Consider the following 72,089-nt stretch of genomic DNA (forward strand, 5'->3'; position numbering starts at 1 on the left):
ATAAGAACAACGCCATAGATCTGTATAATCAAATCCCAGTGAATTCCACCAACTGCACTCCAATATACCTGATGAAAGGAAGATCTAGCAAATTACCTGTTGATCTTGAAATGGGAGTCCACACACCAGAAGCAACATCACCAGATATGGATTGGGATACTGAGCGACAACAGAAATACCGCCAAGTACAAGAGTGTGCAAAAAGAAGCTTGTCCCAGGCAAGACAAAAACAAGAGAGAAATATGACCTATGTGGTCTAATTGACTTATATTTCAGCCTCAGTATGCATGTATTGTGAGCCAGAATGTTGTGGGTAAACTTGCCCTTAAGCAAAATGGTGGCCATGGAAGATGAACATTGTGCATACTCACGCACACTGTACCGACTGACTGGTTCCAAGGTGACGTAACAGACCTGCTCAGTGCAGCAGTGAAAAAGCTAAGTGCAGCGTGGGTGACAGAGGTGTCTTTAACATAGATGTATAGTAAGATTTTTTTCTGTAATGTGACTGTTTTGAGTACCCCCATATGAATATGGTATCTTTTTTATATGAGCTCATTGGCACTTTATTACACTGCTGCACTTTAGAAACAGATGTATATCAACTGGTTGACTTGTTCACATATATCACTGAATGTGCTGGTACGAGCACCTGATATATTAATTAACACTGTTTTACATAATTGATGGCATACTGTGGAAACACTACAGTATTTAAATGTTCACTTGATGTTTGTCCACTGCTTGAGAAAGGCAGAGAAATCTGCCGAAACGTTGCTGCTAATGGATCAGTAAAGCCACAGTTTTTCATTTTGATTTTTGGAATGCTGCCTACTTTTTCTCTGATTTTCTACTTTGGAGGTTTGGACATCACCTTTACAGGTTTTTTTGCACCCGTTTTTGTTTTTGTTTTTTTTGGTAATGCTGCCAAATTTTATTTATTTAATATACTATGTATATATAGTATGAGGAATTATTTTTTGCAGGACATGTTGTAATTTTGAATGGCACCATCCATTTTACCATACAATGTGCTGAATATTGTTAAAACAATTCCAAATGGAATGAAATGGTGAAAATAGTGCAATTCCGCCACTGTATTTTGTTTTTATAATTTTAATGCATTGTAAAAATGACCTTGTGTTAGGCGTCGAGTTCCCGCCGCTGCACATGGGAAATCTCGAACCATCTCCGCTGCGGTCTCCCATTCTCCTCCAGCTGCAGTGGAGCCTGCTCAGCAGAGACGTCGGTCCCAGTGTCTGGCTCAAGCTGATACTGTGCCCTTGGTTACTGCTGTCCTTCCAGGCTCAGCCATTGTAACCAGTACTGATCAGCGGTGAGCGGGCGTCCCTGGGACTAAGTCCTGCTTTTCTTCTGATCATGCCCAAGGGACGACCTCTCATTGGAGGTTGGGAGTCACATGCTCAGGTCCTGTAGCAGATCCTATTGGACCACTAGGAAGGTCCCGGAGAGCTTCCGCTATAAAAGGTTTGCATGGCCGCATGGCCATCCGCTAGTGTAAACTTTATAATCGTGTGTGTGTGGATGTATGCCTTTCAATGGATGAAAGCTCCGAATCATTCCCATCCCTAGCGCTGTTGACTGTTCGCGAATGGTGGAAGCTACCTAGCGCCTGGCAGTGCTATCCCACACAGCTAGCACACGATACAGCGTCTGATAGCAGTGACCGCCAGTGTGGCGCCGTGCGCTAATAGAGCGCTTTCCTGGCCCAAGTCTGGGTGGTTAGTGGCGTCCGCCAGAGCGGCACTGTGCGCACTCTTGTGCAGTAAATTTTTAGTTCTATTAATCTCTGACACCCCAGTAGCGGTGTCGAGCGCAAGAGGTCAAGGTGAACTCTTTCCCTGAGTCTTGGGACAGAGTTCTGTGACTCTTTGCTTGCGCTCTTTGTGCAATACCGCGGCCCTGTGACGCAAGAGGGTTCGCTTCCTTCATACCGGGTGAAGCTAACCCGTGTGTGTATCCACATTATACCGCCATATAGTCCATCATTACTCAGCAGCAACTTCCATCTCTGCACGGTGGACCCCAGGCTGCGAATGCACCTTATACCATCCTTATAAATATTTGGTGCGTTCCGCTAGCCCTAACACCTTTGATACCATGATTCTCCAGGTTAGTACTGTAAGGCTATAGACCAGCTACCATGTTCCCTCTGAAGACCTCAACGCTGCTGTGGTATAGAATGTGAATAAAGTTTTGTTCCTGATACCGTACGTTTCCTTGTGATAACAATTGTTAGTTGCCTGGAAGGCTGCAGTACTAACGCATGTTCACAAGATGTCACTGACCAGAATGTAGGTGAAAGGTTAAGTATGTCAGCAACACAGCAGGCACAAAGACAATGCAAGAGTTGAGGCCAACCCATTGGAGGAGGTTTGGGAATCTCTGGTTAGTGTGAGCAACAAGAAGTAGAGTTCAGTTGGGAGAAGTAGTGAGAAGTGGCAGCAGCAGGCGCAGGCATTAGGCTGCTAGGGACAACGTGGGCCTATTTCTAGAGCAGTTAATTGCCAAAGAATCCTCCCATCTGAATCTATCTGGCGGCCTGGAAACTTTGAGGTGGATGTTGGGGTCTTTGGGCGCACTCAGCCGGTGAAGCTGCAGGTAAAGATGGACTCAAACTGTAAAAAGGCAGGAGGTGATGCAATCCATATGCACTGCCACTGGTGGAGAAGAATTCCTAGTGCTAGAAAAGTTAGAAAGAGGGATACTTTACCCATACTGAGAACCAGGGCAGAAGTTGTGTCTGGTACCTGTTAGAAAGGCGATTACCCGTTCGGCCTATATGCCTGTTTGTAAAGACTGCCAGTTTTCAAGGCAAAATTTGATTGATTTTACAAATCCTATGTCCCCTGGATTGATTGCTGACAAGGTTCCAGAAGAGGAAAACCTGGAGCCAATGGAGGCCTGTGGGCCAGAAGTGTGATGCACCCCACAAACAGCAGCACATGTATTATCTGTAGAGTTCCAGAGAGAGTGGGAGCAGCAGCTCGCCCACAACTAACTCGCTTGGGCTCTTTACAGTGCAATTACAGTGGTACCAAACAGTCATGTACACACTTCTCAGCACATGACATGGGGATTTATCTCCTCTCACTCATTCTCGCACACAAGCTTTATTTCAGGCTGCAAAGTTAGCATAAATCACACTGACACAGTCTACACACCTAGGCTGCACAACACGTGGGTCCCCGAAATATATACTGTTCGACAGTCAATAGGTCACTCACTATCTGAAAGGCTATGAATTCTTTACAGTATACAAGGAACAAACTTAATAAAGTTTTAATATAAAAAAATGCAGTGCTTACAAGAAAAGGTATAAAAGGAGGAAAATAAAACGATTCACAAATAAGCAAAACAGTTATAAAATAAAAATGGAGAAACAACAGAAATACTAAAAGTTTCCATCTAAAGTTATAATTCTGTTCTCTTGAGGGAAGAAGAACGGTTAAATGGATCACATTCAGCTCAGGCCGACCCCCCCCCCCCACCCAAATTGCCAACAATTTCCTATTGTGTAACTCATCTTTTATATGCCTGGTTCTTGGCTCAAGTTTCCAGGACAGCCTACATTGTAATATTGAAATTGCAGGTCTGTGATTGGACTGTGGACTAGTTAGGGGCAAATACCTTGCGTCTGTTCAAGTGTTGAAGCTGGACTCGCCTCTCTTTCTCTCGACGGATAGATATGAGATGAAATCAATAATGCACAGGTAAAGAAAAGTTTAGGCGGCATACATATAAATAACACAAACGCAAACTTTCACCACCATTTTACTGTTTTCTCTGTGCACAGATTCACAGAAGCTGACTGTAATATCCAAACTGTACTGTTCTGAGACGAGGCCGCTGAGAGGAGCTCAGTACACACAGCGTCCCAGTGTGCTCATGGGACGTGTAGTCTTTACTACATCACATGTCTCTTGCACAAGGACCGCCCATATATGTTTTTTTAAAGGCCAGTGTTACAAGAAAAGCAAGAAAGCAGAAGTGAGAACAAAGGAGACATGGGGAGTCAGTGATTGCACGTGTATATAACAAGGTTTACTATTGGTTTACAATAAAACAGAAACTTAGTAAAAGGCCTTTAAGATTTCCCTCTAGCTTGTTTCAGTTCTAACGTACAAAATAACGCCTCTTTTTAGAACACAGTGTTTTTATTTTTGCTACTTTTAAAAACTTCTACTATTATTTCTGGTTGAAAGAGAACATGGGAGCAGAGCACTTTTCTATTGACACTACATTCGTGGAAAGTGACATTAGGTTTAGATTTACACTTGGCTTGGAGGCCACAAGTTTGGCCCTTAGTTGCAGTTGTGGGTTAAACTGCATGAAATGTGAAATAAATCTAACTGGTGTGGTTAATAGTAAGTTTGTCTTCTGCCAACTAATGAGTTAATGATGAAGCCACAATCATTTTCTTCTGCTTTTTCTGGACAGTTTTATATTTAGATAGAAAACAAACACATTTTTGTAAGCAAAACAGCTCTAATTCTGAAATTTCTGACAAATATAATTCTGCTAGTATCATAAACTCACAGCACTATAGTGCATTGATGTGCTGAGCCCCAGGTACCATAGACCTCTACAACTCGGTCTGAGGGACAGCTTGAGCCTACATGGCTTGTGGAATGTACTACCCCTCTTGGCTGGTGCCCAGAATCATAATCTTGGGAAAAGTTGGCCTATAGGGGTTACAAATCAAAAAGTGGCTAACATGGGGAATCCCGTGAATTGGATATAAAAGATAAATTATAACATTTAACACAATTAATTAAAAGGACAAAGACAACAACAAACACCATACACATGAAAACGTGCTCTCTGAGTACACTCTATAATAGATTCCCTCCTCTCGGTGCCTGCCTATCAGCAGAGGTTTGCACCCTCTACATATATGAGAGTGATGGCACCCCTGGTCCTCGTCAGCTGCCCCTGAATGTCCAAGAAATGCCTATTATAGTGAATCATACATGCACTCATGCTCACTAGATGTGAAGGGTAGGAATACAAGGGCAACTGGACATAGAGATATGGACAGGCAAGTGTCAGAGAGATGAAAAGGGGCAAGTGAACTAACCAGCCTCAATAAGATAAAATTAGATAATTAATAGTTGACTGATAGTACCCCACTAAGCTGTTCCCTGCCAGTGAAATCCTGCCTGCCAGCGGAGGTTGGCACCTTACTTTTCAGTGGATATGGTGCCCCCGCTTCAAGGTGGCTGACCCTCTAAGTCCCTAGGATAAATATATATGCATCCCCCAGGTAAGACAAATCTGATAAAGGCAGTATAGGAACAACCAAAAAATATAAATAATTATATGATGATGAAAAATAACCATGTGATACATGATACATATCATAACAACAGCATTAGGGGGTATTTATGATTAGTAGCTTGTAACCTCTACGCGTTTCACCGAGTGTGGATCATCAGGAGGTAAGATGAGTTGATGCTGCCTACCTACTGGTGCCCAGTATCACACTCGCCTTCAGTCCTGACTGTGCGAGACCTAAATCACAATTGGTCTGGATTTAGCAAAGTCACACTCAAAATTGACTGACTTGTTTTTTTCTCATGGTGTTCCTTGGGGGGGAGAGGCTTAAATGCCTACATTTTTTACTCTAAATGTTAAACTGCTGAGAGCACTGATTGGCTGCTGTTCTATCATTGTGACGGCTGTGCTGCAGCCAATACCGCACAGTACAAGCAGTGGCAGCAGCTCAAGTTAGACCCAGGGATGATGAGTATATAGTAATTTTTTTTTTTTATTTATACCAACCTGCACCAGGGACGAATATTTCCTTTAGGGTCACAAGGACACATACACTTATATGGAAGAAAATATTAGGACATACTTCTAAATTATTGAATTCAGGTTATTCATTCTAATCTAATGCAACAAATGTATAACATTAGCCCTTAACCATGCAGTCTGTCTATATTGATATTTGGAAAGGAATGGGTCATTCTATAGCACTCACTAAATTCGAGTGTGCTCCTGTAACAGAACACATCGGCTGCAACAAGTCAGTTCTTGAAATTCCATCCCTCCTAAATATTCCACAATAAACTGTGAGTGGTATTACTGAAAAGTGTAACAGGTTAGGAATCACAGCAACTCCACCATAAAGTAACAGATCATGTAAAGCCTAACAAGATGGTTTAGACAATTGTTTGCTTTCATTTTTTGTGGGAACAGTTTGGGTAAAGTCTGTTTCTATGCCCCAGGGCACAAAGCAAGGCCCAAATAGACATGTTTGGGTGAATTTGGTGTGTACATAGCCATAACTTCAACACCATTAAGGACCTCCGTAATGGACCATAATGGATTTTGGAAACCCGGCCCTCTCATCAAACCACAGTGTCGGTCCTCACAAGTGCTTTTATTTATGGATGAATGGGCAAAACTTTCCACTGACTTGCTCTAAGCTCATGTAGAAAGGCTTCGCAGAAGGGAGGAAGCAGTTCTAGCATGAACAACTCCATATTAATGCCTATGGATTTAAAAGGGGATGTCATAAAAGCTCCAATAAATGTAATGTGCAAAACTTTTGTCCATACAGTATATGGTAGCAAGAGTCTCAGGTCACGTGGATCATTCTCTAGTATAATGGAAACCATTGCCTTTTGCACTAAAATTCACATGTGTGGGGGTAAGGAGAAAGACCGGGCTGAGGGTACCTGCTTGCTGGGTCCGGAACTGTTGAGGCTGCATCCCCTGTTGCCTGGGGAAAAAATGAGAAGCTGGACCAAACTTCTGACCTGGGGAGGCGCGGTCAGATAAAAGAAAAAGCGTGCCAGCAGCAGGCAGTTTGGCGCCAGTCAGTCAGGTGCGCTCTGTCCCCCAGGTACCGATGCCACAACATGATTGGACCCCGCCGTCTGCAGAGGGACCACTGCACTGAGAGGTGCCGTGCGCTCTGCAAGCACCACAAAGAGAGCTGCTGTGCATTCTGCCATAGCCGGAGAGAGTAGCGTGGCACGTTCAACAACTGTGAATACCGCGCATGTGAGAAGGCAGGAGAACTGAGTCCTGGACGGACTCCTGCGGCCTTACCTGCCACTTGCTCCGCAAATGTTTCTGTTGAATTCCAAAGGTGCTACCGCCTTGTTTGCTCCGGCTGCACGTGTTTATGGACTAGGGGCTCAATGGAAGGTGCCGGAAACTGACTGCTGCCGCCAGAAGACGGACCACCATTACCAGCAGGACCTTCCTGGACAAGCTCCGCACCAGCTGTTGTTGGCCTGCAGACTTCTCTGCAGCCTGAGGAACTTTGGACACAATAAGTGTACAAGAGAACTGCCATTACCTTATACATTAACTCTGCATATCCTCTGCAATAGAACTGTTTGTTTCCTTGTTTTAACCCTTCAACTCCCTGGGAGGAGTTAACCCCATTAATTAAAATTGTTAACCTTTGCTCTGCCTCCTGTCTTCACTGCACCAAACAACCTGCTTACACTTGACATAGTCCGCAGGATGGAGTTCGTGGGCACAGAGATGGCAGACCAAGTGGTCGTGGGTGCCCCAAGGGTCAGCTTACCGTTGGTGGCGATGCTTAGTTACCTCCCAAAGTTCACGGGGAGCAACATGATGTTGTGGGACAGGACTGAACGAGTTAAGAGCATGATTCCAATGTACACTAAGGCCCCTGCGCTGCAGGCAGAGATAGCATTAATGTCCCTAGAAGGTGAGGCCCGGTATTCTGTAATGTTCCACCCCTCTCATAAACGGGACACGTTGACCAAGGTATTTCAAATCCTAGAGGAAATGCATGGAGAGCTCACTGATGTTGGGGAACTGTGATTGTGCTTGTTCCGCCATGTCCATAGGGAGGGGGAGTCTGTGACTCAATACATGAAAGTGCTGCAGGAGATCCACTCTGCGATCGCTAAGTGGGAAGACGTAGGGGTAGTGCCTCCTAAGATAATTCTGAGGGACCAGCTAGTAGCAGGCTTTAGAGATGCGCTGCTTAATCAAGCTTTGCAGGAGCGCCTGCGTGCTAGGCCGCGTATGGCTTTTGTAGAAATTGTAGCAGAAGCACGTATAAGGGACTGCAGCCATGGCAGGGATGGTGTAGAGCTGCGAAGTACCTACCTCAAATGCAGAAGAGCCGGAGTGGTCCCATGAATTATGGCAGGGAATATGGAAAATGAGGGCAGAAATAGGGAGCCTAAAGGAAGCCCTTACTGCTACCATGGAGTCCAATCACATACCTTGGGATAACTCATGGCAAGAGTTAAGAGAAGTAAGAGGAGAGATACGGAGTGTAAGAGAAACTCCAGCAGCAGCCCCAGAATTTAATCCCATATCCTTGAGTGAAGAGCGGTTACAGAGGGGGTATGACTCTCGTGGAAGATGGTGATCCAGACTGAAGCGCCCACCAGACAGGTGCAGAAGTGAGTGTTGGACGTGTGGAAAAATGGGACACCTGTCAAGGAGTTGCCCTACACGAGACAGCCGATGGTGAAGATTCGCTCACCCCTCCGAAGGTCATACTCACTGGAGAGAATGCTGCACCTGGAATAAATGGTAAGGTGAGCAGAGGGGAGCCGCACCCAGAGCAAGACAGAGCCCCAACGTCAGACGCTGAGGAGTGAGGGAGAAGGTGTCGTCTGCGTTACTCAGGCGCGTGAAGGCGAATCGGGTGAAACGCCAAATTAGATCCAAAGGTCCCATCTGTGAGGTTCAACCTGAAGGGGAAAAAGGGGCGCCTACCCGAATAGTCCACCGAAGTATGTCACGTCCCTGCCTGTCACAAGATCCTGAAGGAGGGGAGAAAGTGCCCAGTGTTCCTGAAACTCCAGATATAGCTGATCTATTGAGCCCGGACGTACTCTCATCCTCTACGACCCTGAACTATGCCGTACTGAGTGGACGACGGCTGGAATACCCCCCACTTGTTATGACCAAGACCAGTTTATTTGGCAGTTTATGGTGCGAGAAATGGAAGAGTGTGAACGTCTGAGGAAGGAACTCTCGCCCGTGGAATGACGAGCTAAAGAAGAGGGGAGTGTAAGGAGGAAGATCGGGCTCCGGGTACCTGCTTGCCGGGTCTGGAACTGTTGAGGCAGTATCCCCTGTTGCCTGGGGGAAAAAATGAGAAGCCGGACCAACCTCCTGACCTGGGGAGGCAGGGTCAGATAAAAGAAAAAGCACACGCAGCAGCAGATAGTTTGGCACCAACCGTAGCAGCACGTAGTAAGACGAGTGGCACGCTCCATCACCTGGGTACCGGCGCCGCGACAGGCCGCATTCGCTGGGCCCTGCCATCTGCAGAGGGACCACTGCGTTGAGAGGTGCTGGGCGCTCTGCAACCATCACAAAGAGCTGCTGTGCATTCTCATGACTGTGAGTATCGCACACGTGAGAAGGCAGGAGGACTCCTGCGGACTTACCTGCCACTTGCTCTGGCCGCATGTGTTTATGGACTAGGGGTTCAGTGGAACTTGCCGGAGACCGACCGCTGCCGCCAGAAGACGGAGCACCGTTACCAACAGGACATTTCTGGACAAGCACCGCACCAGCCATTGTTGGAGCTATAGACTTCCAAGTATTCTCTGCAGCCTGAGGAACTTCTGACACGATAAGTGTTCAAAAGAACTGCCGTTACCTTATACAATAACTCTGCATATCCTCTGCAATAGAACTGTTTGTTTCCTTGTTTTAACCCTTCATCTCCCTGCGAGAAGTTAACCCCCTGTTAATTAAAACGGTTAAAATTGTTAACCTTTGCTCTGCGTCCTGTCTGTCACTGCATCCTGCAACCTGCTTACATGGGCATTTGCCATCTCACTAGATTTTTGACAGGTGGAATTATACAAAATTAAAGGGGTTGTCTTAGGGAATAAGTCTTCAGTTACTCTATATGACTGCAGACTTGTGAATTCTCACAGCAAACAAGCATTCATATGCCGAATAGACATCTAGTCGGCATGTGGCTGGAACTATGTAAATCACGTATTTATTTATTTTACTCAAGTATATAGCGCATTAATTACACAGCGCTTTACAGACATTATTGGCACTGTCTCCATTGGGGCCCACATTCTATATTCCCTATCAGTATGTCTTTGGAGAGTGGGTGGAAACCAGAGAACCTGGAAGAAAACACGGGGAGAACATACAAATTCCTTGCAGATGTTGCCTTTGGTTGGATTTGACCCAGGACCCCAGTGATGCTAACCACTGAGTCACTCTGCTGCCCATACTTATGCCGGCACCGGAGAATCCTCACAGCATGCAGTGCGTGGGTTATGAGGATTCACAAGTCACCAGTCCCATAGAGTAACTGCAGACTAGTACCCTAAGAATGAACAACCCCTTTAACATTGCTCATATCTTGGTTTACAGCACAAGAAGAATTATTATGATTCAGAGGGTGAAGCAGCAATCTAGCTTGTTGAAGTCATGGGTACACATAATATATTGCTAGTTTTAATACATGAGGTCTAAAGTCTTTATACTCAGTAGCACTACACAGGTATAGAGGCTGCAGAAGTAGCAGTCAAATATGGGTCCTGTTTCTTAAAGGAGACAGAGACTCCTCTGCCATATAAGAAGATAAATGACACATGGTAGTTTTGAGGGCCTATCACGTAGTTTGCGCTAGGGTTCAATTAATGCTCTTATTAATACATATTTACACATAGCTCAATTATATCACAAATTCCAACACAGGAGTATTAATCCTTGTTGGGTAGTAGCAGTGGCTAGAAAATTCCCTTTCCATGGCTTGGCTTCATTTGAGTCCAGAATCGCAGCCTTTTAGCTAGTTAGTCATTTTCTGCCCACTTGTTTATATGTGGTGTATTGGCAGAATTACATATTCCATATATTTGCTTTTTGGGTATACAATAAACTCTGATAATCTTTGATTAGTAATTATATAGTCTGTATCTAGGCACATGGACAGTTAATATAGTCTTGTTTTTTTCCCGTAAAACATTTGATAATGATTTGTAAAAATAGGAATTATGTCAATAGTATTAAACACGAAGGCAAATTTCTGCAGGCTGATTATTGCGTGTGCTGTGCCCACCATGCACTAAATCCAATCCGAGATTAATGCTGTTCACGCTCCATAGCAGGTGCAGCCACATCTCCAGAACTGGAAATAAACAATGCCTAACAGATAATAGATCATATATCATGTACATCTGTAATGCCGGACCATATTTCTTAATTCCTATAAGACAGAGCCTTTGTTTCTTGTATCAAAACCACATTTAGATGCACAGACTATAACACAAGACTTGTAATGTAATCTTGGATTCATTTGCAGCCTTATTAAAGATCATCTTTTTTGCACACATTAATACCATCTGTACCATATGTATTTATTTTACCTTCACTTACAAGTAAATTGTAGTGAGAGAACGCGCTTCGCTGTCAACCTCACATCAGGTCGCAATCTGATATCAATTGCCGTGATTCGTTTCTTTAAAGTCCACACAATGTATATTTCTGTAAATGTTAGGTTAATGGTTACAAAAGTCTGATAAATATTATGACAAGTTGCAATCAAAGACATTTTTTCCTATCAGGGGCAATGTATTCTCTAAGGCACAAATGTTTGGTGAGCACTTGGAATTGTTCCTCGGCTCTTTAAGTTGGATGGATGTGACTGCAGTGCTGGAGGGATCTCATAATGTGTGCATGTAAGTGCTCATTGTGCAAAACTAAGCCCTATTATGCACTATAACAAAGTAAGATTGGGTTTTCCATCAGACAAGTTCAAAAATCAATGGCCCTTCAATACCAAGCTAGAAAATAATTTGAATATTCGGTGATGTCAAACACTCACCACCATTTTACCACCCGAGACACCATGAGTGCAGTGAACATATGCTTCATTAGCAATATTTAGGAAAAGTGTTTTAGCACTTAACGACATGGCTGTAATACTGATTACATTGATATACAGGTCCTTCTCAAAAAATTAGCATATAGTGTTAAATTTCATTATTTACCATAATGTAATGATTACAATTAAACTTTCATATATTATAGATTCATTATCCACCAACTGAAAATTGTCAGGTCTTTTATTGTTTTAATACTGATGATTTTGGCATACAACTCCTGATAACCCAAAAAACCTGTCTCAATAAATTAGCATATTTCACCCGTCCAATCAAATAAAAGTGTTTTTTAATAACAAACAAAAAAACCATCAAATAATAATGTTCAGTTATGCACTCAATACTTGGTCGGGAATCCTTTGGCAGAAATGACTGCTTCAATGCGGCGTGGCATGGAGGCAATCAGCCTGTGACACTGCTGAGATGTTATGGAGGCCCAGGATGCTTCAATAGCGGCCTTAAGCTCATCCAGAGTGTTGGGTCTTGCGTCTCTCAACTTTCTCTTCACAATATCCCACAGATTCTCTATGGGGTTCAGGTCAGGAGAGTTGGCAGGCCAATTGAGCACAGTAATACCATGGTCAGTAAACCATTTACCAGTGGTTTTGGCACTGTGAGCAGGTGCCAGGTCGTGCTGAAAAATGAAATCTTCATCTCCATAAAGCATTTCAGCCGATGGAAGCATGAAGTGCTCCAAAATCTCCTGATAGCTAGCTGCATTGACCCTGCCCTTGATGAAACACAGTGGACCAACACCAGCAGCTGACATGGCACCCCACACCATCACTGACTGTGGGTACTTGACACTGGACTTCAGGCATTTTGGCATTTCCTTCTCCCCAGTCTTCCTCCAGACTCTGGCACCTTGTTTTCCGAATGACATGCAAAATTTGCTTTCATCAGAAAAAAGTACTTGGGACCACTTAGCAACAGTCCAGTGCTGCTTCTCTGTAGCCCAGGTCAGGCGCTTCTGCCGCTGTTTATGGTTCAAAAGTGGCTTTACCTGGGGAATGCGGCACCTGTAGCCCATTTCCTGCACACGCCTGTGCACGGTGGCTCTGGATGTTTCCACACCAGACTCAGTCCACTGCTTCCTCAGGTTCCCCAAGGTCTGGAATCGGTCCTTCTCCACAATCTTCCTCAGGGTCTGGTCACCTCTTCTCGTTGTACAGCGTTTTCTGCCACATTTTTTCCTTCCAACAGACTTACCATTGAGGTGCCTTGATACAGCACTCTGGGAACAGCCTATTTGTTGAGAAATTTCTTTCTGGGTCTTACCCTCTTGCTTGAGGGTGTCAATGATGGCCTTCTTGACATCTGTCAGGTCGCTAGTCTTACCCATGATGGGGGTTTTGAGTAATGAACCAGGCAGGGAGTTTTTAAAAGCCTCAGGTATCTTTTGCATGTGTTTAGAGTTAATTAGTTGATTCAGAAGATTAGGGTAATAGGTCGTTTAGAGAACCTTTTCTTGATATGCTAATTTATTGAGACAGGTTTTTTGGGTTATCAGGAGTTGTATGCCAAAATCATCAGTATTAAAACAATAAAAGACCTGACAAATTTCAGTTGGTGGATAATGAATCTATAATATATGAAAGTTTAATTGTAATCATTACATTATGGTAAATAATGAAATTTAACACTATATGCTAATTTTTCGAGAAGGACCTGTACTTGGTGAAGAAATCTGCTTTGTTCTTCTTTTATCACCATTTGAAGTTTTCTGATAATTTTGGTGCACAGGGGCCGGACTATACACAGAGTCTGTGATTCCCCAGCCACACCCCAAATGATTTGCAGCAGTAATTGCCACAAAAGGTGGTCCTACAAAGTATTGGGGGGCTGAATACAGAAGCAAGTCACAATTTTCAGATTTATATTTTTTAAATATTAAGAAAAACATGTATCATCATAGTTACACTTCACAAATACCTGCTACTTTGTGTTGGTACATCACATAAAATCCAAATAAAATACATTTAAGTTTGTGGGTGTAACATGACAAAATGTGGAAAAGGGACCCAGTGTACATGGACACCACGGTGGTCCTTCTTGCATATCACGCTCAAACAATTTTCTACAAGGGTGTGAAGTCTCCTGTAAAGGGACACACATAGGATTCACATGTTTCCTGATTTTAACACACTAAATTTGGCACCCTGGCTTTACTATGTCATGTTCTCTTGCTTGAGAGCAACTCATCTGCATATTTGTTCATTCCTAAAAATCAATAAGCTTGAAACTGGAGTTTGGAGAGATTTGCGGAGGAGACATCAGTCACCATGATGGATCCTGGCGTGTGGAAGACAAGTCCTTATTCTTAGTATTCAATTCACAGCTTATCAGGGCATGTGCAGATACTAATGAGATTGCCCTCTCTCTGAAGAAGGACTTTTTTGGAAAAAAAGGCTAAAAAAAATGTCATTGCAAAAAGATGCCAATACTGGTCTGCTCCGACGGATTTCATTTGTATTAGTACTATTTTACACCTTTTATTGTTTTTTCCCTTGACATAGCCATCCCTTATCAATTCCTTTGCAAATAAAAGAGGTCTGACACACATACAGCACTCGTTCTGCCGTAAACCAGAAGAGAAGATGCTTCTGCAGTCAAATTATGCAATCTTGACATGTGGTTTTACTGGAACTAAAAATCTCCATCCAAGCTTGATAATATTTCACTCTCCACTGTCTTTACAGCTGGATGATAGACTTCTCAGGAACCCCAGTTCTGCTCCAAGAAAAGGCAAAGTATCTAAATTTGGCCTCAGCAATAGGTATCCATAGGACCTCCTAAAGATACAGCGGCATTCCATTTGTCCTTGTATCATGGAAGTGATTGTCTTTTGGAACTATTTTGCTTAGCACCATTCCAAACTCGTCATGCACAATCTGTTTGACCATCTATACAAGTGTACTAATGACTCACGTCTATTCAATCCTTATCAATCTTTCCCTCTTTTGGAGCACAAGTTTTTGGCATGTTAAGAATATGTTTTAACAACTAGAAATTGTTAAGGATGGAGCATATTGAAAAATAATTCTAACGACTTGCAGCCAATCTTATTTTGGACATGTCTGCAAATTCCTAGCATCGTTTGTTTTTTTATTTTTTTTCCTAGATCTGTTCTTCTGCAAACTCCAAATACATATTTAATCATGTGCTTGTGTTGCATTGTGAAACTTGCTTTTGATTCTACTCTATGCAAACGTGTAATCATTTTTGTAACCTGTAAGGTCATTGCGAAAAGAGATTTGCGAGCAGTTTATTATAGCACAGTTTTAACATTTAGATCATCTAGAACGTAAGTTCATCATAAGTGTTTAGCATTCTTATTTATTGTCTAATAAAACAATATCATTGTGATACTGCTCAGTGCTATACTAAGTCCGGCATAAATCAAGGCAAGGCTGCAGAGAAAGGTCACAAAGTTTCCTTCTTGAATATGGATCATTTCATATTTAGTATCACATGCTTGATGTAGTGAGTGTGGAGTACTGCCTAGTGTATCTTCATTAATGGCTCTGTAGCCAGGAGGATAAATAGGCCAATGCAGTGACATTATTGAGAAATTTAATATCTATCATTTTTTTTTGCTGTGAAACCATTAGCGTTAGCTAGACATAAAGAGTAAGAATTGCTATAAAGAAACTCCAAGCAATGCTACTAACCCTCCCTTACTGAGAGACGCCACCACCTTCTTTGTCAATATTAGCTTATTAATATTAAGGCTGCTATTTCCATTCGGGGTCACAATAGCTCTCTTTCTCAGTGAAGAGGCTATTTGCATATGTTAATTCCCAGGCAGTATTGTATAACCTATAAGTCTCCCATAGCAACTTTAGTGGTCTCCTTAAAAGGAACCTATCATCAGAAAATTACCTATTGTTGAAATAAGAATTTTGTGTGAAACATATATTTCTTCCTTTTTGCTAATTTTTTTTCACATCACAATCTATTTTAAAATTAAAAATAAAACTCTTACAATTTTTTCACTGACCACTGGAGCATTTTTAGAATGTATCTTCATGTTTCAGGAAACAACATATGTATATAGCAATGATGCTCAGAAACCAACTCGACCTTTTGTATTGAAACATCTAGTGCTGATAATAAATGTTGATCCTGTGTTTTTAGCTGTCTATATAGATGTTACCTGTCATTGTTATCCTGCCTTTGATGATAAGAAGCCTGAAAACATTTCTGGAAAAGAACAGGAGTATGAGTCTAAAAAAAACAGCAGCTATGTGAACATTGCAAGATTTCAATTTATTTTTTTTTTTAAAGATTATGATATGAAAATAAAAAAATCAATTTTATTTTTAAAAAATATATGTGAAAATAAAATCTGATTTAAACAATAGCTCATTTTTTAATGATACTTTACTCTACCCCTTAAAACTGAAGTAGAAGGCTACTCACCCAGCTAACCAGTCTCATACTTTGCACTCATGAGGGACAAAAAACAGCTGTGTGGAAATGACTTTACATGTTAAAATACAAGGCAAGGTTCTTTAAATTAGTGCTAAATTAATAAAACAATAATATTGCTTATTAGGATTGCTCTATGAAGAAGCTGTTTACGTTGAAGAGAGTCAACCAATATTGCCACCATTATGAATCCTATCAGAGTAGTAACACAGCTTTACTAAACTTCTGAGCGGGAAAGGTGATGCACTTTAGCATGGACCAATTGGCGTCAAACATTGATCTCTCGGAGGGTATGTTTACAGTGAAAGGGAGAAGTGAGCCTGGTGCATGTAAGCTATTTCTGCAGAATCTTTTCTTGTTGCAATGCAACAGTGCCATTAGTAGTTCTTCCATGTGATAAAAAATAGTTTAAACATCACTTGTAACTAGTGAGGAGCGAGTATACTCATTATTCGGGTTTCCCCGAGCATGCTTGGGTGGTCTGTGAGTATTTTGGCATGCTCGGAGATTTAGTTTTCATCACCGCAGCTGCATGATTTGCGGCTGCTAGACAGCTTGAATACATGTGGGGATTGCCTAACAAACAGGCAACCCTCACATGTATTCAGCCTATGTGAGGATAAAACTCACATGTGCTCAGATCATTGCAGGCAAACATGCTGGTAGGCGGAGCCCCAAATATCCCAGTGCATCAGGAGGTCTGGATAGGAACAGCTCCTCAGGCAAGACTGAATGCTGGGTGAAGTGCAGAAACTTATAACTGCAGCCTTGTGACATCACTAAAGGGGTTGAGTTAACATCACCCTCCACTCTCCTCAGCTGTACAGTTTTCTCCAACAATTCTTATAACTCTCATATCTTTGCTCGAGAATCTGGCATAACACACACCTCATCCATCTTGTAATAAAATTAGCTCTCTACTGATACCAAATTCGTCCTAGTTGTTCCACACTTTTCTGGACAAATCCATACTTTTTACTCGTTGCGTTTAGCTGCTAGTGGTTACAGTGGTTGACAGATCTACTGATGGAAGTTAGCAATATATACTTATTATTTTTCTAGCCCAAATCGGTGGCCCAATATCTTACTATAATAGAACAAAGAACCTCCTGTCTTTTGAGACAGATCAGACCAGTTTCAGCAGGAGCTGGAGGGAGATTTGTGCAGTTACAAGTGCAATAAAAAATTTTGTGGGGGGGCCATGAGGGATTTGGGATCCACATACACACATCTCTGCCAGCAGAAACAGAGAGAAAGGGGGGTCAGAGCACACAATATGTGTGCTAACAGGAACAACTAAAAAATTATATTATATACATTATCATCACACCGAGTAACGAGTATACTCGCTCCTCACTACTTGTAACCTTTTAGTAAAGCAACAGAATGTCCAGCAGTTATCCAAGCCATACAAAAATACTTCTGGTTATGAGAATATTCTATTCAGCAGTTTTCTCTATATTTTCAAGACATTATGCAGAAAAAAATGTAATGTTTCAGCTTGCAATCAAGCCTTTATCAAGCATAACCACAGAATGTGCACAACAAATATAAATAGTAGGTGGGAAGGAACCAAAATGTCTCAATCTACAGTCACCAGATTAACATCCAATTAGCTCTTCTATGGTACATCTGTGTGTAATCCAATAAATAGGTGAATCACATTGACCGACATATATAAATACAAATCTCATACTTAGTTTGTATAATGTCACACAACCACATCTGTCAGTGGACATCTAAAAATTAGAGATGAGCAAATCATTTGAAATTTGAATTTGCCGGCTTCACTGAATTTTCCTATAAACATTTGTTTTGAGGTTAATAATTTTGGATTGATTTGCATAACTGAAAAGTATCGAATTGCCTGGAAAATATGCATATTTGGAGTTCCTATTTGTGTTCCTCCTTAGAGAAAAATGGGTGGTAAGCAGTGCTACCCAGCAGTCTATTTAACCACACGCAGCAGTTCCTGGCTTTGTAGGCTACTTATTTTGCTTAAAAGGTCAAAAAAATATTCCTTACTGTTGATTATACACAGCCAATGCAAATGAAAGAAGCCGTGGCATTTTCACACAGCTAGATGCAAAAATTATCCATGTTTTGGGAGTATCAAGCGCTTAACACTATGATAAATGAAAAAGTGATATTTTCACAAGCTGTCCAAAAATTATCCCTTCATCAGGGAGACAAATCAAGTGTACTGTTTTTTCTATATATATTTTAGTTAGGTAAAAAATTATAATGCAGAAGTAAAACACAAGTTGACCTCTGTCTATGGAACCAACCAGCTGCTACATTAATGTTCAAATTTTCCATATTGTACAGTAAAGCTTGTTAAATCAACTTTTCCTTCTTCTCCTTATAAACTTCCCCTACTTATAAACTTCTCCCTTGATTATCTCCAGCTCATCAAAGCGTAAGACAAAAAAGCATTCCCAATATAAATCTGCATTATAGGAAATAACTAGGAAAATTATGACTTAATGACCTTAGTTCAATGACATGTTCGCTCAATAACAATCAGGGAACATTGAAAACAAAAGTGTAAAGCTTGTCTCCATGTTAGGCTGGGTTCACACTACGTTTCCCCAGTCCGTTAGATGGACTGCATTACACTGCGGCATAATGCGGTGTAACGCAGTCCGTTAATGCCGCCATTAAGCCCTATGTCGGACACATCGCTAGCGCACGCCCAAAATGGGCGTAGAATCTTCATAGATGTTAAACAGGCTGTTATGACTGGGCTAGCGGAACGCACAGGGCCATATTTGCCACTAGGCACGTGAGGGCACGTGCCTAGGGCGAGGACACTGCAGGGGGCGGCACCTGAGCAAGGTTTGGTGTTTTTTTTTATTTATTTTATTTTTTTTAAAGCTGGGTCACCTCCCGACCCGCCCCCCCCGCATCCCCCCTTGAAGACGATACTCACCTGCTCCAGTGATGCCTGGTCTCGGAGTCTGGAGCTCGTCCTGAATGAGCGGTCAGGTCATACCGCTCTGCTAATTAAGGTCATGAATATGCACATATTCATGACCTTAATTAGCAGAGCGGTATCACCTGACCGCTCACGCAGGAAGAAGGTGCAGCGCGCCGGGAGTCGGGACAGCCAGAGGGACGTCGCGGCCGTTCATTGAGGAACAGGTGAGTATGACTGAGGGATGGGGGGACAGGGGAGGGGGGAAGAAGGAGGACGGTAAGCCGCGCCATTCAAGATGGGGGGTGGGATATGAGCCATGCATACGGGGGGGGGGTTAATATGAGCCATGCATACAGAGGGGGGGTTAATATGAGCCATGCATACAGAAGGGGGGTTAATATGAGCCATGCATACAGGGGGGGGAATATGAGCCATGCATACAGGGGGGGGGGTTAATATGAGCCATGCATACAGTAGGGGGGTTAATATGAGCCATGCATACAGTAGGGGGGTTAATATGAGCCATGCATACAGAAGGGGGGTTAATATGAGCCATGCATACAGAGGGGGGGGTTAATATGAGCCATGCATACAGAGGGGGGGTTAATATGAGCCATGCATACAGAGGGGGGGTTAATATGAGCCATGCATACAGAAGGGGGGTTAATATGAGCCATGCATACAGAAGGGGGGTTAATATGAGCCATGCATACAGAGGGGGGGTTAATATGAGCCATGCATACAGAGGGGGGGTTAATATGAGCCATGCATACAGAAGGGGGGTTAATATGAGCCATGCATACAGAAGGGGGGTTAATATGAGCCATGCATACAGAGGGGGGGGTTAATATGAGCCATGCATACAGAGGGGGGGTTAATATGAGCCATGCATACAGAAGGCGGGTTAATATGAGCCATGCATACAGAAGGGGGGGGGGGGAATATGAGCCATGCATACAGGAGGGGGGTTAATATGAGCCATGCATACAGAAGGGGGGTTAATATGAGCCATGCATACAGAAGGGGGGTGAATATGAGCCATGCATACAGTAGGGGGGTGAATATGAGCCATGCATACAAGGGGGGGGGGAATATGAGCCATGCATACAGAAGGGGGGTTAATATGAGCCATGCATACAGAAGAGGGGTTAATATGAGCCATGCATACAGAAGGGGGGTTAATATGAGCCATGCATACAGAAGGGGGGTTAATATGAACCATGCATACAGAAGAGGGGTTAATATGAGCCATGCATACAGAAGGGGGGTTAATATGAGCCATGCATACAGAAGGGGGGTTAATATGAGCCATGCATACAGAAGGGGGGTTAATATGAGCCATGCATACAGTAGGGGGGTGAATATGAGCCATGCATACAAGGGGGGGGGGAATATGAGCGATGCATACAGTAGGGGGGTGAATATGAGCCATGCATACAGAAGGGGGGTTAATATGAGCCATGCATACAGTAGGGGGGTGAATATGAGCCATGCATACGGGGGGGCGGGGAATATGAGCCATGCATACAGGGAGGCGAATATGAGCCATGCATACAGGAGGGGGGGGTTATTATACAGTATGGAGAACTGTGTGTGGCCATAATACAGTATTGAGCATCATGTGTGGCCAATGGCCATTATACAGTATTGAGCATCATGTGTGGCCGTTATACAGTATGGAGCACTGTGGCCATATTCTTCCGGTTATAATTATTGTATATAAAACAGTGTGATCAGCAGTGCTAAATGGCTGTGGTTGGGACGTGGATATGGGTGTGACTAGTTGTGAAATGGGTGTGGTCAGAGGCGTGGCCTAAAATTTGCCGCGCCGCAAGCTTTATACCTCCTTCCCTTCAAAAGTTGGGAGGTATGGTACCGCATTTGCCAGATCATGGCAAAGTGCAGCAAATCCCATAGGGAATGAATGAGGACGAACGCAGTGTTGCTGTAAGTGATCCGTTACGCGGCAGATGCAGAAAAACTGCCGGATCTGCTGCAAAAGGCGACTTTCACATCAGCAATTCTTGCCAAAGTCACTGCCGATAGTGTCATACTCACCAAAGGGGGAGGCAGCACTAAAAGTGCCTAGGGCAGCAGAAACTCTAAATACGGCCCTGGGAACGCACCTAATGAAAGTTTATATATTATTAGGGTAGATGCGTTCGCAGCCCGGGGTCCACCGTGCAGGAGAACCTGCTGCCAGTAAATAGCGGAACTAATAGCAGTGTGAGCTAACTCTGTTACTTCACAGAGCAGCCGTGAACACAAAGCGCTGTGCCCTGTTAGACTCCACAGAGGCACAGGCTAACTGTCTAACAAGAGCAGTCAGTGGTCTTGCACGCACACGAAACTCCTCGCCGGAGGTGCCAGCATTCTAGGGGCTTATTTCAGCCAGGTCCCTGAACACACAAGCATACGAACTCCTCGCTGGAGGTGCCAGCATTCTAGGGGCTTATTTCAGCCGGGTCCCTGAACACACACATACAAGACCACACTGGCGCAAAGTACATAAATGAAAGCAATACTAGCGCATGGCCGTGCGGCCATGCAAGCCTTATATAGTTGCAGCAAGTAAAAGACCTTCCCAGAAGGACCAATGAGAAGCTGCCATACCTGAGCATGTGACCCTAAATCTCCACTGAGAGATCTTGCCCTGGGCATGCTCAGTGTGTGCCAAGCAGGACTTATTCCTAGCACCTACAGGACCTTCCTGAAAGGACCAATGGACTTAGCTGCAGCATCTGACCATGTGACCCTCGATCTCCACTGAGAGATCTCACTCAGGGCATGCTCAGAACGAGAAGAGCAGGACTTAGTCCCAGTAGTGTCTGCTCGCCGCTGCCCAGCACTGACTTCAATAGCCGAAGCAGGAGAAGCAGCAGTAACTCTTTGTACAGAGTGGGACTGAGCAAGACGCTGGGACCGACGTCTCCGCTGAGCAGGCTCCACTGCGGCAGGAAAAGAATGGGAGACCGTAGCGGAGATGGCCCGAGACTCCCCCTGTGCAGAGGCGGGAACTCAACCCCTAACATGGCCCCCCTCCTTGGGCCTCGCCACGCTCGAAGGCAGCAATGAGCTGCGGAGCCCGAATGTGCTCAACAGACTCCCAGGACCTGTCCTCAGGGCCATGACCCTTCCAATCCACCAAATAAAATTTTTTGCCACGTACCACCTTGCACCCCAAAATAGCGTTCACCTCGTAATCGTCCGAAGACGAACCTGATGTACCAGCAGATGACTCGAAAAACCGGGACATGTATACGGGTTTCAAGAGGGACACATGAAAGGTGTTGGTGATACCCAGGCGTGGCGGAAGGGCCAAACGATAGACCACAGGATTAACCTGTTCGAGGACCTTAAAAGGACCCAAGTAGCGAGGTGCAAACTTAGCGGACTCCACTCGCAGCCTGATGTTACGGGCGGAGAGCCACACTAAGTCGCCAGGAGCAAAGGTCGGAGCGGGGCGCTGATGTGCATCGGCGGAGGACCTCATTCCCTCCTTAGAGGCCTGAATGGCATCCTGAGTGCGGTCCCAAATATCCCGTGCTTCCACAGCCCAGTCTGCCACCCTGGAGTCGGCCGAAGACACGGGCATAGGCACAGGTACCCGCGGATGCTGACCATAGTTGAGGAGGAATGGGGTTTGTCCAGTGGAGTCGGCAACCGCATTGTTCAGCGCAAACTCTGCCCACGGTAACAAGGATGCCCAGTCATCCTGTCTGGCTGAAACAAAATGTCACAGATATGTGACCAAGGTCTGATTGGCCCTCTCTACCAATCCATTCGTCTCGGGATGATATGCGGAGGAGAGATTTAACTCAATGCTGAGAAGACGACAAAGCTCTCTCCAGAACTGAGACGCAAACTGGGGACCCCGGTCACTGACAATCTTGTCTGGCATACCGTGTAGGCAAAAGACGTGCTTTATGAACAACGCGGCCAAGGCCCGTGCCGTAGGTAACCGCGGAAGCGGCACCAAATGCACCATTTTGGAGAAGTGATCGGTGATAACCCAAATGATGGTACAGCCCCGAGACTTGGGCAAACCCACCACAAAGCCCATCCCGACCATCTCCCAGGGCCTGTCTGCCACCGGCAATGGATAGAGTAACCCAGCTGGCCGTTGTCAAGGAGACTTATTTTTGGCGCAGGAGACACACGCCAGAATATAATCCCTGACATCACGGGCCATATGTGGCCACCAATACGTCCTCGCCAACAGCTCAGATGTCCTTTTTGTCCCAAAATGTCCACCCACCCTGGACAAATGAGCCCACGAGAGAACCTCCGGTCGCAAATTGGGTGGTACAAAAGTCTTGCCCAGAGGCACAGACTCTAGCGAAACTGGGGCTATGGTTCTCAGGCTCTCAGTGGGGACAATAAGCCGAGGCTCCTCTTTCTCCTCCACTGATGACACCACGGAGCGAGAGAGAGCATCGGCATGAACGTTCTTCTCCCCAGATAGAAAATGGAGGGTGAAATGGAACCGGGAGAAGAACAAGGACCACCTAGCCTGGCGAGAATTTAACCGCTGGGCTGTCTGTAGGTACACCAGATTTTTATGGTCTGTGAAGACTTGGAAAGGAAAACGAGCTCCCTCCAAGAGATGTCTCCACTCCGAGAAGGCCAATTTCATGGCCAGCAACTCCCTGTCCCCGATGGAATAATTCCTCTCTGCTGGTGAAAAGGTCTTTGAAAAGAAGAAGCAAGGATGCTTCCGACCTTGAGCATCCTTTTGGAAGAGGACTGCTCCTGCACCAACAGATGAGGCATCCACCTCCATGATAAAGGGTTTGTCTACATCGGGGTGATGTAGGATGGGAGCGCTAGCAAAATGTGACTTTATGGAATTAAAGGCCTCGGAGACCTCCACAGACCACGATTTGGGATTTGCTCCCTTCTTGGTAAGGGCAACCAAGGGAGCTACCAACGTTGAGAAGTGTGGAATGAACTGTCGATAGTAGTTAATGAACCCCATAAAGCGCTGCACCGCTTTAAGAGAATGGGGTTCCTGCCAGTCCATCACAGCCTGTAGCTTGGCAGGATCCATAGCCAAACCCTGGGCAGAGATGATATAACCTAGGAATGGCAAGGACTCCTGCTCAAACACACACTTCTCTGTTGTGAACTCTATTTCTGGGCTCCCTCTTGTGGTCACAAGTGGTACTGTGTGAGTGCTGTCTTTCTGCAGGTTTGTGACTGGCATCAGCTGTCTCGTTATCTGTGGGCTGGTTTTCTATTTAAGCTCACTTGGAATCTCAGTGAGGTCTTACTTTATCTCTAGGGGTAGTCAGTTTCTCAGGCCGTGAAGAGACGTCTAGGATTTCAGGAAACGTTCCACGGCTACCTTTAGTGTGTTTGGTTAGGATCAGCTTTGCGGTCAGTCCAGTTACCACATCCCCAGAGCTCGTCCTATTGTCTCTGACTTAGCTGGTTAGATTTGTGATCCTAAGCCACTGGGATCATAACAGTACAGCAGGCCTGAAAAGTGTTTAATGCATCGCAGAAGTGGGATAAGAGAAGTTCTGAGTACAATTTTTTTTTTTCCTCTCCCTTTGCCGCAGTCTGTCCAGCTTCTCTCATCCCCTTAATCTCTGGGTGGCTTTGAGTTCAGCTGCAGACATGGATATTCAGAGTCTGACTTCTAGTGTGGATCATCTTGCTGCAAGGGTGCAAAGCATTCAGGATTTTGTTGTTCACAGTCCTATGTCTGAGCCAAAAGTACCTATTCCTGAGTTGTTTTCTGGAGATAGATCTGGGTTTCTGAATTTTAAGAATAATTGTAAATTATTTCTTTCTTTGAGACCTCGTTCCTCTGGTGATTCAACTCATGTTATCTCAGCATGCTCTAAGCACGTAAAAAAAATCGCTAAATCTGTCACCGTTGGTACTATACAGCCTAAATTCATTTTGTCTGTTACTTTAATTTGTTCTTTGTCATCCTACTCGGTTATGGCTTTTGTGGATTCGGGTGCTGCCCTGAACCTGATGGATGTGTCGTTTGCCAGGCGCTGTGGTTTTGTCCTGGAGCCTTTGGAATTCCTTATTCCACTGAGGGGTATTGATGCTACACCATTGGCTGAGAATAAGCCTCAGTATTGGACTCAAGTGACCATGTGCATGACTCCTGTACATCAGGAGGTGATTCGCTTTCTTGTGCTGCATAATCTGCATGATGTTGTCGTTTTGGGTCTGCCATGGCTGCAGGCCCATAATCCAGTTCTGGATTGGAAAGCTATGTCTGTTTCAAGTTGGGGTTGCCAGGGGATTCATGGCGATGCTCCTTTGGTGTCAATTGCTTCTTCCACTCCTTCTGAGGTCCCTGAGTTTTTGTCGGACTACCAGGATGTATTTGATGAGCCCAGATCCGGTGCCCTGCCTCCTCACAGGGATTGTGATTGTGCTATAAATTTGATTCCTGGTAGTAAGTTCCCCAAGGGACGACTTTTTAATTTGTCTGTACCAGAACATGCCGCAATGCGGAGTTATATAAAGGAGTCTTTAGAGAAGGGACATATTCGCCCGTCCTCCTCCCCTCTTGGTGCTGGATTCTTTTTTGTGGCCAAGAAGGATGGTTCTCTGAGACCTTGTATAGGTTATCGTCTTCTAAATAAAATCACGGTCAAATTTCAGTATCCTTTGCCATTATTATCTGATCTGTTTGCTCGGATTAAGGGGTCCAGTTGGTTCACCAAGATAGATCTTCGTGGTGCGTATAACCTTGTGCGTATTAAGCAGGGGGATGAATGGAAAACAGCATTTAATACGCCCGAGGGCCATTTTGAGTACTTGGTGATGCCTTTTGGACTCTCTAATGCTCCTTCTGTGTTCCAGTCCTTCATGCATGACATCTTCCGAGAATATCTGGATAAATTTATGATTGTGTATCTGGATGACATTTTGGTCTTTTCTGAGGACTGGGAGTCCCATGTGAAGCAGGTCAGGATGGTATTTCAGGTCCTGCGTGCTAATGCCTTATTTGTGAAGGGCTCAAAATGTCTCTTCGGAGTACAGAAGGTTTCCTTTTTGGGTTTTATTTTTTCTCCTTCTACTATTGAGATGGACCCAGTCAAGGTCCAGGCTATTCATGACTGGACTCAGCCTACATCTGTTAAGAGTCTTCAGAAGTTCTTGGGTTTTGCTAATTTTTACCGTCGCTTCATTGCTAATTTTTCTGGCGTGGTTAAACCCTTGACGGATTTGACCAAGAAGGGTTCTGATGTGACTGGTCTCCTGCGGCCGTGGAAGCCTTTCGGGAGCTGAAGCGCCGGTTTTCTTCGGCTCCAGTTTTGTGTCAGCCTGATGTCTCTCTTCCTTTTCAGGTCGAGGTTGATGCTTCTGAGATTGGAGCAGGGGCTGTTTTGTCGCAGAGAAGCTCTGATGGCTCTGTGATGAAGCCTTGTGCTTTCTTTTCAAGAAAGTTTTCGCCTGCCGAGCGGAATTATGATGTTGGTAATCGGGAGTTGTTGGCTATGAAGTGGGCATTTGAGGAGTGGCGACATTGGCTCGAGGGAGCTAAGCATCGTGTGGTGGTCTTGACTGATCACAAAAATCTGATTTATCTCGAGTCTGCCAAGCGGCTGAATCCTAGACAGGCTCGTTGGTCGTTGTTTTTCTCCCGTTTCGATTTCGTGGTCTCGTACCTGCCTGGTTCGAAGAACGTGAAGGCTGATGCTCTTTCTAGGAGTTTTGTGCCTGACTCTCCGGGAGTTTCAGAGCCGGCTGGTATCCTCAGAGAGGGAGTGATTTTGTCTGCCATTTCCCCAGATTTGCGACGAGTGCTGCAGAAATTTCAGGCGGATAAACCTGACCGTTGCCCACCAGAGAGACTGTTTGTCCCAGATAGATGGACCAGCAGAGTTATTTCCGAGTTTCATTCTTCGGTGTTGGCAGGCCATCCTGGGATTTTTGGTACCAGGGATTTGGTGGCTAGGTCCTTCTGGTGGCCTTCCTTGTCGCGGGATGTGCGTTCCTTTGTGCAGTCCTGTGGGATTTGTGCTTGGGCTAAGCCTTGCTGTTCTCGTGCCAGCGGTTTGCTTTTGCCTTTGCCTGTCCCGAAGAGGCCTTGGATGCACATTTCCATGGATTTTATTTCGGATCTTCCAGTCTCTCAGAGAATGTCTGTCATCTGGGTGGTGTGTGATCGTTTTTCTAAAATGGTCCATTTGGTGCCCTTGCCTAAGTTGCCTTCCTCCTCCGATTTGGTTCCTCTATTTTTTCAGAATGTGGTTCGCTTGCACGGCATCCCTGAAAATATTGTGTCTGACAGAGGATCCCAGTTTGTGTCCAGATTTTGGCGGATCTTTTGTGCTAAGATGGGCATTGATTTGTCTTTTTCGTCGGCCTATCAAAAAGCTCAGATATCAGGAGTAATGGGTATTTGTTCTTAACGGTGATGGCGTTAAGACCCCTGTAGTCAATACATGGACGCAGTTCCCCATTCTTCTTCTGAACAAAGAAGAACCCAGCCCCAGCAGGTGAGACTGACTTCCTGATGAACCCTCTTGCCAGATTTTCTTGGATGTACTGAGACATAGCCTCCGTCTCCGGGAGAGATAATGGATAAACTCGACCCCGGGGAGGCTCAGCACCAGGCAAGAGGTCAATAGGACAGTCATAGGGGCGGTGAGGCGGAAGGATCTCCGCCGCCTTTTTGGAGAACACGTTTGCATGAGACCAGTATTGCTTGGGGAGAGAGGATAGATCTGCGGGTACCTCAGCAGTAGCAACCTGAACGCACTCCCTTTGACACCTACCCTCACAAGACTCACCCCATCCCAAAATTCTGCCAGAAGACCACTCGATATGTGGAGAGTGGTACCGTAACCAAGGTATCCCCAACAGGACCTCATCGATACCCTCAGGTATGACAAGCAGAGATATTATCTCCTGATGGGATGGCGACATGGACAGAGTAAAAGGAATGGTCTGGTGAGTTATCTGTGAAGGTAGTGTCGACCCATTCACCACTCGTACCGTAACTGGCTGTGCAAGCATAACCAGGGGTATTGCGTGACGTTGGGCAAAGGCGGAAGACATGAAATTGCCCTCTTCCCCAGAATCCACGCAGAGATCAACTGAGTGGGAAGATGAGCCAATGTTAATTGTCCCCTTAAAGGACAATTTTGAGGCAAACGTCGCCGTATCTAGTGTACCTCCCCCGATTACCACTAGAGGCTGACGTCTCCTCGACCGCTGAGAACATCTGGTGGCAAGATGTCCAGACTGCTGGCAAACATGACGAACCTTGGAAGCCCAAGCGGTCCGGGACTTAGAACCCGCTTGTGATACCTCCCTGGCCTCATGTGACTCAGGAACCATGACCGGAGATTCCAGAGTTCTGGCGAAGGTGGGAGCCAGCTGAAACCTCTGCCTACACTGGACTCGCTCAAACCTCCGCTCATTAAAATGGAGGTCAATGAGGGTAGAGACAGTTATTAACTCCTCCAGTGTGGCTGGAATCTCCCTAGTGGCCAGAACGTCCTTAACGTGATCAGCCAGCCCCCTCCAAAATATGGGGATAAGGGCTTTATCCGACCACTCTAGCTCTGAAGCTAAAGTTCGGAAACGAATGGCGAATTGGCTGACCAAGGACTCACCCTGAGTTAATGCCAACAGTTGGAGCGCCGTATCATGGGTGACTCGAGGTCCTAGAAAGACCTGTTTCAGGGTGCTCAGAAACAACGGAGCACTCTGCACCACATGATCGCCACGCTCCCACAGCGGCGTAGCCCATTCCAACGCCCTGTCCGACAAGAGGGACACAATAAATCCCACCTTAGCCCGCTCTGTGGGAAAACGTGCAGCCAGAAGCTCAAGGTGAATAGAGCACTGACTTACGAATCCCCTACAAGATGTGCTTTCTCCAGAAAATTTTTCTGGGAGCGGGAGGCGCGAAAATGTCGGAACAGGGGTGGCAGTGGACAAAGTTGCTGCAGCCACGCTAGCAGCCTGTACAGCAACTGCGGAAATATCCACAGCTGAGGTTGAGCTCTCGAGAGCCGCCAACCTACCCTCCAGCTGCTGGATATACCGCAAAGATTGCTGTATGTCCGCCATTTACTAGCCAGACCCTGGCGCTAGTATTATGTTATGACTGGGCTAGCGGAACGCACCTAATGAAAGTTTATATTTTATTAGGGTAGATGCGTTCGCAGCCCGGGGTCCACCGTGCAGGAGAACCTGCTGCCAGTAAATAGCGGAACTAATAGCAGTGTGAGCTAACTCTGTTACTTCACAGAGCAGCCGTGAACACAAAGCGCTGTGCCCTGTTAGACTCCACAGAGGCACAGGCTAACTGTCTAACAAGAGCAGTCAGTGGTCTTGCACGCACACGAAACTCCTCGCCGGAGGTGCCAGCATTCTAGGGGCTTATTTCAGCCGGGTCCCTGAACACACACATACAAGACCACACTGGCGCAAAGTACATAAATGAAAGCAATACTAGCGCATGGCCGTGTGGCCATGCGAGCCTTATATAGTTGCAGCAAGTAAAAGACCTTCCCAGAAGGACCAATGAGAAGCTGCCATACCTGAGCATGTGACCCTAAATCTCCACTGAGAGATCTTGCCCTGGGCATGCTCAGTGTGTGCCAAGCAGGACTTATTCCTAGCACCTACAGGACCTTCCTGAAAGGACCAATGGACTTAGCTGCAGCATCTGACCATGTGACCCTCGATCTCCACTGAGAGATCTCGCTCAGGGCATGCTCAGAACGAGAAGAGCAGGACTTAGTCCCAGAAGTGTCTGCTCGCCGCTGCCCAGCACTGACTTCAATAGCCGAAGCAGGAGAAGCAGCAGTAACTCTTTGTACAGAGTGGGACTGAGCAAGACGCTGGGACCGACGTCTCCGCTGAGCAGGCTCCACTGCGGCAGGAGAAGAATGGGAGACCGCAGCAGAGATGGCCCGAGACTCCCCCCGTGCAGAGGCGGGAACTTGACCCCTAACACAGGCTCTACTCTACTGTTGACTAGATAGAAATACAAACAATGGTACTTACCAGCCAAGGTTATAAAGGAAAATGCATCAACAGGATGCAGCAGACCCCTTTACTAAAGGAGGTAGCACAGATGCAATGAAACAACTACTCTCAGCCTACCAATCTGTGTAGGGGGGATTGCTTCATATTAGAATTACACACAAGTGAAGCTTGTAATAGGGCGAAAGTCACACACATGTTACCACAGTGTCCAGCTAACAGCCTATTAAATGCCCCTACTATTCAATTAGGCGAGCTGTGTGGCACGCTACTAGAGGTACAAGCTCCTAGTTTACAAGGTCACCATTGATGGGCCTGGCTGCTTCCATCAGTATTTTTGCGATGTCTATGATTGAATTATTTGGGGAATTTTTAAAGTTTTTATTACTGCTTTGGCTGTGCGTTTATTTTACTGGATAGAAATATTTAAAGCATCTCTAAAAAATTGAGTGAATGTTCTCCACAATTCTTCAATAAGTGAACACTCTCATAAACACTGAAAGCTATCTGTTTGTGGGGTCTGACATCTAGAACAGGAGTAGATATGTGAGGGACTCCACTTTGTATGTCTACCTGGTGTTACATAAGCTTTATGAAAGATCATCAGGGCTATAGATTTGTAGTTGCATTTTAATTTTAGCGTCTATTGCTGTATATCTTTGCATGACAGAATGGGTAATTTGCCTGGACCTGGACATATACAGGTCCTTCTCAAAAAATTAGCATATAGTGTTAAATTTCATTATTTGCCATAATGTAATGATTACAATTAAACTTTCATATATTATAGATTCATTATCCACCAACTGAAATTTGTCAGGTCTTTTATTGTTTTAATACTGATGATTTTGGCATACAACTCCTGATAACCCAAAAAACCTGTCTCAATAAATTAGCATATTTCACCCGTCCAATCAAATAAAAGTGTTTTTTAATAACAAACAAAAAAAACCATCAAATAATAATGTTCAGTTATGCACTCAATACTTGGTCGGGAATCCTTTGGCAGAAATGACTGCTTCAATGCGGCGTGGCATGGAGGCAATCAGCCTGTGACACTGCTGAGATGTTATGGAGGCCCAGGATGCTTCAATAGCGGCCTTAAGCTCATCCAGAGTGTTGGGTCTTGCGTCTCTCTACTTTCTCTTCACAATATCCCACAGATTCTCTATGGGGTTCAGGTCAGGAGAGTTGGCAGGCCAATTGAGCACAGTAATACCATGGTCAGTAAACCATTTACCAGTGGTTTTGGCACTGTGAGCAGGTGCCAGGTCGTGCTGAAAAATGAAATCTTCATCTCCATAAAGCATTTCAGCCGATGGAAGCATGAAGTGCTCCAAAATCTCCTGATAGCTAGCTGCATTGACCCTGCCCTTGATGAAACACAGTGGACCAACACCAGCAGCTGACATGGCACCCCACACCATCACTGACTGTGGGTACTTGACAATGGACTTCAGGCATTTTGGCATTTCCTTCTCCCCAGTCTTCCTCCAGACTCTGGCACCTTGATTTCCGAATGACATGCAAAATTTGCTTTCATCAGAAAAAAGTACTTGGGACCACTTAGCAACAGTCCAGTGCTGCTTCTCTGTAGCCCAGGTCAGGCGCTTCTGCCGCTGTTTATGGTTCAAAAGTGGCTTTACCTGGCGAATGCGGCACCTGTAGCCCATTTCCTGCACACGCCTGTGCACGGTGGCTCTGGATGTTTCCACACCAGACTCAGTCCACTGCTTCCTCAGGTTCCCCAAGGTCTGGAATCGGTCCTTCTCCACAATCTTCCTCAGGGTCCGGTCACCTCTTCTCGTTGTACAGCGTTTTCTGCCACATTGTTTCCTTCCAACAGACTTACCATTGAGGTGCCTTGATACAGCACTCTGGGAACAGCCTATTTGTTGAGAAATTTCTTTCTGGGTCTTACCCTCTTGCTTGAGGGTGTCAATGATGGCCTTCTTGACATCTGTCAGGTCGCTAGTCTTACCCATGATGGGGGTTTTGAGTAATGAACCAGGCAGGGAGTTTTTAAAAGCCTCAGGTATCTTTTGCATGTGTTTAGAGTTAATTAGTTGATTCAGAAGATTAGGGTAATAGGTCGTTTAGAGAACCTTTTCTTGATATGCTAATTTATTGAGACAGGTTTTTTGGGTTATCAGGAGTTGTATGCCAAAATCATCAGTATTAAAACAATAAAAGACCTGACAAATTTCAGTTGGTGGATAATGAATCTATAATATATGAAAGTTTAATTGTAATCATTACATTATGGTAAATAATGAAATTTAACACTATATGCTAATTTTTTGAGAAGGACCTGTATCTGACCATTTGACTTCTGGTTTAATGACATTATAAATAGAACTTAACGAGAATAATGTTGTTCATGCTTTTACCGAAATCTTATCTAACAAATGACATCTTGACAAGTCAGTTACCGAAGTCTTAGCAGCTTGTATAAAGTTTTTTTTTAATTTGTAAGTGCACAAATTAATTTCCCTCTAAAGGAGAATACTTAGCAACAGCTTCATCAATTGAAAGGGTGGTATAGCTACTGTTTAATGTACCGGGATCGTGAGGATTATGTTTCAGAGTTTTCTGGAGGCCCTCCAAGCTATTACTGTGTCCAAGATAAGGGGGTTATCTTTGATGCCTGTCGGGATATTGAGCAATTTCATATTTAATAATGTTGGAAGATTAATGGGTTCGCAAAACCCCACGTCCATTTAAATGTTAGCAGTGGTACATCTTTTGCTAATCCAATCCACAGCATAATTTATAATGACAGCAATTTTATAAAGTCTAAGATTATGATTATGACAAAGATTATTTATGACCAATCCTCCCAACACCTTCTAGGTCAGTGTTTCTCAACTCCAGTACTCAAGACCCACTAACAGGTCACGTTTTCAGGATTTCCTTAGTATTGCACAGGTGATAATTTCATCACCTGCTCAAGCATTAATTCCATCGCCTATGCAATACTAAGAAAATCCTGAAAACATGACCTACTGGTGGGTCTTGAGGACTGGAGTTGAGAAACACTGTTCTAGGTCACCTTTAATGAAACCTGACATCATTTTTTTTATCATGTTTTTACTCAATAACTTTGCAAATCAATAATAATTGATAAAGATTTTGAAGTTTGTAGTCATCATTATAGGTTTATAAATTAAACGTGGTGTAATTTATTTGTTTGTAAATTAATACCTAAATAGCCTAATAAAGTAACATTTATCGCCCTTCCAAATGAACCTGCTAAAAGATTTATTAAATCTCATCAGATTTATTATTTAATAAAGGTAAAGTTTGAAAAACATACAATTTTTGGGAAGAAAATCAATTCAACAATGCGACCTAAAAAGAAAAGCTGTAAAGGTAGACAAGATTAAATTTCCTGAATAATCTTGGAAATAATTGAAGAAAAATGATCTTTTTTAACATATATGAAGGCCATCAGCCTGATTCCCAAATGTGTAATTGCATTCATTTTCCAGGCAAATGGAGCCCCCTAGTCACCCCCCTCTCCCAATGTCTTCTAATTTGTTTTAAGATTTCCAAGGCTTGAGATTTAGATAAATTATTTTTGAAATCCAATATAAGGCTGGATTTGTCAAATACTAACAGTAATGTCTGGCATGGCTTCGCTAGGATTAGCCACAAGAAGAAGGGTGTCATACACAAAAGCTAAAGTCTTCAAAACAGCTCTCTGTATAGATACTCCTTTCAAAGAACCCAAAAGTATAAAGGTAAATTGAATAAAAGAGAAAAGAGTAGGCATCCTTGTCTTGCAGTGGCTGCAGCAGTAGAGAGTGAGGAAAAGGCAGACAAGGGAACTTGTGGCAGTTTTAAGCCAAAATTGCAGCTCTGGCAGCAGTAGTACAGCCTAGTGTTATTGAACCCAGTGGGCAGTCTGCGGCTGACATTGCTGTGCATTGGCTGTGGCAGAAACAGCACTGTAGAGTTTGGACCGGCCGGCATGGACATGTGTGGCAGATTAGGACCAGCAAATAGGAGGTATAGGAGGACACAAAAAACACCTGGCTGTGGAGGCAGATATAGTTCCCAGTCATGGAGTCTTCAACACCTGTCTCAGATACAATGGTGTATAACTACTGCAGAAAACATTCACCCAGATAGCCTTGAAACTCATGTATTATCCCTTACTTTAGTTCCTGTTCCAAGCATCTAAATTTAAAGGGGTTGTCCACTACTTTCAATTAACCCCCCCTATGTATCCCCCCCGGGGCCCCTGATGATTTGTGTAAATACCTTCTTTAGCCGTTTTCGCCTGTGAGCGGCGCTATGCTGGTGCCTGAGTCCGGGTCACGTGACCCCCAGGCTTCAGCCGCCGCTCATTTCCGCCGACGTCACGTCAATTTCCAGACTCTGGAAATTGACGTGACGTCAGTAGCAGGTGTGTCCCCAGGCTCCACAGACAGCAGTCACTCAAAGAGTGACTGGGCTGTGGGCGGGGCTGAGGCTGCCTGCGGGGCCGTGCTGGGGGCGGGCGGGGCTAGGCAGGGATGTGCGGGCGGGCGCCGGTGCTGTGCGGTCCCCGGCGCTGTGCGGTCCCGGGCGCCGGTGCTGTGCGGTCCCGGTCCCCGGCGCTGTGCGGTCCCGGGCGCCGGTGCTGTGCGGTCCCGGTCCCCGGCGATGTGCGGTCGCCGGCGCTTTGCGGTCCCGGTCCCCGGCGCTGTGCGGACCGGTATGTGCTGGGGGGTGGTGTGTGTGTGTGTGTGTGTATGTCTCTGTGTGCAGGCATCGTCCGATGGGACAACAAGTCCCATCGGGCTCTGCCTGCTACAGTGGCAGTGAGTGACACATTAGCCAATGATGGGACAGTAGTAGTCCCATCATCCGGCTAATGTGTTGAATGTAAAAAAAAAAAAAAATACACATATACAATACATACATACATACATACAACACACGACATGCGACGACACTCACCGTGTGACGCCATGCGACAACATGCACCATGCGGCGACATGCACCATGCAACGACACGCAACATGCCCCATGCGACGGCATGCGACAACATGCACCATGCGGCGACATGCACCATGCAACGACACGCAACATGCGCCATGCGACGGCATGCGACATGTACCATGCAATGACATGCGCCATGGGATGACATGCGCCATGCAATGACATGCGCCATGCGACAACATGCGACATGCACCATGCGGCGACATGCACCATGCAACGACACTCACCATGCGGCAACATGCGACATGTACCATGCCATGACATGCGCCATGCGACGACATGGGACGACATGCGCCATGCGATGACATGCGCCATGCGACAACATGCGACATGCGACATGCGACAACATGCGACATGCACCATGCGACGACATGCACCATGCAACGACACTCACCATGCAACGACACTCACCATGCGGCAACATGCGACATGTACCATGCAATGACATGCGCCATGCGACGACATGGGACGACATGCGCCATGCGATTACATGCGCCATGCGACAACATGCGACATGCGACAACATGCGACATGCACCATGCGGCGACATGCACCATGCAACGACACTCACCATGCAGCAACATGCGCCATGCGACAGCATGCGACATGTACCATGCAATGACATGCGCCATGCGACAACATGGGACGACATGCGCCATGCGATGACATGCGCCATGCGACAACATGCGACATGCGCCATGCGACAACATGCGACATGCACCATGCGGCGACAAGCACCATGCAACGACACTCACCATGCGGCAACATGCGCCATGCGACAGCATGCGACATGTACCATGCAATGACATGCGCCATGCGACGACATGGGACGACATGCGCCATGCGATGACATGCGCCATGCGACAACATGCGACATGCCGCATGCGATGACATGCGCCATGCAACAACATGTGACATGCAGCATGCGACGACATGCACCATGCGACGACATGCGCCATGCAACTACATGCACCATGCGACGCCATGCGACGCCATGCGCATACAGTACATACATACAGTACATACATACATACATACATATAGACATACAGTACATTAAACATAGATTACATACTCACCATCACTTGTCACTTTGATCCCCGAAGCCATTGTCATCTGTAAAAAATATTAAAATAATAAACAAACACTATACTCCCTGATCCGCAGAAATCCAATTAAAACGAGTGTCCCTCGACGATCTCCCGTGGAGAGCTGGAGCATCTGCTGATGCAACCACTCACTAGGGGCTCCAGGAAGACAATGAAGGGAGGAAGGTATCCTTCCACAATGTATTCCCCACAATGTATTCCTACGCCCCTGTGAGAAAATAGTCCCTAGTCTCACTTTATGGCATGCTGTATTAGAAAGTTCCCACGCAGCTTTTTGCCATAAAGTGAGACCAGTGAACTTTAGTAACCTCAGTGATACACTGCAGGAGCCATTGCCTCCTGTCAGTGTGTCACTGAGGGTCCTATAGAGCGGTGACATCAACCCTAACCCTAACCGTAAACGTGACAGAAATACGTGGCACTTTAATACGTGACACTGAAATACGTGGCACGTGGCACTTACATACGTGGCACTTAAATCCGTGGCACTGAAATACGTGGCACTGAAATATGTGGCACTTAAATAGGTGGCACTTAAATCCATGGCACTGAAATACGTGTCATGTGGTACTTAAATACGTGGCACTTAAATACGTGGCACTTACATACGTGGCACTTACATATGTGGCACTTATATACGTGGCACTTATATACGTGGCACTGAAATACGTGGCACTGAAATACGTGGCACTGAAATACGTGGCACTGAAATACGTGGCACTTATATACGTGGCACTTACATACGTGGCACTTACATACGTGGCACTTACATACGTGGCACTTAAATATGTGGCACGTGGCACTTACATACGTGGCACTTATATACGTGGCACGTGGCACTTACATACATGGCACTTACATACGTGGCACTTATATACGTGGCACGTGGCACTTACATACGTGGCACTTATATACGTGGCACTGAAATATCGTGGCACTATGTCAGAAAATGTTCATTAAACGGTTAGGGGTGAGGTTAGGGGTAGGGTTAGGGTTTGGATCCCTTTATCACCCTGATGGTGGTGGGTGGTGTTTCAGTGTTTTTTCTGTTTTTTTCTATAAAAACGCATGCGTTTTTAACGCAAACAAACGCATGTGCTTAAAAACGCATGCGTTTACATAGACAGCAATGCATTTTTTTGCCGCAAATAAACGCATGCGTTTTTTTGCGGCAAAAAAACTATGAAACTGAGCTGTGAAATGATGAATCCGGCCTTGGAATCCGTTTTTTCATGCATGTTTCCATTCAAATCATGCACATTTTCCATTTATTTACTTATTTCCAAAAACGGCATTAAAACCGCGCATAAACCGCACCAAAAAAAGCATCAAAACTGCACCAAAAACTGTATCAAAACTGCACCAAAAACTGCATCAAAACCTGGTGCAGTTTTGCAGTTTTGGTGCAGTTTGCAGTTTTGGTGCGGTATTGATGCAGTTTTTGGTGCGGTTTTGATGCAGTTCTTGGTGCGGTTTTGATGCAGTTCTTAGTGTGGTTTTGGTGTGGTTTTGATGGAGTTTTTGGTGCGATTTTGGTGCGTTTTTTGCGCAGTTTTGATGCAGTTTTTGGTGCAGTGTTGATGCACCTATGGTGCTGTTTTGATGCGATTTTTTTCAGTTTTGATGCATTTTTTATGCAGTTTTTTGCACGGTTTTGATGCATTTTTTAATTCGCTTTTGTTGCGGTTTTTGCGCGGTTTTTAGGCGTTTTGGTGCGTTTTTGAAAGGTAAATAAAGATGTATTATTGAACAAAAAAAAGATTTGTGATGTCATTATTGTCCAACCTCCTCTTTTACATTTGTCCAACCCACACTCCTTTAAACACACAGATAGACAGATAGATGATAGATGAAATGGATAGACAGATCTACATATAGATAGATCTATAGATGCATACATCTATCTATTCATATATCTATCTGTAGATGTGTCTGGATAGATATCTATTGATAGATGTATGGATAGCGTAGGGTGTGTGTCCACTGTCCGGATTACATCCGAATGAGCTGCAGATTGTATGCTGCGTACTTGTAGTTCCATCGGATGGTGCCTGCACACACACCCCAAAAGACCCCCCACCACAGCCCCGCACACATCCGAAGAGCCCACAGACATCGCACACACCTGAACAGTCCCGCACAGCGCAGCACACATCCGAACAGCCCGCAGACCCCGCCCGCCCACACATAGACGCACACCGTCACCGCCCACACACTTCCATCCTCCCGAGCTGCTGCGTTTCTCGGACCCACATCCGCAGCAAAACTGCAGATCTTTTTTACATCTGCGGTTTTGCGGCGGATGTGCCCGACTCAATGAAAGTCTAAGGCCATGTTCACACATAGCGGTTTTTACCGCGGATCCGCGGCGATTTTGATGCTGCGGGTCCGCAGCAGTTTCCATTGCGTTTACATTAACATATAAACCCTATGGAAACCGCAAACCGCTGTGCACATGCTGCGGGAAAAACCGCGCAGAAACGCAGCGGTTTAAAACCTGCAGCATGTCACTTCTTTGTGCAGAATCGCAGCGATTCTGCACCCATAGGAATGCATTGAACCGCTTACTTCCCGCATGGGGCTGTGCCCATGATGCGGGAAGTAAGCAGATCATGTGCGGTTGCTACCCGGGGTGGAGGAGAGGAGACTCTCCTACAGGCCCTGGGAAGCATAAATAGTGTAAAAAAAAGAGAATTAAAATAAAAAATGATGCTATACTCACCTCTCAGCGCTGCACGCGGCCGTCCGTTATCAGGGTTGGTGTGCGAGCAGGACCTGTGGTGACGTCGCGGTCACATGACCGTGATGACGCCTGGGTCACATGACCGTGACGTCACGAAGGTCCTTCTCGGCACAGCATCTTTGGAACCAGACCGCCGAGTGCAGCGCCGAGGAGATCGCGACGTCAGAGGGTGAGTATAGCCAATTTTTATTATTTTTTACATTACTATTGATGCTGCATATTGCTGCATATGCAGCATCAATAGTATAGGCGGAAACCCGCAGCGGAAATAGCGGAACAAACCGCGATAAATCTGCAGGGATAACCGCAGCGGTTTTGCCCTGCAGATTTATCAATTCCGCTGCGGGAGAACCTGCAGAGCACGCCGCAGAGTGTGCACATAGCCTAAAGGTGCAGAAACGCTGCAGTTCCGCACAAAAGAAGTGACATGCTGCGAGAAAAAAAAGCTGCGTTTCGGTGCGGCCTTTTCCGCAGCATGTGCACAACAAGTCTGCGGCTCCCATAGACTTACATTGGTTGTGCACTACACTGCGGATTTGATGCAATTCAGTGCGGCAAAAAACGCTGCGGATCTGCAATCAAATCCACAATGTGTGCACACAGCCTTAGCATTTAGGGAACCGAGCAAAAAAGCCAAGCAAAAAACTAGTGTGGGATTGCACTTTTTTTGCCATTTCATTGCACTTTGAATTTTTTTCACATTTTCTGCTACACGACATGGTAAAACCAATGATGGCGTTCAAAAGTAGAACTTGTCCCACAAAAAATAAGCCCCTCACATGGCCATATTGACGGAAAAATTATGGCTCTGGATAGAAGGGGAGCGATAAACGAAAACAAAAAAGCTGCAGGGGTGAAGGGGTTTAGAAACATGGATATGGACATATCTATGGAAATAGACATATATCTGTATGTATCTATCTATCCCATATCTATCTATCTATCTATCTATTATCTATCTATCTATCTATCTATCTATCTATCTATCTATCTTTCCCTCTATCTGTGTGTAATGGAGTGTGGGTTGGACAAATGTAAAAGAGGAGGTCGGACAGAAATGACATCACAAATCTGTTTGAAGCTAGAGGGGGGAGAGGAGGGAGGGGTTGGGTGTGTTTTGGAGTGGGTGTGCCAGGTTCAGGCTTAGTAGCAGTGCAATGCATCATGGAACTTGTAGTATTAGGGCACAATGACTCAGGAGAAAGGAAGTTGTCGATTAACCCCATGAGAGCTGAATCCAGCACTAAAGTCGGCTGCTACAGCATGATAAAAGGTAATATTGCTAAAATAAACACAGTAGATGTTTTCAGTGGCACATAATAGTAAGATTTATGAAAAAAAAAAAAAAAAGGTTATAGTAGTGGACAACTTCTTTAAGTCCTTTTTGAAGCTCAAAGACAAGCCCAAAGAGTGGCTAAATTCCCCTGCATGTGAGAACAGGGCGTGGGCACCTCTTTCTGAGAGAAATAATGGTGGCTGAGTATCATCTAGCAGGGTTGAATGCAAGTCATAATTTCTCAAAAAGTAGCAAGCTGGCTGTAACGATAATGTGAATATCCCATGTTTGAGTGTCTAACTAACAGTTTCATGGCTTTTTGGACACACGATGAGGGCCTTTCCGACCCCCCTCTTCTCCCTCTGCCAGTGTGTTATCCAAAATCCCTCATTTCCCTTCTCCCCCAGAATCTTTATGGCTTCAAAGTGAAAGTACAAGTAGAAGCACATGGGAAAAAAAACAGGTTTCTTTGTCCTTGCAAATGTAAATATCATAGCACCGATTAATGATAGAAGTGGGACAAATACATTTTTGACATGGGCTTCGGTAGAACTATCAGCCAGTGAATTTTCTAGGTTCCAGAACCCGCACTATTGAGAAACGGATTACTATGGATCTGGGTCACCCAGCTACCCCATGTCTATACTTAAACAAATCCCTATGGCACACTGAGCATAACGACACGGGTGTCATCTTTCTACGAGGTTCCTAAAACAAGATATGTGGGATGATGGGTTTTGATAATGCTAAGTAAAGGGGAGATTTCAGCCTCTAAGTGAGGTCACCACAGGGGAAGTGCCTTGGGTTTAGGCTAGGAAATAAGTGAGGGAGGCAAGCAGTCTTCAGTATCTTTCTCTGGGGTCTAGCTGCTATACAGATGCGTGCTATGCATCTAGATGTGTGCCCATCCTCCACAGCACACGGTCGGCCATGAGAGAGGATGACTTAAAGAAATGTAATTTTTTTTAAACTTTAATCCCATTTTATTTGTAATTGTATTGTACATATGATATTTGTCTTCTTTATAATATCTTTTTATACCTCTAAACACTGCCTACCTTTTTTGGAGTAAAATATAAAATTACTAGCTTGTCTCTCCTTGCTCTATAACGAACTGTCGTGTCTGCTGAAGTGAATTACGCTACTAATCTGGGTTGGCTCCGGACCCGTTAATAATAACGAAATTGGAGCTGGTGGCAGCATGATTTGTCCTGTGCAATTGGGAGTCTTTGCAGCAACAGGTGGCATTGATAATTATTATTCCCGCCTGAGTGGGAGTAGTTATATCACCCTCTCTGCAGCATGCCCGATAGCCAGTACATAGCAGGCAGCCTTTCTGGTGACTAATTATCCTAGGTGCAGTATCTGGTCTGACCTGAGGGTAAGGGGGGGGCGCCAAAGAGCTGCAAGTTCCAAACCAGAACTGGGAAGTGGGATATAGATAAATCCCCTTCAGAAAGATCCAGGGGCAACCAAACAACCTCGGTTCATGACAAATTGGTGTGAGTGGTAGGGATGATAAAGGTATCCTCCCCGTTAGCCATGACATGTTGGTGGCAGCGTGGTGGGATTCCTGACACTGGCAAAATAGATTATGACTGGGAGCGTGCACGTTTCCTTGACACATAATCAGATATCGATATTTGACGATGTGATGGAGAATGTTGTGAATTCTGTTCTCGAGCTCCCTCCTGTGGTTATGAATGGTACTTCGGTGAGTTCTGTTCATGGACTCCCTCTGGTGGCTGTGAGTGGAGCTGCTGGTTCTGAGATTCCTTCTCCAGCTGATCTCATTCAGGCCTTGGCTGGCTGCTCTATTTAACTCCACTCAGAGCTTTACTTGATGCCAGCTGTCAATGTCCTAGTACTGGTTCAGTTCTCTTGGATCTTTCAGATGACCTGTCTATTTCAGCAAAAGCTAAGTCCCCGCTAGCCTATTTGTTACCACTGTGTTTTTGTCCAGCTTGCTATATTGATTTTATCTTGTTAGCTGGAAGCTCTGGGATGCAGAGTGGCACCACCGCGCCGTGAGTCGGTGCGGTGGTTTCTTTTACACACTCTGCGTGGTTTTTTGTTAGTTTTTTATGCTGACCGCAAAGATACCTTTTCTATCCTCTGTCTGTTTAGTTAGTCTGGCCTCCTATGCTGAAATCTATTTCATTCCTGTGTTTGTGACTTCCATCTTAACTCACAGTCAATATATGTGGGGGCTACCTATTTCTTTGGGGAATTTCTCTGAGGCAAGGTAGGCTGTATTTTCTATCTTTAGGGGTAGTTAGCTCTTAGGCTGTGAAGAGGCGTCTAGGCAGAGTCAGGAACGCTCCACGGCTATTTCTAGTTGTGATAGGATTAGGGGTTGCGGTCAGCAGAGCCCCCACTTTCCAGAGCTCGTGCCGTATTGCTAGTTTGCTCATCTGGTCATTTCTAGTGCTCCTAACCACCAGCCAAACATAACAGTACAGCTGGCCTACAAAGTGTTAATGCATCTCATTAGAGGGATAAGAGAAGTTCTGAGACCATTTTTTTTTCTCTGCAGTGTGTTTTGTATTTTTTTTCCCCTTAACCTCTGGGTGGTTCAGGACACAGGTGTAGATATGGACATTCAAGGTCTGTCCTCTTGTGTGGATCAACTCACTGCAAGGGTACAAAGCATTCAAGATTATGTAGTTCAGAACCCGATGTTAGAACCCAGAATTCCAATTCCTGATTTGTTTTCTGGGGATAGATCTAAGTTCCTGAATTTCAAAAATAATTGTAGACTGTTTTTTGCTTTGAAACCCCGCTCCTCTGGTGACCCCATTCAGCAAGTAAAAATCATTATTTCTTTGCTACGTGGCGACCCTCAAGACTGGGCATTTTCCCTTGCGCCAGGAGATCCTGCATTGCGTAATGTAGATGCGTTTTTTCTGGCGCTTGGATTGCTTTATGATGAACCAGATTCAGTGGATCAGGCAGAGAAAATTTTGCTGGCTTTGTGAAAGGGTCAGGATGAAGCGGAGATATATTGTCAGAAGTTCAGAAAGTGGTCTGTGCTTACTCAGTGGAATGAGTGTGCCCTGGCGGCAATTTTCAGAAAGGGTCTTTCTGAAGCCCTTAAGGATGTTATGGTGGGATTCCCCACGCCTGCTGGTCTGAATGAGTCTATGTCCTTGGCCATTCAGATCGATCGACGCTTACGTGAGCGCAAAAATGTGCACCATTTGGCGGTGTTTTCTGAGCAGAAGCTTGAGCCAATGCAATGTGATAGGACCTTGACCAGAGTTGAACGGCAAGAATACAGACGTCAGAATGGGCTGTGCTTTTACTGTGGTGACTCCACTCATGCTATCTCTGATTGTCCTAAGCGCACTAAACGGTTCGCTAGGTCTGCCACCATTGGTACTGTACAGCCAAAATTTCTTTTGTCCGTTACTCTGATTTGCTCTTTGTCGTCCTATTCTGTTATGGCATTTGTGGATTCAGGCGCTGCCCTGAATTTGATGGACTTGGAGTTTGCCAGGCGCTGTGGTTTTTTCTTGGAGCCCTTGCAGTATCCTATTCCATTGAGAGGAATTGATGCTACACCTTTGGCCAAGAATAAGCCTCAGTACTGGACTCAATTGACCATGTGCATGGCTCCTGCACATCAGGAGGATATTCGCTTTTTGGTGTTGCATAATCTGCATGATGTGGTCGCTTTGGGTTTGCCATGGCTACAGGTCCATAATCCTGTATTGGATTGGAAATCAATGTCTGTATCCAGTTGGGGTTGTCAAGGAGTACATGGGGATGTCCCATTGTTGTCTATTTCGTCTTCCCATCCTTCTGAAGTCCCTGAGTTCTTGTCAGATTACCGGGATGTATTTGATGAGCCCAAATCCAGTGCCCTACCTCCTCATAGGGATTGCGATTGTGCTATTAATTTGATTCCTGGTAGTAAGTTTCTGAAGTGCCGACTGTTCAATTTATCTGTGCCAGAAAATGCTGCAATGCGGAGTTATATAAAGGAGTCCTTGGAGAAAGGGCATATTCGCCCGTCGTCGTCACCGTTGGGAGCAGGGTTCTTTTTTGTGGCCAAGAAGGATGGTTCTCTGAGACCTTGTATTGATTACCGCCTTCTTAATAAAATCACCGTCAAATTTCAGTACCCTTTGCCGCTACTGTCTGATTTGTTTGCTCGGATTAAGGGGGCTAGCTGGTTCACCAAGATAGATCTTCGAGGGGCGTATAACCTTGTGCGTATTAAACAGGGCGATGAATGGAAAACAGCATTTAATACGCCCGAGGGCCATTTTGAGTACTTGGTGATGCCATTCGGGCTTTCTAATGCTCCATCTGTGTTTCAGTCCTTTATGCATGACATCTTCCGAAAGTACCTAGATAGATTCATGATTGTATATTTGGATGATATTTTGGTCTTTTCGGATGATTGGGAGTCTCATGTGAAGCAGGTCAGAATGGTGTTCCAGGTCCTTCGTGCTCATTCCTTGTTTGTGAAGGGGTCTAAATGTCTCTTTGGAGTTCAGAAGGTTTCATTTTTGGGCTTCATTTTTTCCCCTTCTACTATCGAGATGGACCCTGTTAAAGTTCAGGCCATTTATGATTGGACTCAGCCTATTTCTGTAAAGAGCCTTCAGAAATTTCAGGGCTTTGCTAATTTTTACTGTCGCTTCATCGCTAATTTTTCTAGTGTTCTTAAACCATTGACTGATTTGACCAAGAAACGTGCTGATGTGGTCAATTGGTCCTCTGCGGCCGTTGAGGCTTTTCAGGAGCTGAAGCGTCGTTTTTCTTCTGCCCCTGTGTTGTGTCAGCCAGATGTTTCACTCCCGTTTCAGGTCGAGGTGGATGCTTCTGAGATTGGAGCAGGGGCTGTTTTGTCTCAAAGAGGTTCTGATGGCTCTGTGATGAAGCCATGTGCTTTCTTTTCTAGAAAGTTTTCGCCTGCTGAGCGCAATTATGATGTGGGTAATCGAGAGTTGTTGGCTATGAAGTGGGCGTTTGAGGAGTAGCGACATTGGCTTGAAGGAGCCAAACATCGCGTGGTGGTCTTGACGGATCACAAAAATCTGACTTATCTCGAGTCTGCCAAGCGGTTGAATCCTAGACAGGCTCGATGGTCGATGTTTTTCTCCCGCTTCAATTTTGTGGTTTCGTACCTTCCGGGTTCTAAGAATGTGAAGGCTGATGCCCTTTCAAGGAGTTTTGTGCCTGATTCTCCGGGAGTTCCTGAGCCGGCTGGTATTCTCAAAGAGGGGGTAATTTTGTCTGCCATCTCCCCTGATTTGCGGCGGGTGCTGCAGGAGTTTCAGGCTGATAAACCTGACCGTTGCCCAGCGGAGAAGCTGTTTGTCCCTGATAGATGGACTAGTAGAGATATCTCTGAGGTTCATTGTTCAGTGTTGGCTGGTCATCCTGGAATCTTTGGTACCAGAGATTTGGTGTATCACATATAGGGTATATCTGTATCCAATACCACTCAGGGTCCTCAAAAATATAGGCAAATCAGCTAGGAGACCCACTAAATAACTAAGACCTAAAATATAACTTTTAATAAATAACATTAAAATCTATAATGGATAATAACGCAATCATGTGATAAAGTGCAAAAACGTGCTCATGTAACCAGTGCCATATTAAAAATTGGTTTTGTCTCACCAAATGGTCCTTATTCTTTTTTCCTTTTTATTCGGGAGCATACAATGTTGTTCTCAGGGGTGGGGGGATTTGTCTTCCAAACTACCCCTGTCGTGCCCCTGTACAGCTCCCGCCCTGACAAGGGCAGTCCCCAAGTCAGTCTGCTAAGTTGTACCCACCAAAATTTAAGTGACCTTCCCTACGCGTTTCCTCTCCCATAGGGGAGAATCATCAGGGGAACTACAGAATAAATGTGGGATATTTCTATCAAGAAGGGGAGTCCCTGCGTCGGCAGTTGACTCACGTGTCTGGAATCCCCAGTAGTGGGACCAGACTAATGGTAAGGTGAGCTGCGGGGCCCCATGTTTCCACTTAAATAGTTTATCAGGTGGACTTAGCGTCCTACCTCACTTCCGTTTTCACTCGAGTGAAAACGGAAGTGAGGTAGGACGCTAAGTCCACCTGATAAACTATTTAAGTGGAAACATGGGGCCCCGCAGCTCACCTTACCATTAGTCTGGTCCCACTACTGGGGATTCCAGACACGTGAGTCAACTGCCGACGCAGGGACTCCCCTTCTTGATAGAAATATCCCACATTTATTCTGTAGTTCCCCTGATGATTCTCCCCTATGGGAGAGGAAACGCGTAGGGAAGGTCACTTAAATTTTGGTGGGTACAACTTAGCAGACTGACTTGGGGACTGCCCTTGTCAGGGCGGGAGCTGTACAGGGGCACGACAGGGGTAGTTTGGAAGACAAATCCCCCCACCCCTGAGAACAACATTGTATGCTCCCGAATAAAAAGGAAAAAAGAATAAGGACCATTTGGTGAGACAAAACCAATTTTTAATATGGCACTGGTTACATGAGCACGTTTTTGCACTTTATCACATGATTGCGTTATTATCCATTATAGATTTTAATGTTATTTATTGACCAGAGATTTGGTGTCTAGATCCTTTTGGTGGCCTTCCTTGTCACGAGATGTTCTTTTGTGCAGTCCTGTGGGACTTGTGCTCGGGCTAAGCCCTGCTGTTCTCGTGCCAGTGGGTTGCTTTTGCCCTTGCCGGTCCCGAAAAGGCCCTGGACGCATATTTCCATGGATTTTATTTCGGATCTCCCTGTCTCTCAGAGGATGTCAGTTATCTGGGTGGTTTGTGATGGCTTCTCTAAGATGGTCCATTTGGTACCTTTGCCTAAATTGCCTTCCTCCTCTGATTTGGTTCCATTGTTTTTCCAGCATGTGGTTCGTTTACATGGCATTCCGGAGAACATCGTGTCGGACAGAGGTTCCCAGTTTGTTTCAAGATTTTGGCGGTCCTTTTGTGCTAAGATGGGCATTGATTTGTCTTTTTCTTCAGCTTTCCATCCTCAGACAAATGGCCAAACCGAACGAACCAATCAGACTTTGGAAACATATCTGAGATGCTTTGTTTCTGCTGATCAGGAGGATTGGGTGTCCTTCTTGCCTTTGGCTGAGTTCGCCCTTAATAATCGGGCCAGCTCGGCCACTTTGGTTTCGCCTTTTTTCTGTAATTCTGGTTCCACCCTTGTTTTTCTTCAGGGCAGGTTGAGCCTTCGGACTGTCCTGGTGTAGATTCCGTGGTGGACAGGTTGCAGCAAATTTGGACTCACGTAGTGGACAATTTGACATTGTCCCAGGAGAAGGCTCAACGTTTCGCTAACCGCCGTCGCTGTGTTGGTCCCCGACTTCGTGTTGGGGATTTGGTTTGGTTGTCGTCTCGTTTTGTTCCTATGAAGGTTTTGTCTCCTAAGTTTAAGCCTCGTTTCATTGGTCCTTATAAGATTTCTGAAATTATTAATCCTGTGTCATTTCGTTTGGACCTTCCAGCTTCTTTCGCCATCCATAATGTGTTCCATAGGTCGCTGTTGCGGAGATATGTGGCTCCTATGGTTCCCTCCGTTGATCCTCCTGCCCCGGTGTTGGTTGAGGGGGAGTTGGAGTATGTGGTGGAGAAGATTTGGGATTCTCGTATTTCGAGACGGAAACTTCAGTACCTAGTCAAGTGGAAAGGTTATGGTCAGGAGGATAATTCCTGGGTAGTTGCCTCTGATGTTCATGCTGCCGATCTTGTTTGTGCCTTTCATTTGGCTTGTCCGGAGCGGCCTGGAGGCTCTGGTGAGGGTTCGGTGACCCCTCCTCAAGGGGGGGTACTGTTGTGAATTCTGTTCTCGAGCTCCCTCCTGTGGTTATGAATGGTACTTCGGTGAGTTCTGTTCATGGACTCCCTCTGGTGGCTGTGAGTGGAGCTGCTGGTTCTGAGATTCCTTCTCCAGCTGATCTCGTACAGGCCTTGGCTGGCTGCTCTATTTAACTCCACTCAGAGCTTTACTTGATGCCAGCTGTCAATGTCCTAGTACTGGTTCAGTTCTCTTGGATCTTTCAGATGACCTGTCTATTTCAGCAAAAGCTAAGTCCCTGCTAGCCTATTTGTTACCACTTTTTTTTTTCCAGCTTGCTATATTGATTTTATCTTGTTAGCTGGAAGCTCTGAGATGCAGAGTGGCACCACCGCGCCGTGAGTCGGTGCGGTGGTTTCTTTTGCACACTCTGCGTGTTTTTTTGTTAGTTTTTTATGCTGACCGCAAAGATACCTTTTCTATCCTCTGTCTGTTTAGTTAGTCTGGCCTCCTATGCTGAAATCTATTTCATTCCTGTGTTTGTGACTTCCATCTTAACTCACAGTCAATATATGTGGGGGCTACCTATTTCTTTGGGGAATTTCTCTGAGGCAAGGTAGGCTGTATTTTCTATCTTTAGGGGTAGTTAGCTCTTAGGCTGTGAAGAGGCGTCTAGGCAGAGTCAGGAACGCTCCACGGCTATTTCTAGTTGTTGTGATAGGATTAGGGGTTGCGGTCAGCAGAGCCCCCACTTTCCAGAGCTCGTCCCGTATTGCTAGTTTGCTCATCTGGTCATTTCTAGTGCTCCTAACCACCAGCCAAACATAACAGGAGAAGAAGTAAGAGGCATATTCATGACAAGTAGTGGTGGATGACTTTGATGATAGTGGTAATTATGAAGCTGACTATATATTACGTAAGGGTGTGCCTTAGCTAACAGAAAAACGAGCAGGGGGAGGACAACTTGAGGCCTGCTCTGATTGCGCAGCGACTTGTCTTTTCCAAATGATCATGCAATGTTGCTTCATTTGTTGATGGAGAGCCTAGTCTATATGTCATGGCTTAATTTCCTGTTGCAGAGCCTGCAGAGTACCAAAAAATCATTTGTTGGCTATGTGCGAAAGAACTCCCACACACAAGAAGCATGCAAGGACTACCACAAACAGACCTTTCAGGAATCACCTGCTCCAGAGCTAACAGCAGAAAAAGATGATTTTATCACAGAAAATCTTTTTGATTCATGTCACCTGTGCTGTGTATCACTGATGTGAGCACCCTCTTCCTCTGATGACCTCACCTTCTCATCACTCCTGCCTGGTTTCCAGGTTTTGTCCAACATAGAATCATCAACATCATCTTTATCATCATCCTTGATTCAGCTGACAGTTGCCTCCATTTGTTAAATTTCCAATGCTCCTTTCCATCCCCTAGTTCAGATTGTTGTTACCAATGAAAGTGTCTCTATCACCATGGCTCACAGAGCCTGCAACACAGTTTGATGTTAGAATTATATTCTCCATCTCCTCCAGCACCATGTCTTCTGAGAACAAAAAGCTAGCTCTTCATCATTTCCAAAAATCAACTGAAAGAAGTTTTTTCCTAGTGTAGTATGTTCCTTAGACCCCATGGTACTGTGGATAAGGGGACCATATATGAGTGTCATTGACAGACCACTATGTACAACATTAAGTGTTGTGTCAGACTGAGCAGAATACTGACTCCAGCTGATTATGTTGCTGTCAGAGGCTACATCACCCTGCTGTGATTGAGATGAGTGATAGGACATGTACTCCATTATGTTCTTCATTTCCTCTCTACTAATATGGCCAAATGTGATCTGTGGGCAGGATGATTGCTACCACTACTTTCAGTGAAATTGCTGCCACTAGTGGCTAACACATTGATATTAGCTTCTATTTCTACAGTTTTACCATGTTCATTGGCAGTGCCATGTTTGGGTTTAGCATACATTTTTGACATAAGTATAACATTTAATTTGTTGCTAAACTTTTTTTTAATAAACTTAGTCAACACCAGAAAAATATGACAAGAACAAGAAATGGTAAGCATTTGCCAGGGTTGATGTGATGGAAAAAAATCTGATTCAACAATAGAATACCCATAAGTGTGGCCTGTATTTGTATCCAAAATTGGCAAAAATTAAGAGACCAATGCAAAATGTTCAGTTTGTCTCATTTTTCTCTTTATAGGTATATTTTTGAGTACAATGTAAATTGTTCTTTTAGTCTACTGTATATAACTAGATAATTGACTATGTCCTAAGATTTGCATCTCTTCGGAGGGCCACAACCAGGGCATCACTGCCTTCACTGCTGTATGAGCGGAAGTACAGTGCTTTTGTACTTTTTCTCTTTGAGTTCCAGGGTATGATAAAGTATCATGCGGCGCACCTCTCAGTGTAGGCTGCCTTCCTGGTGTTGCGGAGTCCATCCGCCTTTTTTCTGATGTGCAGGTGTCATTATTGTGTATGCGCTGGTATGACCGCGATAATGTCATCGCGAATGCACTGCCATGTATGTGTGACACTCATCGGTAGTGGGGCAATCTGTGCCTGCAGGAGATCGTGGCCATGGAGTGACGGTATTTGTCCCTTGTATATGGTATTATTGGTCATTTAAAAAAAAATATGTGACACCTTCCCTTAAAGAAAAATTAATACAAATATACCTAAAAAGAGTATTGGATATTTTAAGAAATGGCTAATAGGTGGGAGTAGAGTAGGGCCCTGCCAAAAAAGTCTACCTTGTGGTGGTGGCTTAAAAAATCTTTTGTCCAAAACCGAAACTGATACCTATGTATGTGATCTGGTGTTCAGTGGTAACTGTTACTGGGTGATTAGTGAGGATATGGTACAGAAGTGAAGTTTTTCCAAGAGTAGGTCATGGGACTGTGGAAGGTTTGAGGGATGGAGGTGGAGCTGGGATAAAGCCTTGGTGGAGACTCAAGGGAGGTCAAAAATGTTGCCAGTATGGGGCCCTGAAATTCCTGGTAGCAAAGTTCCTATAAAGGTAATAAAAATAATAAGCAGCAATTACAATTGTGTACTTAAAAGTGCATTAACTAACTGTCACTTCATGCCTCTGTTGCTAACACTCAGTTTCCCCTTCCATCTGGGCTGGCCACTTCAGTTAACCCTGTCCCAGCTAACTGCAACCCCAGGGAGTATTTTACCTATACCACATACAAGTACAGAGAATACAATTAACCCTTGGTTATCCGGGAGCAATCCGTGAGCGCCCACCACCGTTACACATGCAGAAAACAAAACACAGTATTTCTGCAATATGTGAATATGACTTACTGACACAAAAAAGCCAGATGTCATATAGTGACCCTACATAAAGATGAGAAAGTTCTGGCAGCTCTGACTGTGAATGAATGAACAAAAAATAAATCCACAGGTTCCAACTACTGTTGAGCAGGATGCACAGATGATGTTGCACCAGCCCTGGCTAATTGTAGGCCAAATTGGGGACACCAGAAGGTTAGTGATTTATGGCCTCCCATCCAGCTGCCATGTAACACTGACCTGGACACTGGACCGGAGTCCCCTGGATACAGTGGACAGTCCCGGATTTGGGTCTACGCCCTGCAGTCTCAGGCATCTTCTGAATGTCCCTCTCTGCCAGTGCCTCTCTGACATCTTCTCCTGCGAGAGGAGAAAGAAATGGTAAATTGATGTGGATTGGGGTGTGGCCAGGGTTATGTCCAAAATTTGCTGCTGCGCACTATGCACGCCGTATGATTTGTTCCTTTTTCTGTTCTTCAAAAGTTGGGATCTATGTTGTAATGGTTTGTCACTCTAAAGTCCTTAACATACCCATAATTTGCATGGATTTTTTACACTACAGATCAGATTTTGCCTTCTCATGCTGCTCTGCACCACCAGACTATGTACTCCCTGTATCTCTGTGAGTGGGTTCAAAGATGAAAGCTTGTACAAGGCTTAGCTTCAGTAAGTAGCATAACTGGGATGCAGCTCATTCAAGTAGCATAACTGGGATGCAACTCATTCAAGTAGCGTAACTGGGATGCAGCTCATTTAAGTAGCGTAACTGGGATGCAGCTCATTTATGTTTCATTCTTAAAATTAATGGAGATCCCATATTTAGCCAGGTAACAAGAGATTGTATGGGGTGTACCTTAAAGAGGACTTTTCACCAAATGTTTCATGTTGAACTGGACACACTATGTAATAGTGCCTGCAAAGTGGAATAAAACTTTTTTTTTGCTTTTTTTATATATCTCTTCTCTGTTTTAGAGATAATATCAATCAAATTGATTATGATTGAAATTTGTAAGCGGCTTCTGTGGGGGTATTCTGCCCCATGCTCTGTGAGTGAAATTTTTATCTGGACTGGCGTTAGCAAGTCTCTCTAGGGACAATGTTATAACATTTTAACGTTATTTATTATTTCATATTTTATCATGATTGCTGTGGTGCAATTGTAATATCAACTGATTTTCGCAGTGCCATGGAAGAAATAAAAGCATCACACTATCCATAAACAGAGAGATGGTGCGAGAACAAGTATGGGATTGACAAGGCTATGGTTAGGTGGATTCATAGCTGGCTCAGTGATTGTACTCAAAGAGTCATAATAAGTGGTTGTGCATCCAATTGGAAAAGTGTTTCAAGTGGGGTACCGCAAGGCTCTTTCCTGGCCCCAGTGTTTTTCAGCATTTTTATAAATGATCTAGATAAGGGAACTCAAGGTAAACTAATCAAATTTGTAGACAATGTAAAGCTAGAAGGGACAGCTAAAGGTACCTTCACACGAAACGACTTTACAACGAGAACGACAATGATCCGTGACGTTGCAGCGTCCTGGATAGCGATATCGTTGTGTTTGACACGCAGCAGCGATCTGGATCCTGCTGTGATATCGCTGGTCGTTGAATAAAGTTCAGAACTTTATTTGGTCGTCAGACCGGCGTGTATCGTCAGGTTTGACACCAAAAGCAACGATACCAGCGATGTTTTACGCTGGTAACCAGGGTAAATATCGGGTTACTAAGCGCAGGGCCGCGCTTAGTAACCCGATGTTTACCCTGGTTACCAGCGTAAAAGTAAAAATAACAAACAGTACATACTCACCTGCGCGTCCCCTGCCGTCCGCTTCCTGCTCTGACTGAGCGCCGGCCCTAAAGTGAAAGTAAAAGCACAGCGGTGACGTCACCGCTCTGCTGTTAGGGCCGGCGCTCACACAGTACAGGAAGCGGACGCCGGGGGACGCGCAGGTGAGCATGTACTGTTTGTTATTTTTACTTTTACGCTGGTAACCAGGGTAAACATCGGGTTACTAAGCGCGGCCCTGCGCTTAGCAATCCGATGTTTACCCTGGTTACCCGGGGACCTCGGCATCGTTGGTCGCTGGAGAGCGGTCTGTGTGACAGCTCTCCAGCGACCAAACAGCGACGCTGCAGCGATCGGCATCATTGTCGCTATCGCTGCAGCGTCGCTTCGTGTGAAGGTACCTTAACATTAGAGACAACAGAGAAAGGATTCAGAAGGATCTAGAAAAGCTTGAACAATGGGTAGCGACTAATAGAATGGTATTTAACCCCTTAGTGACAGAGCCAATTTGGTACTTAATGACCAGGCTAATTTTTGCAATTCTGACCACTGTCACTTTATGTGGTTATAACTCTGGAATGCTTTAACGGATCCCGCTGATTCTGAAAATATTTTTGACATAACATATTGTACTTCATGTTAGTGGTAAAATTTCTTCTATATAAAAAATAAATATGGTGAAAATTTTGAAAACCTTGCAATTTTCAAACTTTGAATTTTTATGCCCTTAAATAATAGAGTGGTGTCTCACAAAATACTTAAAAAATAATATTTTCCACATGTTTACGTTACATCAGCACACTTTTGGAAACAGAATTTTTTTGTTGGGAAGTTATAAGTCTTAAAAGTTGACCAGCGATTTCTAATTTTTCAAACAAAATTTACAAAACCATTTTTTTAGGGACCACTTCACATTTGAAGTGAGTTTGGGGGGTCAATATAACAGGAAATACCCAAAAGTGACACCATTCTAAAAACTGCAGCCCTCAAGCTGCGCAAAACCACATTCAAGAAGTTTATTAACACTTCAGGTGCTTCATGAGAACTACAAGGAGCGGTTAAAGGATCTGGGAATGTTTAGCTTACTAAAAGGAATGCTAAGAGGAGACTTAATAGCTGTCTACAAATATCTGAAGGGATGTGTCAGTGTAGAGGGGTCATCATTATTCTCAATGGCACATGGAAACACAAGAAGTAATGGAATGAAACTGAAATGGAGAAGATACAGATTCAATGTTAGAAAAAACTTTTTGACAGTGAAGTTGATCAATGAGTGGAACAGGCTGCTACGAGAGGTGGTGAGTTCTCCTTCAATGGAAAGCTTCAAACAGAGGCTGGACAGACATCTGTCTGCGATAGTTTAGTGAATCCTTCATTGAGCAGTGGATTGGACATGATGACCCTTGAGGTCCCTTCCAACGCTAACATTCTATGATTCTATGACAGAACCCCTTTAAGTCATTTTCCTATCCACATTTGTTTGCAGGGCAATTGTCCTGCTCTTACCCCAATTTACCTTACTTTTGCAGCCCCCTAGCCCTTACTTTAACCAATTTATAGCCATTTTAAAGCACCAAAGATTGGGTCTCCATTGACTTCTGTTGGATTTGGGTCTGGGGTCAAGTTCAATCCCGAACCTAACTTTTACTTCATTTATTTTTCAACAGGACAATGACCCCAAACACACCTCCAGGCTGGGTAAGGGCTATTAGACCAAGAAGGAGAGTGATGGGGTGCTACGCCAGATGACCTGGCCTCCACAGATGGTTTGGGGTGAGCTGGACCGCAGAGTGAAAACAAAAAGGCCAACAAGTGCTAAGCATCTCTGGGAACTCCTTCAAGATTGTTGGAAGACCATTCCCGGTGACTACCTCTTGAAGCTCATCAAGAGAATGCCAAAAGTGTGCAAAGCAGTCATCAAAGCAAAAGGTGACTACTTTGAAGAACCTAGAATATAAGACATAATTTCAGTTGTTTCACACTTTTTTGTTAAGTATATAATTCCACATGTGTTAATTCATAGTTTTGATGCCTTCAGTGTGAATGTACAATTTTCATAGTCATGAAAATACAGAAAAATCTTTAAATGAGAAGGTGTGTCCAAACTTTTGGTCTGTACTGTAAGTCATGTCCTCCTGTGGGTTGTTAATAGAGGTGATCTTCATCTATTTATCGTAGTGGAATTATATAATTAAATCATAGACTAGTGAACATCAAAAGTGTTACAAGTAAATTAGTATAGATGGAGGGTATGCTATAAAAATATTGTTATAACACAGACATTATCTATTTTATTTGGCCCCAGGATGATTCAACAGAGCGGTCCTTGATCACAGCCTTATTTCATTTATCTTCAGATGTGTAAAACTTTACATTTTTATAAAGATCAATCCGTGTTACGTTTTTAGATGGCTGCTTACAACAAGAAGGAATATAAAATAAAGACAGAATCGTAATGTGTTCACTTTGAATACTAAACACACAAAAATTCTTCAACTTTATTAGCAACTAGCTGTACTACCCGGCTTCGCCCGGGTTAATGACTGCTGTTAGCAAAATAGAATGTGTTAACAAAAATTTATTCTGCACACAAAAACCACAAAACAAATAGATAGAAATGTAATTATTAAAAGGCAAAAACTAAGCAAATAGAAGCATTTCACAACATATATTAGCTTTGTTATACTGAGAATGTCTTTGTTGCCTATATTAACCAATCAGAGCTCAGGTTAATTAACTGTAGCAAAATAGAAGCTGAGCTGTGATTGGTTGCTATTGGCAGCCTGATAAATCCCCAGCCAACAGGAAGCCCTCCCCCCTGGCAGTATATATTAGCTCACACATACACATAATAGACAGGTCATGTGACTGACAGCTGCCGTATTTCCTATATGGTACATTTGTTGCTCTTGTAGTTTGCTTATTAATCAGATTTTTATTTTTGAAGGACAATACCAGACTTGTGTGTGTTTTAGGGCGAGTTTTATGTGTCAAGTTGTGTGTGTTGAGTTGCGTGTGGCGACATGCATGTAGCGACTTTTGTGAGATGAGTTTTGTGTGGCGACATGCGTGTAGCAACATTTTGTGTGTTGAGTTGCATGTGACAGGTTAGTGTAGCAAGTTGTGTGCAGCAAGATTTGTGCATGGCGAGTTTTGCGCGTGGCGAGTTTTATGTGTGGTGCATTTTGAGTATGTGCAAGTTTTGTGTGAGGCAACTTTTGCATGTGGTGCAACTTTTGTACATGTGGCAATTTTTCTGTGTGTGCAAGTTTTGCATGAGGTGAGTTTTCCATGAGATGAGTTTTGCACGTGTGGCGAGTTTTGCGTGAGCCTAGTTTTGCATATGGCGAGTTTTGCATGTAGCGAGTTTTGAGTGGTGACTTTTGTGTTTCGACTTTTATGTGGCGAGGTTGGTGTGTGTGTGTGGTGAAATGTGTGCTGAGGGTGGTATATGTGTTCAAGCACGTGGTAGTGTGTGGCGCATTTTGTGTTTGTGTTCATATCCCCGTGTGTGGTGAGTATCCCATGTCGGGGCCCCACCTTAGCAACTGTACGGTATATACTCTTTGTCGCCATCGCTCTCATTCTTTAAGTCCTCATTGTTCACATCTGGCAGCTGTCAATTTTCCTCCAACACTTTTCCCTTCACTTTTTCCCCATTATGTAGATAGGAGCAAAATTGTTTGGTGAATTGGAACGCGCGGGGTTAAAATTTCACCTCACAACATAGCCTATGACGCTCTCGGGGTCCAGACGTGTGACTGTGCAAAATTTTGTGGCTGTAGCTGCGACGGTACAGATGCCAATCCCGGACATACACACATACATACATACACACATTCAGCTTTATATATTAGATATACCTGTATGTAATCTCCTGTATATAGTATATACCTGTGTGTCATCTCACCTATATATAGTATATATCTGTGTGTCATCTCCTGTATATAGTATATACCTGTATGTCATCTCCTCCTATACATAGCATATACCTGTGTCATCTCCTCCTGTATATACTATATACCTGTAGGTAATCTGCTCCTGTATATAGTATATACCTGTGTGTCATCTCCTCCTGTATATAGTATATACCTGTATGTCATCTCCTCCTGTATGTAGTATGTACCTGTATGTCATCTCCTCCTCTATATAGTATATACCTGTGTGTCATCTCTCCTGTATATAGTATATATCTGTGTGTCATCTCCTCCTGTATATAGTATATACCTGTGTGTCATCTCCCCTGTAAATAGTATATACCTGTGTGTCATCTCCTGTATATAGTATATAGCTGTATGCCATCTCCTCCTGTATTAGCCCTCGTTCACACGTTATTTGGTCAGTATTTTTACCTCAGTATTTGTAAGCTAAAATGGCAGCCTGATAAATCCCCAGCCAACAGTAAGCCCACCCCCTGGCAGTATATATTAGCTCACACATACACATAATAGACTGGTCATGTGACTGACAGCTGCCGGATTCCTATATGGTACATTTGTTGCTCTTGTAGTTTGTCTGCTTATTAATCAGATTTTTATTTTTGAAGGATACCAGACTTGTGTGTGTTTTAGGGCGAGTTTCGTGTGTCAAGTTGTGTGTGTTGAGTTGCGTGTGGCGACATGCATGTAGGGACTTTTGTGAGATGAGTTTTGTGTGGCGACATGCGTGTAGCAACTTTTTGTGTGTCGAGTTGCATGTGACAGGTTAGTGTAGCAAGTTGTGTGCAGCAAGTTTTGCGCATGGCGAGTTTTGCGCGTGGCGAGTTTTATGTGTGGTGCCTTTTGAGTATGTGCAAGTTTTGTGTGAGGCAACTTTTGCATGTGTTGCAACTTTTGTGCATGTGGCAATTTTTCTGCGTGTGGCAATTTTTCTGCGTGTGCAAGTTTTGCGTGTGGCGAGTTTTGCACGTGTGGCGAGTTTTGCATGTGGAGAGTTTTGCGCGTGGCGAGTTTTGAGCGGCGACTTTTGTGTTTCTACTTTTATGTGGCGAGGTTGGTGTATGTGTGGTGAAATGTGCACTGAGGGTGGTATATGTGTTCGAGCACGTGGTAGTGTGTGGCGCATTTTGTGTGTGTGTTCATATCCCCGTGGTGGTGTGATTATCCCATGTTGGGGCCCCACCTTAGCAACTGTACAGTATATACTCTTTGGTGCCATCGCTGTCATTCTTTAAGTCCCCCTTGTTCACATCTGGCAGCTGTTAATTTGCCTCCAACACTTTTCCTTTCATTTTTTCCCCATTATGTAGATAGGGGCAAAATTGTTTGGTGACTTGGAAAGCGCGGGGTTAAAATTTCACCTCACAATATAGCTTTGACGCTCTCAGGGTCCAGACGTGTGACTGTGCAAAATTTTGTGCCTGTAGCTGCGACGCCTCCAACACTTTTCCTTTCACTTTTTCCCCATTATGTAGATAGGGGCAAAATTGTTTGGTGAATTGGAAAGCGCGGGGTTAAAATTTCACCTCACAACATAGCCTATGACGCTCTCGGGGTCCAGACGTGTGACTGTGCAAAATTTTGTGGCTGTAGCTGCTACGGTTCAGATGCCAATCCCGGACATACATACATACATACATACATACACACACACACACATTCAGCTTTATATATTAGATTTTATACACATAACAGCGAAAGGAATTCAGTGGCATCTTCACCCACAACAATGCAGAATCCATCTGTTCATGAGTAAGATCTGCATACGTTCTTAATTTTCCCTTCTAGTATCCAAAGCTGGGTTTGCATTCCATCACTATGGTTAACGGACAGTACAAAAAGCCTCTCATAGGTCACATATCTGGACTACATAACACAAATGATGTACAATATTATATATATTATTCTACTATACTTACGAAAAGATGGAAAAAAAAACCCTCTCAATATAAATGCAAAAAAATCTGGAAATATAAAATATTCAGCTTGTAATGTAAATATGTTGCTTATCATCGATCTCTTAAAAATACATTTATAGCTAAGGTATTGCCCTAATAAAAATTGTTCACAGGTCAGCTAAATTCCTTTTCTTTTAGCATATTCTTAAGGTCATTAACCTAACTAGAAACAGGCAACTAAGCTATGCAGCCAATATCACTTAACATTTCTATACCAAGTTTAGAACAAGAGAAAAAAAGTGATTTACTATGTTTCAATATCTTTTTCTAATATGAAATACCAGCCAAACAATCACTTGGTAGAGATTGCAGGCTGTAAATTCAGCGTCTATGGCTTTGCCTGTCACAAAACCCATTGCAGAAAATGAAAAAAATGAAATAATGATCAAATGCAAATATTTTTTTTTGTCCATTGAAGTAAATGTATCTTGTAAAAGAAATCTAACATCCAAAACAGACTTTGAACTTTGTGCCCCCCTTCCCTTTATGAGGACATTTAATTTAAAGTTAATATAGGATTCTTTATCTGGAATGTGGATTTTGCAACAGAGCAGTTAAACAATGACAAAGATGTCATGGAAACTTTTGGGAGCTAATGCATAATGGGAAGGATTAGATGAAATTTCCATCTTTAGATAACGATTTTCAATTACTATGTTATCCTCGTTCTGAAATTTGTGGTATGTTCACTGTTATTAGGAGCTCAGACCGCACAGAAGATACTTGGACCATTATCTTCACCTACAATTCTCCATTTACTGACTGCACAATAGAAGCTCATATACGTGTCAGTAAATCAGAGGCCTGTGCAAGTATGCTATGAACGCTTCTATACTAGGACATGGTATATAAGGGGTACATTTTCTCTTTGTTGAGAGTGGTGACAGCGTAAGGAGTCTTATAGGCCATGCATTGCTCATCTGGGAAATTAAATGCATTATCCAGGACATTATTATTTTTGCGTATGAGGCTAAAAATGAAGAGGCATGTAGCCGCTATTACCTGTTTCTTCTGCCTGACGCCGATCTCTGCCTGCTCAGTGCTGTCACCCACCAATCCTGCTGCTGATTCCCCTGTTTCCACTGACGTCACTATCTTTTCTGTTATGATCCGGTGACCCTGGAGCCGCATGAAACTATCTCTGGAGTAGGTGGTATCTGTACTGACCGCAATCCTAATACTGACACCGCAACTAGAAGTAGCCGTGGGATGTACCTAACCAGGCCTAGACACCTCGACACAGCCGGAGGACTAAATACCCCTAAAGATGGAAATGGGAAATCCTATCTTGCCTCAGAGCAGAGCCCCAAAGGATAGGCAGCCCCCCACAAATATGGACTGTGAGTTTAAGAGGAAATACGTACACAGGCAGAAAAAACAGAGTTTAGCAAAAGAGGCCCTTCTAGCTAGATAGAAAGGATAGGACAGAATTCTAAGCGGTCAGTATTAAAACACTAGAAAATTCCACAGCAGAAAATACTATATACTACATCTAACTAAAGACATAGGATGTATATCTGCATCTCCAGAGAAACCAGCATGACAGAAAAATCCAAACAAGTCAAGCTGGACAAAAACACAATAGATTGCACTGCACATAAAAGCACACTGCATGCGTGCTACAGAGAACCAAAACAAGGCACTTATCTTAACTGAAATGACAGCAGGGCAGTGGAGCCAGACAGAGATGCAATCCCTCCAAGATACAATGGCCAACTGGCAGGGATTGATGGATCCTACAAACCTAAATACCTAATAGAGCTGCAATAAGCAGAAACACCTGCCCTGGCCTATAATCCAGAGACCACTGCACTACCACTAACAACCACCGGAGGGAGCCCAAGAGCAGAATTCACAACAGTACCCCCCCCTTGAAGAGGGGTCACCGAACCCTCACCAGAGCCCCCAGGCCGATCAGGACGAGCAAGATGAAAGGCCCGAACCAAATCAGCAGCATGGACATCAGAGGCAAAAACCCAAGAATTATCCTCCTGGCCGTAACCTTTCCATTTGACAAGGTACTGAAGCTTCCGTCTCGAAAAACGAGAATCCAAAATCTTCTCAACCACATACTCTAACTCCCCATCAACCAACACAGGAGCCGGAGGATCAACAGAGTGAAGAACGGGCACCACATATTTCCGCAGTAAAGATCTATGGAAAACATTATGGATAGCAAAAGATGCCGGAAGGGCCAAACGAAAAGACACCGGATTGATAATTTCAGAAATCCTATAAGGACCAATAAACCGAGGCTTAAACTTAGGGGAAGAAACCTTCATAGGAACATGACGAGAAGACAACCAGACCAAATCCCCAACCCGAAGCCGGGAACCAACACACCGACGACGATTAGCAAAATGTTGCGCCTCCTCCTGAGACAACACCAAATTGTCCACCACATGAGGCCAAATTTGCTGCAACCTGTCCACCACAGAATCCACACCAGGACAATCAGAAGGCTCAATCTGCCCTGAAGAAAAATGAGGATGAAAACCAAAATTACAAAAAAAGGCGAAACCAAGGTAGCCGAACTAGCCTGATTATTAAGGGAAAACTCGGCCAACGGCAAGAAAGCCACCCAATCATCCTGATCAGCAGACACGAAGCATCTCAAATAAGTTTCCAAAGTCTGGTTGGTTCGCTCGGTTTGGCCATTTGTCTGAGGATGAAATGCGGAAGAAAAAGACAAATCAATGCCCAGCCTAGCACAAAAGGCTCGCCAAAACCTAGAAACAAACTGGGAACCTCTGTCGGACACAATATTCTCCGGAATACCATGCAAACGAACCACATGCTGAAAAAACAATGGAACCAAATCAGAAGAGGAAGGCAACTTAGGCAAAGGCACCAAATGAACCATCTTAGAAAACCGGTCACAAACCACCCAGATAACTGACATCCTCTGGGAAACCGGAAGGTCTGAAATAAAATCCATAGAAATATGCGTCCAAGGCCTCTCAGGGACCGGCAAAGGCAAAAGCAACCCACTAGCGCGGGAACAACAAGGCTTAGCCCGCGCACAAGTCCCACAGGACTGCACAAAAGAACGCACATCCCGCGACAAAGAAGGCCACCAAAAAGACCTACCAAACAAATCTCTGGTACCAAAAATACCAGAATGACCAGCCAACACAGAACAATGAACCTCCGAAATCACCCTACTAGTCCATTTATCAGGAACGAACAGTTTCCCCGCTGGACAGCGGTCAGGTTTGTCAGCCTGAAATTCCTGAAGGACCCGTCGTAGATCAGGGGAGATGGCAGAAAGAACCACCCCTTCCTTTAGAATGCCGACCGGTTCAAGGACCTCCGGAGAATCAGGCAAAAAGCTCCTAGAGAGGGCATCAGCTTTAATATTGTTAGAACCCGGAAGATACGAGACCACGAAATCAAAATGGGAGAAAAACAAAGACCATCGAGCCTGTCTAGGATTCAGCCGCTTGGCAGACTCGAGGTAAATCAGATTTTTATGATCGGTCAAAACCACAATGCGATGCTTGGCTCCCTCAAGCCAATGTCGCCATTCCTCGAACGCCCACTTCATAGCCAACAATTCCGATTGCCGACATCATAATTATGTTCAGCAGGCGAAAACTTTCGGGAAAAGAAGGCACATGGTTTCATCAAGGAATCATCAGAATTCCTCTGAGACAAAACGGCCCCTGCCCCAATCTCAGAAGCGTCAACCTCAACCTGAAATGGAAGAGAAACATCTGGCTGACGCAACACCGGAGTGGAAGTAAATCGGTGTTTAAGCTCCTGAAAGGCAGAAACAGCCGCAGAGGACCAATTCGTCACATCAGCGCCCTTTTTCGTCAAATCGGTCAGGGGTTTAACCACACTGGAGAAGTTAGCAATGAAACAGCGATAAAAATTAGCAAAGCCCAAAAATGTCTGAAGACTCTTCACGGACGTGGGCTGAATCCAATCATGAATAGCCTGAACCTTAACCGGATCCATCTCTATAGATGAGGGAGAAAAAATGAAGCCCAAAAAAGAAACCTTCTGCACTCCAAAAAGACACTTAGACCCCTTCACAAACAAAGCATTGTAACGAAGGATCTGAGAAACCATCCTGACCTGTTTCACATGAGACTCCCAATCACCGGAAAAAATCAAAATGTCATCCAAATATACAATCATGAATTTATCAAGATAATTCCGGAAGATATCATGCATGAAGGATTGAAAAACAGATGGAGCATTAGAGAGCCCGAAGGGCATCACAAGGTATTCAAAATGGCCCTCGGGCGTATTAAACGCAGTTTTCCATTCGTCACCCTGCTTAATACGAATAAGATTATATGCCCCTCGAAGGTCAATCTTAGTAAACCAACTAGCCCCCTTAATCCTAGCAAACAAATCAGAAAGCAAAGGCAAAGGGTATTGAAACTTGACCGTGATCTTATTCAAGAGGCGATAATCAATACAAGGTCTCAAGGAGCCATCCTTCTTGGCAACAAAAAAAAAATCCCGCTCCCAATGGTGAAGAAGATGGCCGAATATGCCCTTTCTCCAAAGACTCCTTAATATAACTCCGCATAGCGGTATGTTCAGGCACCGACAGGTTGAAAAGTCGGCCCTTAGGAAACTTACAACCTGGAACCAAGTCAATAGCACAATCACAGTTCCTATGCGGTGGAAGGGAACTGGACTTGGGCTCACCGAACACATCCTGAAAATCAGACAAGAACTATGGAATTTCAGAAGGGGGGAAGAGGAGATTGACATCAAAGGAACGTCACCATGAACTCCCTGACAACCCCAACTAGTCACAGACATAGATTTCCAATCCAACACCGGATTATGTACCTGCAACCATGGAAAACCCAGCACAATAGCATCATGCAAATTATGCAACACCAAAAAGCGACAATCCTCCCGATGGGCTGGCGCCATGCACATGGTCACCTGTGTCCAAAACTGGGGTTTATTTTTAGCCAAAGGTGTAGCATCAATACCCCGTAAAGGAATAGGGTTCTCCAAAGACTGCAAGGGGAAACCACAACGTCTAGCGAATTCAAAGTCCATTAAATTCAAAGCGGCGCCAGAATCTACAAACGCCATGACAGAAAATGACGACAATGATTAGATCAATGTCACAGATAACAGAAATTTAGGTTGTACGGTACCAATGGTAACTGAACTAGCGATTCTCTTAATACGCTTAGGGCAGACCGAAATGACATGAGAAGCATCGCCACAGTAAAAACACAACCCATTCTGACATCTGAATCCCCGTCGTTCAGCTCCAGACAGAATCCTATCGCACTGCATAGGCTCAGGTATCTGCTCTGAGGACAACGCCACAGCGCGCACAACTCTGCACTCATGCAGGCGCCGATCAATCTGAATGGCCAGAGACATAGAATCACTCAGATCAATAGGCGTGGGAAACCCCACCATAACATCCTTAACAGATTCAGAAAGACCCTTTCTGAAAATTGCCGCCAAAGCATCCTCATTCCATTTAGTCAGCACAGACCATTTTCTAAATTTCTGACAATACAATTCTGCTGCTTCTTGACCCTGAAACAGGGTCAACAAGGTCTTCTCAGCATGATCCACAGAATTTGGTTCATCATATAATAACCCTGGAGCCTGAAAGAAGGCTTCTACATTAAAGGGCCACTGTCACCCCCCCCAGCCGTTATAAACTAAAAGAGCCACCTTGTGCAGCAGTAATGCTGCAGTCTAACAAGGTGGCTCTTTTAGTTTTTGATTCATTTATTACCTCAAAAAAGCGTTTTAAAAATTGGCCACACATACCAGATATTATACCTGGAGGCGGTCCGAAGCGTCCTGTATGAATCCCCCAACTGCCGTCACTCATCTCTTCAGGGCTGATGGTCCTCGCCCCCTGAGCGCTGTTATCGTCTGAAATCCGGCGCCTGCGCTGTGCGTGCCTGCCTGGGGCCTGCACAGTGTTCATTGTCAGTGCGGCCACCCTGTTACTGAATCCCCGCCCTGCACTGTGTTATTCATTATGCACAATGCGGGGCTGGGGTTCCTGGGCATGCGCACTGCGCTGTTTAGATGCTCCCCTGCTCCGACGCTCCCCAGCTCCCCCGCCTTCCCAGGAACCCCAGCCCCGCACTGTGCATAATGAATAACAGTGCGGGGCGGGGGCTTCAGCAACAGTGTGGCCGCACTGACAATGAACACTGCGCAGGCCCCAGGCAGGCACGCACAGCGCAGGCGCCAGATTTCAGAAGATAACAGCGCTCAGGGGGCGGGTACCATCGGCCCTGAAGAGATGAGTGACGGCAGTTGGGGGATTCATACAGGACGCTTCGGACCGCCTCCAGGTATAATATCTGGTATGTGTGGCCAATTTTTAAAACGCTTTTTTGAGGTAATAAATGAATCAAAAACTAAAAGAGCCACCTTGTTAGAATGCAGCATTACTGCTGCACAAGGTGGCTCTTTTAGTTTATAACGGCTGGGGGGGGGGGTGACAGTGGCCCTTTAAGCAAGGCAGGATTCCCAGATTCCAGGGAAAATGCCCAATCCTGAGGATCGCCACGCAGCAGGGAGATGACTATTTTAACCTGCTGAATGGGATCACCAGAAGAACGAGGTTTCAGAGCAAAAAACAGTTTACAGTTATTTTTAAAACTCAAAAATTTAGACCTGTCCCCAAAAAATAACTCAGGAGTAGGAATCTTAGGCTCTAAAACCGGAGTCTGAACAATATAATCGGAAATACCCTGTACCCTAGCAGCTAGTTGGTCTACACGAGAAGCTAATCCCTGAACATCCATGCTAGCACACAGCTCCTCAGTCACCCAGAGGAAAAGAGGGAAGGAAAGACAAAACAGACTGCAGAAAAAAAAATGGCTCAGGACTTTTCTTCCCTTCTTCTGAGATGCATTTAACTCATTGTTGGCCAGTTGTACTGTTATGATCCGGTGACCCTGGAGCCGCATATCTCTGGAGTAGGTGGTATCTGTACTGACCGCAATCCTAATACTGACACCGCAACTACAAGACATAGGATGTATATCTGCATCTCCAGAGAAACCAGCATGACAGAAAAATCCAAACAAGTCAAGCTGGACAAAAACACAATAGATTGCACTGCACATAAAAGCACACTGCATGCGTGCTACAGAGAACCAAAACAAGGCACTTATCTTAACTGAAATGACAGCAGGGCAGTGGAGCCAGACAGAGATGCAATCCCTCCAAGATACAATGGCCAACTGGCAGGGATTGATGGATCCTACAAACCTAAATACCTAATAGAGCTGCAATAAGCAGAAACACCTGCCCTGGCCTATAATCCAGAGACCACTGCACTACCACTAACAACCACCGGAGGGAGCCCAAGAGCAGAATTCACAACACTTTTCTTCCACTCTGCTTTATTGATGGGGTATCTCTGCCGATGTCATGATTGGCTCCCCACTGCCTAATTGCAGTGAGCTGGCTGCCAATCAGCATAATGTCTGCAATTATGCCCCATCGACAGAGCAGTTCGGAAGGTGAAGACCTGCTGTGTTGGTGAGAGGTGAAATCGCTGAATGAGCCAGCAGAGATCGTCACCATGCAGAACAGGCATGTAGTTAGCTACTACCTGACAGTTAGTTCTTAACCCCATAGACAATCATAATAAAAGTCCTTGATATTGCCTTGATATTTAAATATGCAAATAGCCTTTTATGAAAAGAAAAGGACTTCAGCTTTGGTGCCACCTATTGGATGTATCAATCCTAAAAGTCATTATTCAAATGCTCAGGGGAGCATTGCATGACATATAAGTCTCCTTACACTGGCATGGCACCACACTCTGCAGGGAAAACTGTTACCCCTTACAAACCCTGTCAGAGGCCTCTCACCCAACCAAATAAGATCTCCTGCTTTGCGCTGATGAGGGGCAAACACCTGGGAAACATGTGTCTGCAAATTGAGTGTCTAGTTTGCTTCTTATTCTAAGTCATGTGGCAAGGCTCGATAAAAGGTAAAGGAAGTTTCTTCACTGTAATAAAGCTACAAGGGGTTCTGTACCAAACATATACTGATTTATCAATTATATATTTTTCCTCTTATAACAGAAAAAAAATGAGAACAAGAATGACTGGGTGTAGGGCATACCAGTAGTTGGCCGAGGGAGATGATTCAATTTTAAACTTAACTTTAAATAGGATCTGTCATAAATAGATTCTCCTGTTGTAGAATAAGGAGAATATAGGGATAAATGAGACAACAAAACAGCAAATAAAGCCAAATCCTGGCAAATCTGAGCACAACGCACCACTTTGCCAAATGTTGTACTATGCTAGTCATTTATTTATTTACTGCAGAGTATTCATTCATAATGTGTTTGTCTTTTTTTATGTTCAGTGGCCAGTGTGAACATACGCAAGCATGCCAGTTTATATCCCAGTTCGTACATTTGGGTTTGTTTCAGTATATTATTTTCATGCTTTATGCTACTTATTTATTTATTTATTTATTTACTGCAGGGTACTTAATCATTATGTTTCTGTCACTGTTTTTTTATCATTGAAAATCTGTAGCTAGACCTCAAAATAGCAGGGCATGTAAGACGTCCCAGAAATCTCACAGAACTGAAAGAATTTTACAAGGAAGAATGGATGGAAATCCCTCACACAAGAGTTGAAAGACTCTTGTCTGGCTACAAAAAGGATTTACAAGCTGTTGCATTTTCAAAAGGGGGGTGCTACTAGGTACTAACCATGCAGGGTGCCCAAACTTTTGCATTGAAACATTTTTCTTTTTGGAATTTGTAAAATTAAAAAGATGAAAATATATATTTTTGGGGGCTAAAATACAACGGAAATGTGTCATCTTTAACTTTAGGTCTTTTAGAGATAATTTCATCTTTAACATGCTATATTGTTCACAATAACAGTAATTCTGACCAGGGGTGCCTGAACTTTTACATGCCACTACCAAGACTGCTGTTGCTGACCCTAAACTGCCAAGCCTCTCCTTGCCTGCTCTGTCTTAACTTTCTCCTATCATGCTCCTGCACAGCCATGTCAGCCACATACTTCCTGACTGCCCACTTTGTTTCACAGTGCTAGCTTGTGCTGCTGCTGCTTGGCCTGCCATTGCTGACCCTAAACTGCAAAGCTTCTCATTGCCTGCTGTACACGTATTTTTCAAAAGATCCGCTCATCTCCAGTCTTTAGCAGTTTGTGAAATGGTGTCTGTCACCAAGAAGTCTCGTGCCTGTGCAAACTCTACCCAGCTGCCTGAGAGCTAGAGAATCTCTACAATATGTACATATCTGGGTAGCGTTTACACGGGCACGAGACTTCTTGGTGCAAAAGAAGTCTAGGTTCATAAAAATCTCCAAGTAACAGAAAAAGAAACAAAAATGTTCATACACCTGACATCCAGGCTTCGCAGTTTCCTACAGGTCTTTCCCCCAGACCGAAGGTTCAGAGTGATGCTCACATATCCACAGCAAAACAGTTATGAGCAGCTCTGCTGCCCTTTAACTTCCAGTTGAACCTCCTGGATTGGAGGATGGGAATCACTGGTCCTGCCCATCACTTACCAATTGTTCCTGACATCTGGACCCATACTGCTCCATTAAATCAAAACTTCTCAGCACCCCCTCAGTGCTGGAGCCTTTTTCAGGTGTCAGATCACCGAGGCCAGGATCACGCAGCTGGTTCATGCAGCTGATCTTTTGGAAGTACTTTTATATCCTATTGAAGCTATAGGATTGCACATTGGATGTAACAGAATGTCCAATTGAGCAAAGAGGTTGAAAGCTGTGTACATCATAGCAGTGACATTTATTTTAGTAATCATTTACTTCCTAATTGCAAAATGAAGCAACTTGCAATATAGTATTTCTTTCTTATTTCCCCTGATGTTGCCTTTATAGAGTTTCTGTAACTCTATCACATAGCTGGTTGTCCCGTTGCTCATGGCATAAATAATACAGCACACTAATCCTGGGTTTGTTAACTCTATGTAACAACACATCCCTTAAATAAATATTTGTTTAGGTGAAAAGAGGGCCCATTGCAAAATTTTATTTTAAAAGATGAAATTTTTAATGAATTGTATTAAAAATTACAATAATAAAAATATGTCAGCTCTATGTATGCCCTCTACAATTTGTCTCAGTGTTAGGCATGCAGACATGTACAAAATTGTTGGTACACAATGATCACTGAAATAACTTGAAACTGACAAAAAGTATTTTTCAATTTTAATTTACTAACTATCAACTAATTAAAAAATCAATAAAATAATATTTTCCATGTAAAATGTTTACAATGCCTCCCAAGAAAGTGGACTTCAAATGCTAAAAAATACATTTTAACAAAAAATACAGCAGGTACCCATCCTCTCCTTGTCCAGTGCCAACTTTTCACCATTGAGCGAGTCTTAATGTTTTGACTGCAGTGGTGATGTCATATTGTCAGCTCACGTCACTGCAGGAGCCAATCACTAAGCTCGGCGTTATACCGTCTGCCTCGGCATACCTGCTGATCTCAGTAATTGGCCATGTTAGTGATGCATGGTTTTGATGTGACATCACCATTGCAGCCAAAACTCAGACATGCGGAGCCATTGCTGGTCCCGGGGAAAGTGAGCATCTGACTGTGTTTTTTATTTTAGGGTCTAAGGGGCAACGTTTCTCCTTATGGAGAGTGATATACCAGCTCTGGCTTGTCAAGGTAAGGAGGCTTATTCGCCGTGCAATGCTCCTCTGGGAAATATAATATGCAAATTGCCTCTTTAGAGAAAAAGAGGACTATAGCGCCATCTGTTGGAAGTAGCGATCCTACAAGTCACAATCAACCCTTTAACAAGTCTTGCAATATGACTTAGGATAAAAGCTAGATTTGGCTAGATTAGTTCTCATGCTTCGCACTGACGAGGGCCAACAGCCCCAAACACCGTGTCTGCGAATTGAGATAATGATTTGGCTTTTATCCTAAGTCATATTGCACGACTCATTAAAGGGTTGATTGTGACTTGTAGGATCGCTACTTCCAACAGGTGGCGCTATAGAGTTTAAGTCCTCTTTTTCTCTGAAGAGGTTTTTTAGTTTAGATATTTTACAGTGTATGGGGTCCAGTTTCATAAAAGTGGTCCTATTACTGATGACATAGAACATCAAAGAAAGTGACACTTGGAAAAGACAATCTATTACGTGCACAATATAGTACAATAGTAAAAATGAATTGGATGTATAAACCTCTGTGCATGATACCAGAGAATCTAGAAAGTACTAGTTTACATCAGGGGAAGGATTTAGATTTTTAACAGGTTCCCTGTTTGCGTAAGGGAACAGGGAAAAAAATATTGGTAAGCAAAATTAAAGCCATATTTTTCTGCATGTATTATAGTAGATTAGCAGATGTTTCTTGTATGTAACATTACAAATATCACAGTGATACCTCTTTGAGTACTGAAAATGAAAGATGTTATACAGGTATTTTTTTTTAGATAATAGGATCTACACAGATTTTACAAAATATGAAGGTTAGACTCAAGGCCCTGAGGTCTGCCCCTAACCACATTCTAAAGTTTAATTCGCCTAACAAAAATATAGATTCTTTCATTCTTAATTCCTCAGATGGTACACCACATTATTAACATGGCAATGAAGCACCTTATCTGACAAGTTATGGATTTTTACATCTGTGCAGGATCAAAACCATGAACAGTAGAAGAGAACAGTACCAAAATCAATAATAAATCAAAAGTACCAGCATAAATACTTGAATACAGGACCAGAACCACCATCAGTACAAAAATTCATCACCAGAACAACCATCAGTACATTTGCATGTGCTAAAGATGGTTCTATTAATGTATACATGTACTGATGATGCTTCTGGTGTTGCATTCATGTGCTTAATGGTCGTTTTGGTGCTGTATATGCACTCGGTCCATGTGAAAAAACCAGAGGTCACCAACCCTTCTGAACTTGAAAACCACATTTAGCTATGAAAGAGGGTCATGATTCACATCCAGCTCCTGTCCCACTCATAGTAGTGACACCAAGAGCTCACCTGGTATAATGACAGCCAAAGGTTTTCCATTGAAATCACACCAAGGCAGTATGCCAATCTCCAGGGTATCTTACCTCCATTCAGATCTGCTCTTCTGTGCCGAGCTACATACAACAGTTACCATAGAGATCTAGTCTTAATAGCTGTTTACTATACCTGGTACTAATGAACCAACCTGGCAGAAAATTGCAAGCCACATATCACGGGCCTGAAAGCCAAATGTGGCTCTCGAGTTACAGATTAGGGACACCTGATCTAAACAGTCCTGTTTTGACAACATTGACCAGTGTGCTGACTGTTGTGAACTCTGTTTCCGGGCTCCCTCCTGTGGTCGTGAGTGGTACTGTGTGAGTTCTCTCTTTGGGCTCCCCCTGGTGGCTCTTTTTGTTATTCTGCAGGTTTCTGGCTGGAATCAGCTGTCTCGTCATCTGCTAGTCAGGTTTCCTATTTAATTCACCTGGTCCTTCATTCCTTGCCTGTTGTCGTTGTATTCAGTGCTATTCTGATTCCTCCTGTCTACATCCGTTATCAGTCTCTCCAAGAGAAGCTAAGTTCTGTTTGCTTATTCTTGCTCCTCTGTGTTTAATATGTTTCCTAGAATATGATGAGTTTTGTCCAGCTTGCTAATATGTGATATCTCTGCTTGCTGGTAGCTCTGGGGTGCTGAGTTGCTCCCCCCACATCGTTAGTTGGTGTGGGGGTTCTCGCATTCTCTGCGTGGATATTTTTGTATAGGGTTTTTTACTGACCGCACAGATCCCTTGCTATTTTCTGCTATCTAGTGTTAGCGGGCCTCATTTGCTTAACCTGTTTCATCTCTGCGTTTGTCTTTTCCTCTTAACTCACCGTTATTATTTGTGGGGGGCTTCCTATATCTTTGGGGTTATTTCTCTGAGGCAAGTGAGGTCTTACTTTCTCTTTAGGGGTAGTCAGTTTCTCAGGCCGTGAAGAGACGTCTAGGATTTCAGGAAACGTTCCAC

The sequence above is a fragment of the Ranitomeya variabilis genome, chromosome 1 (genome assembly GCF_051348905.1).
Source record: "Ranitomeya variabilis isolate aRanVar5 chromosome 1, aRanVar5.hap1, whole genome shotgun sequence".
In the NCBI taxonomy this organism is placed as follows: domain Eukaryota; kingdom Metazoa; phylum Chordata; class Amphibia; order Anura; family Dendrobatidae; genus Ranitomeya; species Ranitomeya variabilis.